At 40.5% G+C, this 60,948-nt stretch overlaps 2 protein-coding genes across 2 annotated transcripts; one reads left to right on the top strand and one right to left on the bottom strand.

Annotated features, from left to right (window-relative positions):
- Positions 1–13,152: 13,152 nt before the first annotated feature.
- On the bottom strand, positions 13,153–44,861 carry eif2s1b (eukaryotic translation initiation factor 2, subunit 1 alpha b). The gene is made up of 8 exons (XM_078563240.1): positions 44,698–44,861; positions 39,427–39,668; positions 36,408–36,487; positions 35,789–35,940; positions 32,643–32,749; positions 25,333–25,430; positions 14,705–14,848; positions 13,153–13,838 (listed from the first exon to the last, which is right to left on the bottom strand). Exons 2-8 carry the CDS (start codon positions 39,665–39,667, stop codon positions 13,713–13,715), a joined length of 948 nt encoding a protein of 315 aa, XP_078419366.1. The 5' UTR covers position 39,668; positions 44,698–44,861; the 3' UTR covers positions 13,153–13,712.
- Positions 44,862–44,986: 125 nt separating this feature from the next.
- atp6v1d (ATPase H+ transporting V1 subunit D) lies at positions 44,987–57,848 on the top strand. Its single transcript, XM_078563239.1, has 9 exons — positions 44,987–45,651; positions 49,779–49,896; positions 50,553–50,632; positions 51,098–51,165; positions 51,611–51,655; positions 54,045–54,148; positions 54,422–54,488; positions 56,578–56,656; positions 57,406–57,848. The coding sequence occupies exons 1-9, from the start codon at positions 45,611–45,613 to the stop codon at positions 57,542–57,544; spliced, it is 741 nt and encodes a 246-aa protein (XP_078419365.1). The 5' UTR covers positions 44,987–45,610; the 3' UTR covers positions 57,545–57,848.
- The last annotated feature ends 3,100 nt before the right edge of the window (positions 57,849–60,948 follow it).

The following is a 60,948-nucleotide window of genomic DNA, read 5'->3' as shown; positions in this document are numbered from 1 at the left end:
AGAAGCAGAGTTCAGGAGGACATGGATAAATGGCTTAAATGGTCAGGTACATGGCTGATGCAAGCTAATGCAGTCTGCGTGATCAATCCCACCCACCACCTTAAACATTCACTCCCACCACCACCAACACACAGTGGCAGCGGTGTGTACCATCTACAAAACGCTTTGCAGCAACTCACCAAGGCTCCTGAGACAGCACCTTCCAAACCCATGACCTTTGCTACTTAGAAGGACAAGGGCAGCAGATACATGGAAACTGCACCACTGGCAAGCCATCATGACTTGGAACTATATTGACGTTCGTTCACTGTCGCTGTGTCAAAATCCTGGAACTCCCTCCCTAACAGCTCTGTGGGTGTACCTACACCACATGGACTGCAGCAGTTCAAAAAGGCAGCTCACCACCATCTTCTCAAGGGCGATTAGGGATGGGCAATAAATGCTGGTCTAGCCAGCGATGCCCACGTTCCAAGAATGAATAAAAAAATGTGTGAAGTGATGCATTTTGGGAGAAGCAATATGGAGAGGCAGTATAATCTAAATGCTACTATGTTGAGGAAGGTGCAAGAACAGAAGGACCTGGGGCTCCTTTTTCACAGATCCTTGAATGTGGAAGGGCAAGTTGATAATGGAGTCCAGAAAGTGTGTGGAATACTAGGCTCTGTAAACAGGCACATTGGATACAAAAATATGGAAGTCATGCAAAACCTCTACAAGTTATTGACTAGGCCAGGCCTCAGCTGAAGTATTGTGTACAATTCTGGGCACCATGCTTAAGGAACAATGTCAAGGTCTTGGCGAAGGTTCAGAGGAGGTTTACCAGGGTGGTACCAAGGAGGAGGAAGTTCAGTAATGTGGAGAGATTGGAGAAGCTGAGATTGTTCTCCTTAAATGAGAGCGGCATTCAAAATTATGAGGTGTTTTTATAGAACATGTAGGGAGAATTTATTTCCTATAGCAAATGGGTAGGTGACAAGATTTAATTGGCAAAAGAATTAGAGGGGCAAAGAGGAGAAATTATTTCGCACAGAACACTATCTACGAGAGTGTTGGAATCAGACTCTCTAGGAACCTTCAAAAGGCAATTGGACATATACTTGAGGATTCATTAGTAAAGGTAAGTGTATGGGACTAAATTGGACAGCTCTTTCAAAGGGCTAACACAAGCATGATGGGCCAAAACGTCCTGCTCTGTACTATAAGGTTCTATGATTGATTGTGGCAGGGCTGGAGTAATTGGAGAAAAAGAAATGGAATTCCTAAATTTTTTTTAATTCATTCATGGGATATGGGCGTCGCTGGCTGGGCCAGCATTTATTGCCCATTCCTCGTTGCCCTTGAGAAGGTGGTGATGAGCTGCCTTCTTGAATCGCTGCAGTCCATGTGGTGTAGGTACACCCACAGTGCTCTTAGGAAGGGAGTACCAGGATTTTGACCCAGCAACAGTGAAGGAACGGCGATATATTTCCAAGTCAGGATGGTGAGTGACTTGGACGGGAACTTCCAGGTGGTGCTGTTCCCATCTACTGCTGCCCTTGTCCTTCTAGGTGGTAGTGGTCGTGGGTTTGGAAGGTGCTGTCGAAGAAGCCTTGGTGAATTCCTGCAGTGCATCTTGTAGTTGGTACACACTGCTGCCACTGTGTGTCTGTGGAGGGAGTGAATGTTTGTGGATGTGATGCCAATCAAGTGGGCTGCTTTGTCCTGGACGATGTCAAGCTTCTTGAGTGTTGTGGGAGCTGCACTCATCCAGACAAGTGGGGAGTATTCCATCACAGTCCTGACTTGTACCATGTGGATGGTGGAAAGGCTTTGGGGAGTCAGGAGGTGAGTTACACGTCACAGGATTCCTAGCCTCTGACTTGCTCTTGTAGCCACAGTATTTATATGGCTAGTCCAGTTCAGTTTCTGGTCAATACTAACCCCCAGGATGTTGATAGTGGGGGATTGAGTGATGGTAATGCCATTGAACATCAAGGGGCGATGGTTGGATTCTCTCTTGTTGGAGATGGTCATTGCCTGGCAGGAAGTGCCCTTAAGCAGTGAGCTACGCCATACAAAAAGAATCGTTCAAATCTTGTATTGCCATGAATTTAGAGCAGTGCTTCCCAAACCTTTTCCTAGTGTGACCCCATTGTAATGCCTCAGACTGGATGTGATCCCAGAGTGAAAATTTGGGGTATATGAGAGTTGTTAAGCAGAGGTTGGCCTTCAGTTGTTGAGTGGGGGAGGGTGGCCTTCACTTGTCGAGCATGGTGGGTGGCACCGAAATAAAACAGCAGGATAGTAACCTTCAATATTTCATCATTTAACTTTAAACATATAAAAATCATGGAGGTAGAAATTTGGAATAAAAAAAGTGTAAAACAAAAACAGAATTACCTGGAAAAACTCAGCAGGTCTGGCAGCATCGGTGGAGAAGAAATCAGTTAACGTTTCGGGTCTTCATGACCCTTCGGCAGAACTGAGTATAGTTAGGAGAAAAGTGAAATATAAGCTGGTCTAAGGTGGGGGGGCGGGGGGAGAGAGAAGTTGAGGGTGTGGTGATTGTGGAGATAAGCAAGCAGTGATAGGAGCAGATAATCAAAAGATGTCACAGACAAAAGGATCAAAGAGATGTTGAAGGTGGTGATATTGTCTGAGAAAAGTGCTAATTAAGAATGGAAGACAGGATACTCAAGGTACAGCTCTAGTGGGGGTGGGGTGGAAAGACTAAAAAAGTTTTAGTTTTAGATTTAAAAATAATGGAAATAGGTGGGAAAAGAAGAATCTATATAAATTATTGAAAAAAAAGGGGAGGGGGAGAAACGGGGTGGGGATGGGGGGAGGGGGAGTTTAAGATCTAAAGTTGTTGAATTCAATATTCAGCCCGGAAGGCTGTAAAGTGCCTAGTCGGAAGATGAGGTGCTGTTCCTCCAGTTTGCATTGGGCTTCACTGGAACAATGCAGCAAGCCAAGGACAGACATGTGGGCAAGAGAACAGGGTGGAGTGTTAAAATGGCAAGCGACAGGGAGGTTTGGGTCTTTCTTGCGGACAGACCGCAGGTGTTCTGCAAAGCGATCGCCCAGTTTGCGTTTGGTCTCTCCAATGTAGAGGAGACCGCACCACACCCTCAACCTAGAGCTGTACCTTGAGTATCCTGTCTTCCATTCTTAATTAGCACTTTTCTCAGACAATATCACCACCTTCAACACCTTTTTGATCCTTTTGTCTGTGACATCTTTTGATTATCTGCTCCTATCACTGCTTGCTTATCTCCACAATCACCACACCCTCAACTTCTCTCTCCCCCCGCCCCCCCCACCTTAGACCAGCTTATATTTCACTTTTCTCCTAACTATACTCAGTTCTGCCGAAGGGTCATGAAGACCCGAAACGTTAACTGATTTCTTCTCCACCGATGCTGCCAGACCTGCTGAGTTTTTCCAGGTAATTCTGTTTTTGTTTTGGATTTCCAGCATCCGCAGTAGCTTTTAGCTTTTTGTTTTTAATAAAAAAAGTGTCCTTGGCGTGAGCTGCAAGTTGCTGGTAATTGACTTTCATATGTTCAGCTCCAGGTTACAGAAGCACCATGCTAATGAGGAGTTCTGGAACTTTCTGCACACTGAGGCTATACTTGCTGACCCCATCCCCTCGCCCCCGCCCCTTCAATTGTAGCATGACCTCCTTCCCCCACTTACTGATCTTCCAGCCAAGAGTCCCCTTGATTAATGTGATCCTGTCATGCATGGGGGCACTTGAAGGTTCACCTCCTCTCCCCTTCCAGTGAACTGTGAGCTGGGAAAAATAGGAATCGGGTGCGCATAGCATGTGACCTCGGAACCTGGACTTTCCCAACAGAGCATCTGCTCCATGGCTGCCATTACACCCTTGGAGCTCACAATCCCAACATTCCATCCCGTGAAATCACTGGGTGTCATGACCCACAGTTTGGGAATCCCTCATATAGAGATTATAAACAAAGAAATTGAAAGGTATAGAATTATGGGGTCTACGGGTACCATCAAAATAAGAAAATTTGTAAAGAGAAAGGATGTGGTGAGCAAGGAGAGAGTATCTCAAAAATATTAAACAAAAACAGAAAATGCTGGAAAAACTCAGCAGGTCTGACAGCATCTGTGGAGAGAGAAACAGAGTTAACGTTTTGAGTCCGTATGACTCTGAAGAAGGGTCATACGGACTCGAAACGTTAACTCTGTTTCTCTCTCCGCAGATGTTATCAGACCTGCTGAGTTTTTCCAGCATTTTCTGTTCTTCTTTCAGGTTTTCAGCATCCGCCGTATTTTGTTTTTATTAAAAATATTAAAACTGTGAAGTATTCTGAATAAAGATCAGCGAATGTAAGGTGAGTCCCTTAAGAGAGTAGTGAGTTAGTTGAGAATAAGTGTAAATTGTGGTACTTCTCTTCAACCAGGGTAAACACACAGTGATCAATGGAGGAAGAGGTAAATTCTGATTGGACATTATAATAAATAAAAGTGTTAGCTCTGTTAAAGGAGGGCAATGTGCCAGGACCTGATGTTGTACATCCAAGGATCCTGATGTAATGGATGAGGAAATAGTGGAGGCCCAAGTAATTATATTTTAGGGTTCAAATGAAAGTGAGCGTGCATGGGAGGACTGAAGAGGAGCCAATCTCATGCCCATTAAAAAAGTAGGGTATATCCAGATAATTACAGGCCAGTTCATAACATCATAGAATAACATAGCTCAGAAGGAGGCCATTTGTCCCATCGCACCTGTGCCACCTCTTTGAAAAAATCTATTCAATTAATCCCTCTTTCCCCATTGCCCAGCAATTTTTTCCCCCAAATATTTATCCAATTCCTTTTTCAAAGTTTTATTGAATCTGCTTCCACCGCCCTTTTTATTTACTGCCTGTTTTTTACCTTCCTTATCTCGTCTCTGATTCCTTTCCCAGTTGTTTTAAACCTGGCTACTGGAAACATTTTCTCCTCACTTACTCTATAAAAACTCTTCGAGATTTTGAAGACCTCTATCAAATCTTCCTGTAAAACTTTCTTGATCTAAGGAAAACCCAGTTCCTCTAGTCTCTCCACATAACTGATGTCTTTCATTACTGGTACCATGAAAGGCACTCAAATGCCTCTGGACCCTTTCCAAGAGTATGAAATTCTTCCTAAAGTGCGGTGCCCAGAATTAAACACAACGCTCCAATCGATATTAAAAGTTAAAACCACTTAATTAACACAGAGAAGTGTCCCTTCTACAATGAACGGAATCATTGTAAAAGGTAAAAAAGTAATTTCTCAGATTTTTGTCTAATGAACGGTTTCATCTGATTTGCACTTGGAGTTTTCTGACATATAAATTTCAGCTTTCTTTCAAGAGAAAAATGTGCTAAATCCAATCATTAAAAAAGTACTTACTAATTATAGTTTCATAATAGCGTACTTGGAATGCCAAGACTATGAGTGAAATTATAATCACACCACAGAAAAATTGGCGCATAAACATTGCACAATTCGCGGCATTATCAATGATAAAATTGTGTTTTACTTACTGTCACGGTGATTCTAGCACTCATTAGTAGTGGTGTAGAGTTTTCAAGTTCATTCTAGGCTAAGTGATAAATTGTTGAAAGCTTACATTAAGATCAAGACTCTCCTCCCCCACAACACCCCCTCCCTCATCCTGCTGTTGCTTCTTGGGACTCGCAAGCTATGCACTACCTGAACCTGGTGATCCATTTCCAGATATTCACAACAATCAGACTGGGCACTAAGGTGCGGCACAGGTGAAAACTCTCTCCACCACATTTACGCAGTTGAGCTCCAGAACCGGACGTAATCCTGCTTGAACTGAAGGTGTGCAGCAGAAGCTAGAGTTCCTTGGATAAGCAGAGGAATTAAAATGACTTAAAGAAACATAAAACAAATCCTGAGGTATTTACACAAAGAAAACTAGGTTTAGAGGGGCAGTGCAGATTAGAATAACTATAAAGGAGATATGAAGACAGGCTGTCAGATAACAAATAACTTTATCTGCAAGTAAAAAGTAAAAGAAATAAGTTGAAGAGAGTACAGCAAATTGTTGAAGGAAATATTATAAGACCATAAGACATAGGGGCAGAAATTAGGCCATTCGGCCCATCGAGTCTGCTCCGCCGTTCAATCATGGCTGATAAGTTTCTCAACCCCATTCTCCCGCCTTCTCCCCGTAACCTTTGAAATATTATGGGAATGATCGAATAGGAGAAGTATTATCGAATACTTTGTCTTGGTTTTCACAGATCAAATGGATGAAAAAAGGTAGAGTAATTGGGGATAACTACAGATTAAGAATGAGCACTGAAAGAAAATTGATGGAACTAAAAAACTGGAAAAGAAGCTGGGCTCTTTTGGCATATAGCCTGGTATGCTCAGAGAGGAAATATTTCAAATATCCTTGAAAATGGAGGTTATACCACTAGAAGGGTTGCCAATGTAACATGCTCTGTCCTGTAAGAGAAAGGGATAAATCAGGTAACTATAGGCCAGTCAGCACAATGTCAGTGGCAGACAGGGTTCTGGGATTCTGGATAAAATGAATACTCATAGTTAAACACATCAGGGTTAACTAAGGGCAGTTGGATGAATTTGTAAAGGACAAGTGGTGACAAATTTAAGAACTATTTGAGGATACAGTGGAATGTGTTAATGAAGGAGATGCCATTGGTGTTGTGTTCAAAAGGCATTTGAAGGAGGCTTGGTGATAAAATTAAGGCACACAATATGAAAGCAAGCATGGCAGAGTGAATAAGAAGCTGGTGGACAGAAAAGAGTCATGCCTTCTGAGTGTTTTACAATTTTAGGGGATTTAAACAGTAGTCATCCCAGGTGTTGGTGTTGGGACTACTTTTCATCTGGACTAGGGTGTAATGGTCACAATATCAACATAAAAATATGGGGTACTTTGAGTTCATGACAATTTGGCGCATTGGTCAAATGGACATCAGATTGAAACTTAACAGAAATCCAAGTGATACATTTTGGGAGGAGGGATAAGAAAATGTACATCAAGTGGTAAAATTTTAAGTACAAGTACAGTGTCTCAAAACTGGCAACCTTGGGACCCAGTCCACGCCAGATTTCGGATGTTGCAGGTTTTCGGTTCAGGCATGTGGGGTGTTCCGAGGGTACGTTTTTCAAACAAGGGTTACTAAGGACAGTTTTGAAAGAAATAGAGATAATGCTGCAAGATAAGCCCAGGAAATCCTTTGGAGCTGCTTTAGATCCATCAGTGTTAGAACGGTGGCAGAAGCACGTGATTGGGGTTCCTGCTACACTTCTTGGTGGATTGGGAGCAGTTGCAAGGAATTTCCCAGTCATGCAGTTAGACCAGAGACACCGGTGAGGAGGGAAAAGTCAGGTGATGGCAGCTTTAAAAAATGTCCAGCTTTCAGACATCACCGGTTTTCAGATAGCCAGATTTGAAACACAGTATCTGTAGGATTAGAGGACAGACACTTCAGCTGGTTAAATAAAGACTAGGGGATTTTATGAAAGGGGTACAGAGTATAAAGCCAAAAGAGTAAATATTGAACTGACAGAAGAAACCGGTTAGGCTATTGTTGGAATATTACATTCAACTTTGGGTGCCTTACTTCAGGGAAGATGTCAAGACCCTGGAGAGGTTGCAGATGAGAATCACAAAGACATGATGAGTAAGCGACTTCAATTATGAGGAGCTGGAGAAATTGAAGTGTGGTGCACTATCCACCAGAAACAGAATAGAAATAGTTCTTCCTTTTTAGCTCAGCTAAATCTCTCGGTATTATGAAGATCTGATAGAAGTGTTCAAATTGAGGGGTTTTGATGAGCTAGAAGAGACAAAACTATTTTTCTACTGGTCAATGAACTTATAATGAAAGGGCATAAAAATCATCACCAACAGAAGAGTTGGTAGAATTATTTAATTACAGTTGCTTAGTACAGGACTTGAATATTGATGAAAAGAGAGACATGCTGAAGAAGCTTTTCATCTTACACTCATTGGGACATATGCAAGAGTGCCATGCTCTGATCGTTTGAAATTTGGCATTCTTGTGTTTGTCCTGATGAGTGCAAAGGTGAAACCTTTGGCAACATGTCTCTCTTTTCAGCAATGTTCAAATTATAATGAGTTGCTAAGACATGGAATGCCCTACCAGAAAGTGAAGGAAGCAGGATCCATAATGACAGAGCAATGGGTGAACATTTGAAAGAGAAAGTTTCAAAAAGGTATGGGGCAAGGGCAGAGGAATGGGGCTTTCAGCGAGAGATGGGCTAAATGGCTGCCTCTCTTGCTATAAAATAGTAGGATTCTATTTGATGGTTCTCATTCTCAGGTGTGATCACACCAGATTCCACTAATGTGTGGCATAGTTCATTGTAATATGTACATTACTTAAATGCTACCATGTTCAATTATTCCCTCACTGGCTTTGAAACATAGAAATAATTCAGATATATTGTAAATGATCCTGCAACACTATAGTCTGGTGACAGGCATCTGAAAACGTGTCAAGACTGTTCATCAATACTGATCATTCCACTTTGACAGAAACCAAAAAGGCCAAGTGATTGGAAACTTGACAATTTTTGAATTTTAACATAACTGGTTGCAAACAACACTCACTTGAAAGGAATCGGAATCATTGACATATGAAACCATGCACCCCCAAATGTGAACATGTGCTCTGTAATTCAGGAGTGGCAAACTCCAGCCCATGTCTATGCCAGAGGTTACAAGGGAAGTAGCTCAAGGTAAGTTGGCCAGTGATTGGAGGTGGGAATTTCTCAAGGAATACATATTAGAAGAGGTGAGCACATGTAGAGGAGCACTGAGAGCAGCACAAGGTAAGATTACTTATTAAATTTCTGCAGTTTTAACTTGCAATGTGGTTTTCCAAGTCAATATGCTGGAATTTCAAAACTTCAGCTTATTTTTCACTGAGGCTTTAAAACTCTTCTTGAAGCTTCACGCCAACTCTTATCAATTTGTTTTGCCATTTTTCTCATTTCCTCACTTGAAGATGCTGATTCTTGCTGAGGTCTGGTGTCATGGGTACTGGCAGTCCTTCAGTATCTTTTCCAAGCAGCCACTCTTCATATGCAAGCTTGCCTCTTAGTCAGCCCCTATCCTATTCAGGACTGATGCCCACTTTAGAGCAGGCGTAAGCACCACTTCTTTCTTTGCTCCCCCCCTAATGATGCTGAGGAAAGCAGCAAAGCAGCTGCTGTCCTGATGCAGATCAGCTAACAACACAGGCCAGGATTTAAACCTAGGACCTTCAGGCCTGCATTGGCATAGTAACACACTGAAGAGTGACTTTACCCACTAGAATGGTTATATATCCTATAATCTATTAAGTATCTCACCTGGTTTTTTGGGGGGGGGGGGGGGGGGGGGGGGGGGGTGGGCGGGCACAGTGGCGGTCTAGACCAGGGGACTGAGTCTCAGAATAAGGGGCAGGCTATTCAGGACTGAGATGAGAAGGGATTTCTTCACTCAGAGAGTGATGAATCTTTGGAATTCACTGCCCAGTGGAGGCTTAATCGTTGCGTGTATACAAGACTAAGACCGATAGATTTCTACATATTAAAAACATCAAGGGATACGGGATAGGGCAGGAAAATGAAGTAGAGGATCAGCCATGATCTCATTGAATGGCGGAGTGGGCTCGAAGGGCTGAATGGCCTGTTCATGCTCCTCTTTCTTATGTTCTCACATCTACAATTACGCCCTGCAAACTTTTTACATTATAAATTTTAATAGCCACATTTAAAATAGTACCAGACATGAGGAACTTTGGTTAAGTTGGGAGATGAGAGAAGCTAGGGTTGTTCTCCTTAAAGCAGTGAAAGTTAAGGGTAGATTTAATAGAGGTGTTCAAAATCTTGAAGGATAAATAAGGGGAAATAGTTTCTGGTTACTGATCCTTCTGCCGCCACACTGAATTAAGGTAATAGCAAAAGAACCAGAGGGTAGCAGATTTGGTGACCAAGCAAAAACTCGATGTACAATTCTGCTGGTGGATAAGGGATTGAAAAATAGAAGCATAAATGCTGAATACCTTCATCTAGTCCCAAGTTATATATGACTGAAGGTCTCCACAAGCAATCTCACTGACCTTCTAACAAGTTGTCAGACAATGCATTGGTTCTCTTACTGCCCGTAATCAGTATGTTTTGTATGGCGAGAAGTGTGCCTTTTCTTACCCTTTGGCATGTGTATCCCAATTAAATAAATCAGCAGCAAGCTTTCATGAGTTTAAAAATGTTATTTATTCTCACACACTTACCTCAAATTGACACGTCACACAGTCTCACGCATGCACGCGCACAAAGTTTGGATATAGTTAAAGATAGTGCACTTTTACACATTACAGTTAATCCAGTTTCTGATTTATGATTTCTGTTCTCCCGTTGCCTGGCATGTGGTTTCTTGAACTTATTTGATGATTTAAGTGAAGGGTTCACATCAGGTTGCGAGGTTTCTTGTAATCAAATATCCAGGAGGTTGGTTCTCATGGGAACTTTGAAGCTAGAACAGGTTAAGTACTTCGGCTGCTCGATGATTTGCAGCTAATTTCAGAGTCCGCTGGATTAACAGTTCTGAGGCTCGCCCAGTCTAGTTTGGGTGGGGAAGGCCATCGCGATACAATAATGGGAAGCTGACAGTGGCCATTGAGTTTCCATCTTCCCTTTTGTCCATTAAATATAGAGACAGGCAGTCTGAAAATTCTATTGTCATTAGGTATTGGCCCATTCTTAAACAATGAGATGTGAATGCCACAAATGGTTGTGAGGTACTCTCACCTATGTCCATATTTAATTAGGTATGTGCCATAGACTTGATACTGTGTATAGTCCAAATGCCAAAAGTCACATGATTTGTGGCAGCCATCTTAACAACTTGTTTGTGCCCAGTTTTTAACAGTATCAACTAAAAGTTTATAATACAGCATGATGAGCGTGGACTAGGCATGACAAAGTCCTTCCACTTCAATGGATGAATCCTGACAAACTGTGCATTTTAAACACCGGCTCGTATTCTCAAGGGAAAACAAAATTTCCACAACAGCAGTGGCTCAGTTGATGGCTTTCTCATCTCCAAGTCAGATGTTTCCAGCTTCAAGTCCCACTCCAGGACTTGAGCACAAATGTCAAGGCTAATATTCCAGGTCAGTACTGAGGGAATGCTGTGCTGCCAGAGATGCCTTCTTTCAGATAAGATCTAGATTCAAATACTTGATTAACTCAGAACATCAAGCGTTGTTATGGCTGTCCGGTAGAAAACTGACTATCTGGACCTCTCTACATCAATTTTCTGACTTCATTTCACCTTCTCTGGCTACAATCCATTGTTTCCTTAACACCGAGTAATCAGGAAAAAATAAAGACAAGATTCCCATAAACTGCTTAGCATGCAGGAGGAACAGGGAATGCAAGAATACAATAGGAAGGGTTGACATAATATCATTAACAGTAAGGTACCACCTTCAAGGAAAAATACAATCCAGGAAAACTGGAGGAGCTTTACGCTTCCTGAAGTGAATCTAAGTTCCCAAATATCCACATGGTGGCACAGAATCCTTGGTTTGTTCAGCTCCAACTATGTATGTGAACAAACATTTTCCATGCTGAAATACAACAAATCTCACTATAGATCCCAATTAACTGACCAGCATTGCGGCTCCTTATTGCAATTTCTGCAACAAGAATAACACTAAACATAGATGCCATTGTAAAGAGGGTTCACATTTATCCAAGAGGGCGTGAGAAATGGACATACATTTTAATTATTGTAATGCATTGTTATGATGGCATAATCATAATAAAAGTTGTCCACTTGTACCAAATGTCTTTATTTTAATTGCTTGATTGAGTATTTATGTCCCCATACAATTTTTATACCCAGGTGTGGCCTGCTAGCCAACCCCTGCTGTATATCAACTGGATTACAATTTTTGAGCATTTTATAGTTCACAGCAAAGCCATCAATTGAATAATGGCTTACTTAACAGCTGCATTAAATTTAACTTCATCTCCCACCATAGACTGGGAATGCAATTTAATAAGCAATTTGCAGCAAGCATTAACACTAACTACATAAGAAAGTAGCTTGTAACTTCTTCCACACTGGCTCGGATCAGAAAATCATTATTAGTGAAGGGAACAGTGAATGCAATGACCATAGTTAAATACTGTTGGCTCAGGATGGCTCGGAATTTTAGGTGTTCATTTAACACTTTGCATTTAACAACTGCTCCTTGTTACTGTGCACACTTGGGTATTAATGACTTTGTTTTGGTAATAGGCAGTTAGCTGGCATAGGGTTTACAGCCCATATTTTGGATATCGAGACATCCACCAATGAGGCACGATAGTAACATCTCGTAGGACAATCATACAGCGTGGGCAAAAATTCAACAGCAGGCTGCAGATTTCTAATCCAGCTATCATTGTCAAAACTCAGGAACTTATAAATTTGCTATGAAATATAACATTTAGTCAGGTATTGCTGAAAAATAAAACATGCTGTCTAAGCTTTTCGCCTTGTACTCATCAGGACAGATGCGAGAATGCCAAATTTCAAAGGCAGCAACAATTTATTCTACATGAGAAAAGGGTGCTGATTCGTTTGGTCGAAGCACTTCCATGGAGAATGCACCAGGGAACAGCTATGCTTTTGTTTAATTGAAAAAGGTGCAATGCTTGGACATTGCCAGGCTCAACAAACATCAAACTTCACCATTTCTAGTTTACTAGGGCCCATACACCACAACTCAGCAGCTCATAAAATATTACAGGTGTAATGGGATAACTTGGGAATATTAAGTAATAAATTAGTTAGGTACTGTAAAAGCTCCCTTTCAGAATGTAAAAAAGTTAAATATATTTGGGTGGTTCTGAGTTGTATATCAAATTTTACACAATTACTGCCAAGTTGTGATACAGGATCAAAACGCAGAAAGAGTTTTGCAAGTGGAAAAAAGAACTTAAGTCACTCTGTATTTGGGCTTCAAATTTGAACGTGTAGAAAACTGTAGCTTGGCTGCTCTGAAACTTGTTAGTGATGACCATGATTTGTCATGCAGTGTGTAAATGCAATGTGTCAGAATGCAGGTGAGAAAAAAAGTTTAACGGCATGAGATTCACAAAGGTCACTGCATTTTACCAATGTTTATTATTTTTTGTTAAATGTTCAGAATACAATCTTGCTCAAAAAAGCCTTTTCCTCTCTCCCACAAACCCACATCCTTGTAAAACTCCAGTGTGATAATATAGTTAGCGATTTTCAAGTGTTGCAATTTAGAAAATTCCTGCTGTAAATGTACCAGGCACTCAACTTGTTCTCCAATGCATCATCTTAACACCAGGGTTGTGGGTTACAGCTTCCCAAAAAATTGAGTCAGCTTGGAACATTTTTTTATTGAAACTGTGAAAAACAAAAGGTACCAGAATAGTTTGTGATTACAAGCTATGTAAATGGCCTGGAACAAGTCTCGATCACAATGTAAACTATGTAAATAGCTTGAAACAATGTCTATTGAAATGGTGAAAAATAGAAGGTACCAGAACAATTCCAGATCACAAACTATGTAAATGAAAAGTGAAATACTCTTGCATGAAGTCTTTTGTATACGGCCAATATTGATAGCTTTGGAGTCTGTATTATGAATGGAGTTGTGTATTTCCCTCATCAGTGTCCTGTGTTCAGCAGCTAATTACTCCTCAGTTTTTGCTTCCATTTCATCGGCATCATCATCTCCGTCAACCTCAGCATTTTCCCGCTCCAGGCGCTCAAGTTGTCTTGCCAGTTCTGTCTCATCAGTATCTGTGACCACCTTAGGCTGTGTAGGCCATATAAAAACGAATTTGTGAAAAGTGTGAAGGCACTTACTTGGTATAGCTTAAAGGTTGTGTACAAGCCCCCTTCAAAGAACAAAACTAAGAATTGTTTCAAAACAATTTGAAAGCCCATCACATTCCATCTCAGATTTTTTTTAAAGAAAACCAATCGCTTTAAAAAGCAATTCTAACAGAAAATTTAAACTTTTGCTGTTTTTAAGCAAACAGAGGAAGTTGCTGCCTATGCTGGTTGCTTACACACACATCTGTCACTCTAGTGAAGATTATGAAGAGTGATGATAAATTAGATACAAAGGAGTCCCATTTCATTATCAAACTGGCTTTTCAATAATCAGCTGAGGTATAAAATATTGGAAAGAGGTGCATTTCAAACAGTCAAAAAGTATGAATGACAAGAGCAGGTATTTTAACCAATCTGTCCTCCCTTTCAGTCATCTCGTGTTATACCTGATCTCATTCCGACCTTCTGAGTGATTTGAGGTGGATCCAGGCAATTTGCTCTCATTGCCTTTAGGAAACTTTCTGGCTTCCACTTTACACTACCTCTGAATGATGAATGGTAAGGAACCAAAAGTGCAAACAACCTAACGGAGCTGCTTATTAGTGCTTCAAAGCGTCAACCTGCCCTTTATCTAAACTATTTGGACCTGGCTTGCAAAGTTCACCATACATGTTTCTTCAAGAAGTATATTCAACTCTCAGCTACTGCAGTTCTTGGGACAGAGTATTCAGTGGCAGGACCCATACTCGAACCTACAGTAACATCTAAATCACGCTTGTTTGTATGAGTTGGTACAGCGAGAAAGGAAGAAATGCATTCAGAAAGTTAAGAAAACATGGCACTGACCTCCATCTGGATGTTGAACACTCCCCTTTTCTCCTCAATCCGCTCTTTAATTGCAGACATGGCTTGGTTTAAAACAGAAAGGCCTTCTGTACGCTCAAGTGTTGTGGTAGTCATGACGTACCTAGGAGGGGCTATTAGATTTATCTAGAAAAGGATGCAAAAATTAAACACCAGTGAGATTATTTGAGATTGCTCATCTTTAACCAAGTGCAGGAACCGAGAATGAAGGTTTGGTCAGCCACCATACTTAGGATGAAAAAGGGCTTCCAGAGTTATAAATTTCATCTGAATACTTTCTATAAAACTAGGCTTAATCGATACGGATCAAGCCAATCTGAAATACAAATAAAGCAATGTACTTTCTGCCTACTTTTTCTGAAATTTTATCCAAATACTGCTTAACATGTTTTTCATTACCTGACAACCTTTTGCTTAAGGCCGCTGGACCAGTTCTTCAGACAATACCAAATGACAAGCAGACATTTAAGGGTTTTCTTGTAATATTACACAAACTTGTGCGTCAATATTCTTCAGCTGAACTGACTAAATTTCACCACTGGACCGATATACCATTGTTCTAGATCTTGTTACCATCACAATTAAATTATTTTGATGTTTTTGCCACTGACATTTTCCATTGTAAAAAAATTAAAGGGTTGTTTACAATTTTGCTGAACTCCATTCCCACCATCCTGAAATATAACTCCAGAATGTGTCACATTTAAATATGTATTTTTAAACTGGTCATGTTTAAAGTTTCTAACAAATTAACAGTGGCATCGCATAGGAGCTTACACATTGCTGCAAAGTTGTTTCCATTTTCCAACATTGAAAAAAAAAACAACAGTATAGAACAGTCATATAAGATTGGGATAAGCAGACCAGCACATCAGAATGTTTGTGAATTTCTTGTATAACTCCAGGATAGATTTTTGCAAGAATATATCCTAGAATAAAGAAGCAGGTCATTTTAGGCTTCGTAATGAGCAATGGAAGGAAGAAATGCATAACAGCTACTAAGATTCAAGATTTAGTTAAGGTTGACTTCAATGCAATGAGGTTGAAACCATCCACAGTAATGGGCAAAATGACAGATGATCATTGGGAGGCATTCAGAAAAGAATTTAATGTAATACAGAAACAGTTTCTATCCCTAAAGAGCATAAGTTCTACTTGCCGAAAAGACAGCTATGGATAACCTAAGAGGTAAGAGACAACAAAACTTTAAAAGTATACAAAAACGTAAACAATAGCACCTATTCTGGAAAATGGGAGAGATAGAAAGAACAACAAAGGGCAACAAAACATATACTAAGAGCTACTAAAAGGGAGTATATAAAGAAACTGGCAAGGGATAAATATCAACACAAAAGATTTTTACAATTATATTTGTAAAGAGGGGATGGGGAGGAACAAATTGGCCCCTTAAAAATTGATAAAAGGATAGGTTGATGTAAATAAGGAAATGGTGGACACATTGAATTGTGTAGGTATTTACAGTAGAGGAAGGGGTCAACATGTCAGAAATCCCAAGGAAGCTAATACTGAATCAGGGGCAGGGATTCAGCAAAAAGTAACGTAAGCAAAATAACAATACCAAAGGAAATAACTGCACTAAAGAATGACAAATTCATAGAATCAGATGGTTTCCATCAAGGTTTTAAAGGAAGTAGGTGAGAACATTGGAGATGCCACAATTATAATCTTCCAGGCTTCTCTAGATCAGGAACTGTTCCTTTAGATTGGAAAACTGTGCATGTCACTCTGCTTTTTAAAGTGGAGGAGATAATGCCAGGGAATTATAGACCAGCCCAACATCTGTTGTCAAGAAACCACAGGAATGCATAAAGATAGGGTGACTGAACATCTTGAAAATTTTCGACTGATCAGATAGCCAGCATGGATCTGTAAAAGATAGAACATGCCTGAAAAACTTGATTGAATCTTTTGACTAAGGTAATGGAACGGGGAACTGTCCATGGGCTTCTAAAAGGCATTCGACAAAGTCCCTCATGACAGACTGTCAGCGCAAATTGAAACCCACAGAACTGAAGGCAAATTGTTGACCTGGTTTGGAAATTGGCTGAGTGGTAGGAGTCAGAGACTAAAGATAATTGGACAGGTCTCTAATTGGCAGTGTGTGACAAGTGGTGTCCAGTAAAGACCTTTGTTAGGCCCTCAACTATTCTCATAATTCATTAGCTGTGTAGATGATGCAATTGAAAGCCACATATTCAAATTTGGTGGCGACACAAAGATAAGTGGCAATGTAAGCAATATAGACGGAAGCATAAAATTGCAAAGAGGTAGTGATAGATTAATTGAATATTCAAAACTGTGGTGAATGGATTTCAATGTAGACATTTTTTGAATTTTTTGGATCTAGAAAGGATAGAACAGAGAACCTTCTAAACGGTGAAAAGCTAGAAATAGTGGAAATCCAGAGACCGGGGCTGGGTGGGGGTGGGGGGGAGCGGGTACAGGTACATAGATTGCCATGACATTACATTACATTAAAATGCCATGAATGATGCAGAAAATAATCAAAACCATTAATGGAATGCTGGCACTTGTATCTAGAGGACTAGAATACATGGGAGTAGAAGGCGCACTTTCGCTATATAAAGCCCTGGTTAGACCATACCTGGAGTACAGTAAGCAGTTCTGGGCACCAGCTTAGAAAGGATATAGAAGCCTTGGAGGGAGTGTAACATAGATTGACTGGACTCCAAGGGTTAAATTACGAGGAGAGAATACGCAAACTAGAATGCATTTTCTGGAATTTAGAAGGCCAAGTAATGATTTGAATGAAGTTTTCAAGATGTTAGGGGGGAATCGGGTAGGTTGGGAGAAACTATTTCTGCTGGTTGGGGAATCTAGTGCTGGGAGTACAGTCTAAAAGTTAGAGCCAGGCCTTTCAGACATGTAATTAGCAAACACCTTGACATACAGAGTGGTAGAAGTTTTGAACTCTCTTCTGCAAATAGCAATTCATGCTAGATCAACTGTTAACTTTAAGTATGAGATTGGTGAATTTTTGTTAACCAAAAGTATTAAGGGACATGGGGCAAAGGCGGGTATATGAAGTGAGGTCACAGACCAGCTATGTTCGGCTTGAATAGAAGAACAGGCATGAGGGTCTACATGGCCTACTCCTGTTTCTATCTAGCTTTCCTGTAAATGTGTCTACGTCACTCACCTAAACTATTCTATATGGTAGAGCTCCACATTCTTCTCCAGATAGAGAAATTTCTCCTGAATTCCTTATTGGATTTATTAGTGACTCTTTTGTATTTATGGCCCCTAGTTTTGGTCTCTACTGGAAGTGGAAACATCCTGTCTACGCCTACTCTATCAAATACCTTCAGAGCCCCAGCCCTTTAATTCTCTCTGGATTGTGTACAAAGTCCTCAATACTGTGAAGCACTAATGGTTAATGATCATGCTATAAAATTATAACAGCATCCATCCTTTCTTAAATAATATCTTGTGTAATAGAAACTTTACACAGTACTTTGAATCAGGGATGATAGCACTTGGCAAGGGAAAAGCAACACCTACAGAATCACTTACATAAAAATATGAAATTGAAAAAAAAAACTTGCAGGACCTGACTAAATAAAAACAAATCTAAGCTTAATCTAATTCTATTCAATTTTCCTAAACGCAACTAAAAACTTGCTTGTGTATATTTGACCTAATTTGTGGTATGCAAGATGGGTTTTCCTGTCAAGGCAGGTATAGGACCTAGGGGGTAACGTTTGAGGAGCCTTGGCTCCTGCAATTGTCCAACAGTTCTGAGGTCCTTGCAAGCTGCGTGGACAAGAGCAGGGTCTGCGGGGAGGCTGAGCGAACTGACCACGGCACCGTGGTACAGGAAGCTATTCAAGTGGGGGGAGAAAATAGGAACATAGTAGTGGTAGCGGACAGTATAATTAGGGGGATAGATACTGCTCTCTGCAGCTGTGAGCGTGAGTCCCGAAGGCTGTGTTGCCTGCCCGGTGCCAGGGTTAAGGACATTTCCTCAGGGCTGGAGAGGGACTTGGAGCAGGAAGGGAGGGATCCAGCTGTCGTCATCCAAGTTGGTACCAACGACATCGATAGGACTAGAAATTAGATCCTGCTGAGAGAATTTGAACAGTTAGGAGCTAAATTAAAAAGCAGAATCTCCAAGTTAATAATCTCGGGATTACTACCTGAACCACAGGCAAACCGGCATAGGGTAAATAAAGCCAAGGAGTGGCTCAAAGATTGGTGTGGGAGGAATGGGTTTCAGTTCATGGGGCACTGGCACCAGGACTGGAGTAGAAGGGAGCTGTTCCAGTGGGACGGGCTTCACTTGAGCCATGCTGGGACCAGTGTCCTGGTGAACCGAATAACAAGGGCTGTAGAGAGGGCTTTAAACCAAACAGAGAGGGGGAGGGTTCTGGTGAGGGGATACGTAGGCTTACAAAGCAAAAGGATATGGCAGCTTTGCAGGGCAGCTATTAGGTATTGATACCCAGAGTGTGAAAGGAAGGGACAGAGTGTACAAACATTAAAAAACAGCAGCAAATAAGGTAAAAGGGGGAAAAAATGGTAAAAAGGGAAAAGTAATGGCTCTTTACTTAAACGCATGTAGTATTCAAACAAAATAAATGAATTAAGGGCACAAATAGAGGTTAATAGGTATGATCTTATAGCCATTGCGGAGACATGGTTACAAGGAGATCAAAGCTGGGGACTAAGTATTCAGGGGTCTGTGACTTATTGAAAGGACAGGCAGCAAGGAAAGGGTGGTGGGGTAGCTTTGTTAGCATGAGTTGGAATAAGTATGATAGCAAAAAATGATCTTGGATCGGAAGATGTAGAATCCATATGGGTGGAAGTAAGAAATAACAAGGGGAAGACGACATTAGTGGGAGTAGTCTATAGGCCCCCTAACAGTAGCTATACTGTAGGGCAGAGAATAAATCAGGAGATAATGAGGGGATATAAAAAGGCAGTACATTAATCATAGGTGACTTTAATCTTCATGTAGATTGGGAAAATCAAATTGGCAGAGGTAGCCACAAGCAAGAATTCATACAGCGTATTCGGGACAGTTTCCCAGAACAATATGTTGTGAATCCAACCTGGGATCAGGCTATTTTGGATTTGGTAATGTTCAATGAGGCAGGTTCAACAAATGGTCTCAGAGTAAAAGATCCCCTAGGAAACAGTGACCATAACATGGTAACATGGTAGAATTTAGCATTCAGGTTGAGTGTGAGAAACTTGGTTGGAAACAACTGTGGTAAACTTAAATAAGGGTAATTACTGATATCGCGGATGTAACAGCCCATTGAGGGACAATGACAACCTCAGGAGTGGTAAACAGAAAGGGAGAATAATGATCCTAAGAGAAGTATCTTTGGATCAAAAGGGGGGAGATGTTGGCCAGGAGCTGCAGCCGGACTGCTGACACAGGCAAAAGCAACTTTTGACCTGAAGTAACCTGAGTCCAGTCACTGGCCTGAGCTGGCTAGAACCCATTTGAATTAGCAAAGACAAAGGAAATGTCCTTATTTAGAAAAGGAGTAACGAGGTTAATGCTACCTAAGTCTTGGAACAGAGCCAATGAGAATATGCCACAGACTAGGCAAGCAGGCCTAAACCACCTGGAGAGAGACAGCACAGCTTGGAGAGATAAGATTCAGTATAAGACTGGAGGATTTCAGGCGTGGAAGCAGTGAGACTCCAGAGACCAACCAACGCAGAAGCGGAAGAACCTATGTCAGCAACGTAGAGATGCAAGAGAGAGAGAGAACGGAACGCCTGGCCAGCGTCAGCTCTCCTTTTCGGGTATTAGCTTTTATATTCTGTGACCACTCGGAGTGTCAGAGAAACCTAGTGGGTGTGCGTTTAGATCCTAGTTTTGGGTATAAAACTGTATAAGCTGCTGTAAACTGCATGTCTATATTTAACCAGACGTATAAGCTATATGTAGATGATCTAATGACATGAATAAAGCGAATTTAGAGTTAAGAGAGAATTGACTCTTCTCCTCTGTGTACTAAGCCAACAACCGTTACCGGTGACCTCCAGCAACATTACAAAGGGATGAGGATAGAGTTGGCTGAAGTGGACTGGGAAAGGAGTTTAGCAGAAAAGACGGTTGATGAACAATGGCAGACGTTTAAGAAAATAGTTCATGCCTCACATCAAAGGTATATTCCAGTGAGGAAGAAAGGTTCTAGGAAGGGGATAAACTAACCATGGTTAACCAGGGACGTTAAGGGTAGTATAAAATTGAAAGAAAAAACATTACAATGTGGCAAAGATTAGTGGTAAGCCAGAGGATTGGGAAAGTTATAAAAACCAACAAAAGATGACCAAAAATATAATAAAGAGGGAGTAAATAAACTTTGAGGGTAAACTAGCAAATAATATAAAACGGACAGTAAGAGCTTCTTTAAATATATAAAAAGGAAGAAAGAGGCCAAAGTGAACATAGACCCCTTAGAAAATGAGGCTGGGGAAATAATAATAGGGGACCAGGAAATGGCAGAGGAGTTGAATAAATACTTTGCATCAGTCTTCACGGTAGCATTCCAAAAATACTAAATAATCAAAGGGCAAAAAAAGGGGTGAGGGAGAGAAAATAAATACAATAACTATCACTAAAGAAAAAGTACTAGGGAAACTAATGGGACTAAAGGCCGATAAGTCCCCTGGACCTGATGGGTTGCATCCTAGGATGTTATAGGAAGTAGCAACAGAGATAGTGGATGCACTGGTAGTAATCTTCCAAGAGTCCTTAGATTCTGGAGAAGTCCCAGAGGATTGGAAAGCTGCCAATGTGACACCCTTATTCAAAAAGGGAGAGAGACAAAAAACAGGTAATTATGGGCCACTTGGTGTAACACCCGTCATTGGGAAAATGTTAGCGTCTATTATAAAGGATGCAATAGCACAGCATTTAGAAATGCACAGGGTGGAATCTTACCCATGGCGGGTGGGCTGGACGGGTGCGGGCGAGGAGCCGACCGCCACCCGCGATTGGCTGCATGCCGCCATTTTACACGGGTGGGCCAATTAAGGTCCATCCAGCGTAACGCGCGGCCTGTAGCGCTCAGCACTACCTGTGCAGACCAGGGGAGGAGGGAGTCGGGACAGTGTCACATGAGCTGGAACATGTTTGTGAAGTTGACAAAATTTATTTATTTATTTTATAAAACCTTCAGGAAACGCGAAGGCCGCTTGGGCTCTTTGCCTGCCGCCAACCTTAAGGTTGGATGGGCAGCGTTGTTAATAGGGTAAATTGCTTTCTTAATGGCCTTAACAGGCCGTCGCCAATTCGGTGGTGGGCGCACAGCCACCTTTGGCGCGTGCCCGCCAAACGCAATATCAAAATAACACGCGATGACATCAGGACGCACATGCGACGTCATCTCGCGCCATTTTACGTGTCGGGCCCGCCACCGCATGCCGACGGCAATATTCTGCCCATAATCTAATCAAGCAGAGTCAGCATGGCTTCATGAAGGGGAAATCATGCCTGGCAAATTTATTAAAATTCTTTGAGGACGTAGCAAGCAGGATAGATAAAGTGGAGCCAGTAGATGTAATATATTTGGATTTCCAAAAAGCATTCGATAAGGTACCGCACAAAAGGCTACTTAATAAGAGCCCATGGTGTTGGGGTAATATATTAGCATGGATAGAGGATTGGCTAACTAATAGAAGACAGAGAGTTGGGATAATGGGGGGGGGGGGTCATTTTCAGGACGGCAACCTGTAACTAGTGGAGTGCCACATGGATCTGTGCTGGGGCCACAATTATTTACAATATATATCAATGACTTGGATGAGGGAAGTGAATGTACTATCGCCAAGTTTGCGGATGACACAAAAATAGGTGGAAGGTAAGTGGTGAGGATGACTCAAAGAGTCTACAGGGGGATATAGACAGGTTAAGTGAGTGGGCAAAAATTTGGCAGATGGAATATAATGTTGGAAAATGCGAGGTTATGCATTTTGGCAGGAAGAATAGAGGAGCTAATTATTATTTAAATGGAGAAAGACTGAAGAAAGCTGCAGCACAGAGGGATTCGGGAGTCCTTGTGCATGAATCACAAAAAGCTAACATACAAGTTCAGCAGGCAATAGGGAAAGCAAATGGAATGCTGGCATTTATTTCAAAGGGAATGGAGAATAAAAATGGGGATGTCTTGCTAAAGCTATACAAGGCACCAGTTAGACCACTAAAATAAAGGCAAAATACTGCAGATGCTGGAAATCTGAAACAAAAACAAAAAATGCTGGAAAAACTTAGAAGGTCTGACAGCATCTGTGAAGAGAAAGACAGTTAGGCCACACCTAGAATACTGTGAACAGTTTTGGTCCCCTCATTTAAGGCATTGGAGGCAGTCCAGAGAAGGTTCACTAAATTGATCCCTGGTATGGAGGGATTTTCTTATGAGGAGAGGTTGAGTAGGTTGGGTCTGTATTCATTGGAGTTTAAAAGAATGAGAGGCGGCCTTACTGAAACATACAAGATACTTAAGAGGCTTGACAGGCCAGATGCTGAAAGGTTGTTTCTTCTTGTGGGAGAGTCTAGGACCAGAGGGCATAATCTCAGAGTAAGGGGTTGCCCATTTAAGACGGAGACAAGGAGGAATTTCTTCTCTCAGAGGGTGGTGAATCTGTGGAATTCTTTACCGCAGAGGGCTGTAGAGGCTGGGTCTTTAAGTATATTCAAGGCTAAGATAAACAGATTTTTAATCAGAAAGGGAAAAAAGGGTTTTGGGGAAAAGGCAGGAAAGTGGAGTTGAGGATTATCAGATCGGCCATGATCTCATTGAATGGCAGAGCAGAATCGATGGGCCAAATGGCCTACTTCTGCTCCTACATCTTATGATCTTATTCCAAATTCCCATCAAGACTCTCCCAGTATTTTAAATGAGTAACTCTGCTTAATATGTACTACTAAGCTGTCAGATCCAAAGATCCTAAGTTTGCAAACCACAAGCAGAGTTTTTTTTAAAAATTCTTTCGCAGGCTAGGCCAGCATTTGTTGCCCATCCCTAACTGCCCTCCAGAAGGTGGTGGTGAGCCGCCTTCTTGAACTGCTACAGTCCAGGTACACCCACAGTGCTGTTAGGGAGGGAGTTCCAGAGTTTTGATATAGTGACAGTGAAAGCATGGCAATATGGTTCGAAGTCAGGATGGTGTGTGGCTTGCAAGGGAACATGCAGGTGGTGGTGGTGTTCCCATGCATCTACTGCCCTTGTCCTTCTAGGCAGTAGAGGTTGCAGGTTTGGAAGGTGCTATTAAAGGAGTCTTGGTGAGTATCAGCAAGACAAGACTTAGGGTATGACAATTGTGTTATCTTCCACGATCAACATACATGTGCTGCCCAGGTTCACAACACAAGAAGCCTGACCAGAGTTTGAGATCAGTGCACTGGAATCATGTGGGACTGTACTCCAGTGAGAGTCAGGACCTTGAAGAGGAGAAATAAGAGACTGAAGAACATTTAAAATTCTCTGTTTTGCAATGTTCATTTCCAGACAATTCCAACAGAATTTCAGTTTGCTGACAGAAATGTATAGAATGCACCAAAAAAGATGTCTCCATTCATGTACTATTTTATTATCATCACGCAGGCCTGCATCAACTTTGAGTGCTATTTCTTCACTTTGGTGTGGAATGTTAATTATGAAGCACAAAACCTTTCACAAAAACAAGACAGATAAAATAAAATACTGGCTGTTATGCAATCTTTCAAATAACCTCAGCCTTCAACCTACCCCTCCGGGCACAAACTAATAGCTCCAAAAGACATGGAAGACCTTACATGTTATGACATGTGAGCAAGTTTTACCAAAAATAAAAATACTTTCACCAACAGTCAAGACTTCATTTGCCATGAAATGTATGAAATCAAATCTAGCCAAAAAATCCAAATGAAGGTCCACTCCCTATAGAGATGGGTTAAGTAAAATAAACCAATTGTGATGCAGCCATAATTCAAGACATGCAAGCCATAGATTTTGCGCAAACGACTAGCCTTGACATTTACAGTGGAGGTTAAGAACAGAATGTAAGAAATAGTGATTTGCACAAAACTCTCCCAATTCTCAGGCTTACTATTATTCTTGGCAACATTCTAAGCCTTTTCTTTTAACCTAATACTATTAATTACCTAGTAGGCCAATGATGAATCTTGTTTGAGTTTTTTGTCTTTTAATAGAATACACTTGTCTTGAACACTTTGAATTGTTTATTTAAATATTTTCACAATGTATATTTACTGCCATACTTTTAGTCTATTTAAGACTGCACAATGTAGTTAAAAATATCCAAGAAAAAATACATTCTCAGTTTAACAATCAATATTTTCTTTACTGAAATTATTTTTTTAAACTTATCATTGCATAATGATGACAGTACAGCATTAACAGAATTCAACGAAATCAGCCAAACCTATCTCAGTAAAAAAAATCCGATTAGAGACAGATCTCATGATTCAGACTATGTAAACGTTTTGAGCAGATCCCTGAACATATTATACTTTTAGGTTCTTTATCCGAATACAGCATAATGATCATGTTGAGCCATAGCTATTAAAATGCTTTGTGGTTTGAACAGTCTCAAACACTCACCTTAATGGGCATAATTTCCGTAGAACATTCTAGGCCAGCTCTAAGTGCCTCTTTGACAGCATCTATACCTTCGTATCCATAACACGCAACTTCAATATCTGGTTTAAGATGTAAAAATATAATTGAAAAGCTTAAGAGAGGGTTGAAGTAGGAAAACTCAAAATTAAAGAAACTCACCCTACTTTGAAGCAGCAGCACAGGGTCTTCCAATTACATTAATAACTCCAAGGAAGACATTAGAAATACTGCAGGCTGGACAGTTAGGTAGCAAATCAACTTTTAACAGAGAAACGGGAGGTGATGCACGTTAGTCGGAAAAGTAGAAACATCACCTACATCTACAAAAATAAGAAACTGAACTAAGTAGAAGAGCAAAGAATCCAGGGTCATCCCCCTTGGTAGGGGTTTGGCCTTGTGTCCTTAAACTGCTCCGTGCACGGTTATCTGTTGTTGCCGAGCATAAAAGAGACAGGTTTGACAGCAAAAGAACTCAGCTATATTGAAATCGCTGACAATTAAACAGATTTTGTAATATAAATTCAGTATGTGAAGAACTTCCCTAAAACCTCCACCTTTCAATGATGTAGAAATAAATTAGGAAGGTAAGGAGGAACTACCAAATTAAATAATTAATTAATATAAGAGGAAATAAACTATTCTACAGGCACAATAGCAAAAGAAAATCAGGACATGGATTGGTCTATAAGGATATACGCAATAAACTCACAGGTAAAGGCAGTGAAATGGCACAAATATTAAATAATTATTTCACCACAATATTTATCTGGAGATCTAACATGTTGGACATGACAACAGAAGAAATCAAAAAAGATATAATTAAGAATTAATTAAGAAGAAATATTAAAAAGGAGGGATAATTAATATAATCAGATTTAGAAGATAAAGCCCCTGGTTCAAATAAATTGTATTGCGCATATTAAAATAATAAGAGGCACTATTACATATTCTTACAGATGTGTGTTGATGTCAAATATTAAATTTCAATTTCATCTGCTGGATTCACATATGGAACCTTTTTAAAAAGGCAGTTTCAACTGTTAAACAAAGACACTGACTTAAGATGACTGCCAGAGGTCACCCGACATGTCTGCAACTGGCAAATTGGTCAAGTTCCAATGTGGATTATAATTAGAACGTGCCCAGGGAGCCCTCCTATGGGATTTCACACCTGCTGATGTCAAAGATTTCTTCATAGATGGACAGAAACTGAAAATGCTGCCACCATTTGCATCACTATATGGCCACATTTCATTTCTGAGAGGCTTGAGGCGGAGAGTCTACAGGAACAATGGCTACTTTGGAGGTGTTGATTTGTTCTTCCTAGCTCAATACATAGAAGAATGAGTCAATCAGAAGTGCTGGCTTAGTCATTAAAAATTAATCACCTAGGTCATAACACAATAGTCAAGGTCTATCCAGACATGAGCTAACCAATTACCTTCTGTGAAATAATCAATATGGAGGGGGGGGTCATGTGATTGGGATCACCATTTTGAAATGAAACCCGCTTGCTTTGGAGTAGTCTGGAAGAAGTAACGTCTGAAAGCAGGCGACACCAGGAGCTGAAGACAGTCTGTCTCTTCTCTCTCTTACCTAATTTGAATCCTACCTGCTTATATCATAGTGTGGACAGCAGAGAAATACTAAAGAAGACTTCAAGTTCCACAGTTTCCAAGAGCAAACCAAGAACTACAGCTTAAGAACTACCTCAGCCATGAACAAAAGTGAAGGGTTTATAATCAGTAAGCTTTTATATCTTTGCCTTTTCTCACTGAATCTTAATTTGGCCATAAATTAACCTCTTCTACTTTGTAACCTGTATTTTTGCATGCATGCGTGTGTGTATGTTTATCTTTTTAAATATTTTTAGTATCTTTTCTGGGTGGGATTGTAGCACAATAAAACTTATTTAAACTCAAGGAAGCCTGGCTGGCTGAGTTCTTTGTAATCAGCACATAAACAGTTAAATAATTCTGAATTGGCACATTTATCCATACAAATTTTAAAAAACCCTGCTATGATCAACTGAGGAGTGGAAAATAAGGGGGAGCCCTTGCACCCTTCCTCATATGGCCATAACATATATAAACATTCACTAGAAAAAGGAATAGTGTTAGAAAACTGGCAGATAGCTAATGTGTTCCTATATCTAAAAGGAGAGATAGGAAAGTCTAGGGAATGAACAACAATTAGTTTGATATCAGTAGTAGGAAAGATAATGGAATCCTTACTCAAAGATGTAATAGAAAAACATCTAGAATCTGAAATTATAATAAAGGGTGGTCAGTATGTATTTAAAACAGGGAAGGTCATACTTGACCAACCTTCTGAATTCTTTGAAGTAACAGAAAGACAGCTACGGGTAATGCAATAATGCACTGAATGCAATATATTTAGATTTCTAAAAGACCTTCATGAAGGCACTGCAACGTAGGTTCATGACAAAAGTCAGAACATATTAAAATCAGGGTAAAAGTACCTGGTTGCAAAACAGAATGTAGGATTTAAGGGTGGTTATTCAGATTGGCAAAGGGTGGAAAGTGGTGTCCCACAGGAATTGATACTGGGATCACCTTATTACATAATACATCTTTTACACATCTGATTTGGATTCAGTAGTGCAATCTCAAAATTTGTCGATGGCACCAAATTAGGGTGTGTAGTTAGTACAGAGACTGTGACAAAATAAAAGAAGACGCTAATAAACTTGCAGAGTGGGTGTATAATTGGCAAATAAAATTCAATAAAGATAGGTATGAGACAGTGCATTTTGTAAGGATGCTCCTTGGAAATTAAGTGTCTAAATAGAGTAGAGGAATCTAGAGTGCAAAATACAAAAAGCACTAAAGTCATACAGGCTCGAAACATTAATTCTTGTTTCTCTCTCTACAGATGCTGCCGGACTTGCTGAGTTTTTCCAGCATTTTTTGTTTTTGTTTCAGATTTTGCTTTTATGAAAAGCAGAGAAGTTATGTTAAACTTGTATAGACCCATGGATAGGCCATATGGAGTACCGGAATGAGGAGTTTGTCTTATGAGGAAAGGTTGAGCAGGTTGGACCCATACTCATTTAGAAGAATGAGAGGTGACCTTATTGAAACACACAGGATTCTGAGACGGCTTGACAGGCTAGATGCTGAGGGGATGTTTCCCATTGGAGGGGTTTTTTGTTGGGGGGGGGTGGGGGGGTTGGCAGTGGAGAATCTAGAACTAGGGGACAGAGAAATAAGGGCTCTCCCATTCAAGACGGAGTTGAGGAAGAATTTATTCTCAGAGGGTTGTTAGTCTTTGGAATTCTCTTTCCCAGCAAGTTAGACAGATTTTTGATTGACAAGGGAGTTGAGGGTTATGGGTACAGGCAGGAAAGTGAAGTTGAGGCTACAACCATGAGCTTACTGATTGTGGAGCAGGCTCAAGGGCCGAATGGCCTATTCCTGCTCCTATTGCTTATGTTCTTATGCATTATGAGCAGTTCTCTATATTATAACAAGGATACAGGAGCACAGTATATACAAAAGACTTATTTGAATGATACTAGAGTGGAGTGGTTATACCTATCACAGATGACTGAATAGGCTGGGGCCTCTTCCTCTAGAAAAGGGAAAACCGCAGGGTGAACTGATAGAGGTCTTTCAGTGTATAAAAGGGTTTGATAGTATAGACATGGAGAAGATAATTTCTATTCTATGTGAGGGCAGAACTAGGGGTCATAATTATAAGATAGTCACCAATAAATCCAATAGGGAATTCAAGAGAAACTTCTTTCTCCAGAGTGGTTAGAATGTGGCGCTCGCTATCACAATGAGTAGTTGAGGCAATTAGCATAAAGGCATTGAAACTAGATAAGCACAACAGGGTTAGAGGAATAGAAGGATACAGTGACGAGTTTGGTTGAAGAAGAATTAGAGGAGGCTCGTGAGGAATATAAAAACCAGCAGGTCCCCAATTGCTGAATGGCCTGCTTTTGTGCTGTAATTACTATGTAATAAAAAAGATTATTGAAGTGCCAATAAGATTTACAAGGATAGTACAAGAACTGAGAGAGTACATGTATAAAGAAAGAGTGAATAGGTTGGGGATTTTCTTAAGAAAAACAAAGTTGTTTATAGGTGACCTGATAGGAGTTCCTTAAAATTGTGTATGGTTGAACAGGCCAGATATGAAGAGAATGTTTCCACTTATGACAGAATCCAAAATTAGGGAGCCATGAATTCAAGCTTGTTACTAGTAAATCCAGTAGGGACACAAAGAGACATTTCTTTACTTGAGGCTGGTTGGAACGTGGAATAAAAACAGAAAATGCTGGAAATATTCAGCAGGCCAGAAAGGATCTGTGGAGTGCAACAGAGTTGCTGTTTCAGGTCAATATCCTTTCACCAGGATGGGTTAGAACGATTAGAATGTGGAATTTCCTGCCACAGGAAGTGGTTGAGACAAATAGCTCAGACGTTTTCAAAAGGAAACTAGATGAATATCAAAAAAAAAGGAATAGGAAGGTAGGCTGAAATCGGGCAGATACTATGCGGTAAGTCTCATGTGAAGCTTGAACATCAGCGCAGATTAGTTGGTCTGAAAGGATATACAGCATTGAAACAAGCCAATGTAATTCTATGAATGAAGCTTGGCAAGAATCAATCTTACACTTGTATAACATATCCTCTGCGTCAATTAAAGAGATATTCTCTCACTAAGAAAGTTCAGAAAAATAAATTTTCTTTTAAATTTACACAGAAGAAAATATATCTTTTTTTTGCACCAACTTCCATCAGATGTTAAATTTTGTTACAAGGAACGTTCAAACCTCATTCAGACTCAGCTAATTTCCTAAACAAAAACAAAAATACCTGGAAAAACTCAGCAGGTCTGGCAGCATCTGCGGAGAGGAACACAGTTAACGTTTCGAGTCCGAATGACCCTTCAACGGAACTAAGTAAAAAAAAGAGAGGTGAAATATAAGCTGGTTTGAGGGGGGGTGGGGCAAGTGGAGCTGGATAGAGGGCCAGTGATAGGTGGAGATAACCAAAAGATGTCACAGACAAAAGGACAAAGAGGTGTTGAAGGTGGTGATATTATCTAAAGGAATGTGCTAATTAAGGGTAGAAAGCAGGACAAGCAAGGTACAGATAGCCCTAGTGGGGGTGGGGTGGGGTGAAGGAATCGAAAAAGGCTAAAAGGTAGAGATAAAACAATGGATGGAAATACATTTAAAAATAATGCAAATAGGTGGGAAAAGAAAAATCTATATAAATTATTGGGGAAAAAAAGGCGGGGGGGGGGGGGATCGGAAAGGGGGTGGGGATGGAGGAGAGAGTTCATGATATAAAATTGTTGAACTCAATATTCAGTCTGGAAGGCTGTAAAGTGCCTAGTCGGAAGATGAGGTGCTGTTCCTCCAGTTTGCGTTGAGCTTCACTGGAACAATGCAGCAGGCCAAGAATGGACATGTGGGCATGAGAGCAGGGTGTTGAAATGGCAAGCGACAAGGAGGTCTGGGTAATGCTCGCGGACAGACCGAAGGTGTTCTGCAAAGCGGTCACCCAGTCTGCGTTTTTGGTCTCTCCAATGTAGAGGAAACCGCATTGGGAGCAACGAATGCAGTAGACTAAATTGAGGGAAGTGCAAGTGAAATGCTGCTTCACTTGAAAGGAGTGTTTGGGCTCTTGGACGGTGAATATTGAGTTCAACAATTTTAGATCATGAACTCTCTCCTCCATCCCCACCCCCTTTCCAATCCCCCCCTTTTTTCCCAATAATTTATATAGATTTTTCTTTTCCTACCTATTGCCAGTATTTTTAAATGTATTTCCATCCATTGTTTTATCTCTACCTTTTAGCCTTTTTCGATTCCTTCACCCCACCCCACCCCCACTAGGGCTATCTGTACCTTGCTTGTCCTGCTTTCTACCCTTAATTAGCACATTCCTTAGATAATATCACCACCTTCAACACCTCTTTGTCCTTTTGTCTGAGACATCTTTTGGTTATCTCCACCTATCACTGGCCCTCTATCCAGCTCCATTTGCGCCCCCCCCCCCACCCACACACCCTCCCCTCCCCAAACCATCTTATATTTCACCTCTCTTCTATTTTTACTTAGTTCTGTTGAAGGGTCATTCGGACTCGAAACGCTAACTGTGTTCCTCTCCGCAGATGCTGCCAGACCTGCTGAGTTTTTCCAGGTATTTTTGTTTTGTTTTGGATTTCCAGCATCCGCAGTTTTTTGCTTTTATCTCAGCTAATTTCCTTTCTTCCCTGGAAGGCCGCTGTCTAACGATCAAGTAATTCTGCATCAATTCCATTCTACCTGCCTGAGTCAACACTCTGTCCCAGAATCCCACTTTTCTTACAATGCAAACTATTCTAAATCAACGGATGACCGACTGATTTCTGATGATAGGGAAATGCAACACATTTGGAGCCAGGTCACAGCTGAACCATATCCGTTTGGTTTTCTCTAAAGTCGCAGAACTACTGTACATGTTTATACACACACACACATCAAACCTGAGTACCTGTGCTGTGGCACTCCCAAGGGGCAGGGAGGTGAGAGAAAAAGAAGAGAACTGTGTACAGTGAGAATCAGCTGGCTAACGTGACAGACAGCAATAAACCAACACCAGCATAAAAATCCAGGAAAAAATTCTGCAATAAATTTGGCAACCATTGCAGGGATGATTAGGTCTAGAAAATAAAGGATATTGCAGCCTGTGAAACAGAACTAAGAGAACTGGGGTGGGGGAAAAAGGGGAACAGTAATCTGAAAATCAGTTTAAATTCCACGTACAATCTAAATATACGTTAACTTCTCCATTTTGCTAACAAACCTCAATATTTGACCAGAAGCATGATCATTACCTTTATTATCACAATCATGCGTCCACTTGCCTGGATGAGTGCAGCTTCAACAACACTCAAGAAGCTTGACACCATGCTTTACTATCACAATCATGCGGAATTAACTTGTTACATTTTGAGCCCTCTCTTCACATTCCACCCCCCTCAGCCCATCACTCAAAACAGCCAGAGAACTTTCATTATCCAACCTCACAAAAGAACCACCACCCACTTGGTTGAGATATTGGAGAATCATTGGCTTGTCTGGAAGGTTAACCCCGAAAAGGGGTAAGGGCACAAGGGAATGTTGATATATATTACCTTAATTCTGAACTGCATTCTACAATGGTTGGCAAATATCTTAATAGGGAACATTATTTATTTATGCATAAGATTGGCAGAGTTTGCATCAATTCCAAAATTTCCCCAATATATTGCAGAATTACAAGACACACCTGCCCTAATTTTAACAGCCTGTGGAGTGAGACGGCGCCTGATATTTTCCAGCAATACCCCCCGTTCTTCTTCTGTCAAGTCAAGACTGTCGAGAATAGTAGGGTCTCTGAGGGAAAAAGAACAAATCATATGAAAAATGAACAAACCAATGTAAGACTGTTCTCTTCACAGCAAAGTACAGACAGTCAGATTAAACCTTAGTTTTAAAAGTAGGTGAACATGAGAACGAGAGAGAAAGGGTGATTAACTTTTTTTTATATTTATGGGGTAGATTCTCTCTCATTGGAGATGGTCATTGCCTGGCACTTGTGTGGTGCAAATGTCACTTGCCACTTGTCAGCCCAAGCCTGGATATTGTCCTGGTCTTGCTGCAATTGGACATGAACTGCTTCAGCATCTGAGGAATCACGAATGGTGCTGAATATTGTACAACCATCAGCGAACATCCCCTCTTCTGACCTTATGATGGAAGGAAGGTCATTGATGAAGCAGCTGAAGATGGTTGGGCCTAGGACACTACTCTGAGGAACTCCTGCAGTGATGTCCTGGAACTGAGAAGATTGGCCTCCAACAACCACAACCATCTTCCTCAGTGCTAGGTATGACTCCAACCAGCTGAGAGTTTCCCCCCCCCGATTCTTGTTTTGCTAGGGCTTCTTGATGCCACACTTGGTCAAATGCTGCCTCGATGTCAAGGGCAGTCACTCACCTCACCTCTGGAGTTCAGTTCTTTTGTCCATGTTTGAACCAAAACTGTAATAAAGTCAGGAACCAACTGGCCTTGGCGGAACCCAAACTGGGCGTCAGTGACCAGATTATTGCTAAGCAATGCTGCTCGACAGCACTGTTGATGATCCCTTCCATCACTTTACCAATGGTCGAGAGTAGACTGATGGGGCAGTAATTGGCTGGGTTGGATTTGTCCTGCTTTTTTGTGTACAGGACATGCTCGAGCAATTTTCTATTGTCAGGTAGATGCCAGTACTGTAGTTGTACTGGAACAACTTGCCTAGGGCGCAGCAAGTTCTGGAGCACAAGTCTTCAGCACTATTGTCGGAATATTGTCAGGGCCCACAGACTGTGCAGTATCCAATGCCTTCAGCCGTTTATTGATATCACGTGGAGTGAATCGAATTGGCTGAAGACTGGTAACTGTGATGCTGGGGACCTCCTGAGGAAGCTGAGATGCTGACCACCCAGGGGGTTTCCAAGGTGGGGCAATGAAATTATCTACAAGCTGATAATACAGACTAGGGAGTCCTTGAATAAATCCTTGGTCTATTCAGAACTAACTGATCTCAACTGCTGTCAATGTTGTTGATTTGGGGGAAAGCGGGATGGGGATTGCGGCTCCTACTCATGATACGCTGCGCCAGACAGGATTAGTTCTAGGTGCGAGGCATCTCTGGTGTAATAAAATGCTAACAGTTACCATGAAGGCTTGTACGTAAAGGGTAACTTCTCGGAGGCATTGTGTTGAATGGTGCCAACATTTCTGGGTTATCTCCAGAACATGATCAATTTTTGTAGAAGAATGACACATTTAAAAATAATGCATAACTTATCTTAAACAAGAATGGAAAGACTTGCATTTATGCAATCCTTCCATCACATTTCATGACGTTTCCAAGTGCCTCACATTGACTTTTAAATGCAGAGTGGTCTTACGTAGGCAAACTCAACAGTCATTTTGCATACAAGATTCCAAATAACAAGCCGAGGTCCTACTCATTACCACTGTACTCAATCAACTTAAACACACTGGCACAGATAAGATCAGTCAAATAGGCTCCTTCTGTGCTATAAATTTCCTATGTATCCAAGTAACAAATTGTGATGACTGTCACTTTAAGATCAGTTCAACTGAGTAGGGTTCACGTGATTTGTTCAACCAATGTGTAGGTAGCGCAGAGGAATAAATTCTAGGGAATTTCCTAGGAAATGATTGTATGAGGGGCTGGCTAAATACAAGCAACCACAGAAGCTCTTGTGTAAATAAAGTCCATTTTGTTTGACTAAGAAGCCTCCCTGAGCATGTTTCTACACAAATAAATATCAAGTAAAAAGCCCAATGAAGGAACAGAAATAGGCCATTTAAGCCTGTTTCACAATTCAATGATATCATGGATTCAATTATATCATGGTTGACCTGTATGTCATATCCATTTACTCATGTTTTATTAGCATTGCACATTAATGTTGGTTTGCCATACTCTTAAGTTTTAAGCCAAGGATGGAGTTGAATGTCATTTTAAAAAATCTGAATATTAAAGACCAAACAACTCGATTCAAAATTCTACATAATCAGACCAGGTGGAATGGACAACATAGAAATGTTGAAATAAAGGTATAATTTCAGATCTAGCGTTGATGAAAAATTTCAAAACTCAGCATTAAAAACTCAAATTTGTAAATTGATAAAATACACACTGCAAAAGGCACTTATCAAAAACCCATCGGTAGATACAGTTAAAAAATGACTGACTGAGTTGGCTCTGACAGACGTTGCCAAGGTTCTCACAGGAATGACCAGCTGGAGGTACCAAAGACTACCTCTGTCAAATGCTCAGTTTCTTCTTTAAAATGTACTTTCAACTCATTTTTTGACCAACATCTACAAATGCAAGGTGTTGTTGGCATGTATTAAATGAGTTAATGTCTGCAAGTGATGGGGAGGGGGGAAACTTATATTCAAAATCTCTAATTTAATATCAGCACTCTCAGTAAAGCTTGGCACTGCTGCCATCAAGTGGTAACCAAGTTGCTTCAGATGGGTTCACAGCTGGATTAGGTTTCTGAAACACAACTGCAGTGCTTATAGGAAATGTGCTTCTGCCATTTTTTTTTGTGCTCATGGAAGAGCCACGTGGTACCCCAATTACTTTAGAACAGGATTTACAACGCCAATCCATAATAAACAGATGCCAGGAAACCCCTTGGTAGGGGTTCAGACTGGTGCCCTTAAACGCTCTGCGTACAGGTATCTGCTGTTGCTGAGTATACAAGGGATAGGTGTGACAGCAAAAGAACTCGGCTAAATTGAAATCAATGACAATTAAACAGGTTCTGTAATATAAATTCAGTATATGAGGAATTTCTCCAAAACATCCACCCACAATGAAGTAGAAAATAAATTAATTCTTACGAAACTGCATGTTTAAATGCATCGTAAGCTCCATATCCAGGCCTTTTGTACTTCTCATCGAAGACCCAGGCTGTTCTCTGAAACAGGCTATCCAGCTGTTCATCTTTAGTGTATTCAAGCACCTCTGCCACATGTCGCAAAATGCTGTACACCTGTTGAAAAGGAGCAAACATGACAAACTTGCGAAGTAATTTTAAATGCAACATTATGAAATAGAAATTAAGTCATTTGTTATGGCTGCTGGGCATTTTATGTTTAAATGCAAACACTTGTAACGCACTTCAATTTTTTATTATTTTGTGTGGTAGTGTGTAGGAACAAGTCATGCTAGAGAGACTGGTAGTAAACCTACATAGCAAGCTCCCTCTCTCAGCTGTCACATGAGCAAAGACAACATGGAGTCATGGCACAGGTCCACAAAAGATTATATATAAAGTCATGTGTTGGTATCAGCATTCATGTGATGCCACAGGCTTGCTGGCAAAGGCAAAATCTATACGTCTGATTATACAGTAGGTAACGATACTGAATTGTCAGTTGTTGGTGCTGTACAGCCCATCACTACAACACCAAACGCCTTCATACAATGTATTACATTCGCATGAAAAAATACACTTACAGTCTTAGACTTGGTGAACTTGTCTTCACATTTTATAGTTTCTTCTTGTGAAACTCTGCGCTTAGACAAATCAATGTAACCTGGATCAAACAAGACAGGAACAAAGCAATCAACCACAATGAACACTTATTTAGCCAGGAACAGGCAATCTTAAACATTCCATTATGTTGAAAGCTATCCAGTGAGTTTTATGAAAATAAGACCAGGCTCCCATCATGTTTCAGAAGTCAGTGCCATATAGCTCAGGATAATCCCACATTTCATGAAAGCGTCAACTGAACTGATCACTAAAACTGCAGCATTAATTAGGGCTCTCTACAACATCAACAACTTGAATTCAGAGGACACCTTTAATGTGGCAAAATATCCAAAGGCACTTCACAGGAATACTATCAGACAAAATTTGACACCAAGCCACAGAAGATGATATTAGGGAGAGAGATCTAGACAGCCAGAGAGGTTTAGGGAGGGAATTATAGTGCGAAGGCATGGCCACAAGAACACAAAAAATAGGTGGAGTAGGCTGCATGCTCCATCAAGCCTGCTTCGCCATTCAATATGATCATGACTGACCTCGGGCTTCAACTCTATTTTCCCAACTGCTTCCCAAATCCCTTGATTCCCTGAGACACCAAAAGTCTGTCTATCCCAGCCTTAAATGTATTCAATGATGGAGCATCCACAACCCTCTGGGGTAGAGAATTCCAAAGATTCAGAACCCTCTGAATGAAGTAATTTCTCTTCATTTCATTCCTAAGTGATCAACCTCATATCCTGAGACCGTGCCTGTGTTTCAGATTCCCTGGCCAGCAGAAACAATCTCTCAGCGTCTACCCCTATCGAGTCCCTTCAGAATTTTGTAGTTTTCAATGAGATTTAGTAACCTTCGCTGTACCGCCTCCAAGGCAAGTATATCCGTTCTTAAATATGGATTCCAAAACTGCACACACTATTCCAGATAGACACTCGCCAAAACTCTGTACACAACTGTAGAAAGACTTCTCTATTCTTGTACTCCTATACCCTTGCAATAAAGGCCACATGGTATTTGCTTTCCTAACTGCTTGCTGCAACTGCATGCTAACTTTGTGTTCCTTGTATGAGCATATCCAAGTCTCTTTAAACATCAATTACAAGTTTCACGCCTTTTAAACAATATTCTGCTTTTCTACTCTTACAACCAAAGTGAGTAACTTCACACTTCCCCACATTATACTCCATCTGCCATCTTGTTGCCCTCTCACTTTTTAACCTGCCTATATCTCTTTGCAACCTGTGTCCTCCTCACCTAGCTTGATATCAGCAAACTTTGATACATTACTCTCTGTCCCTTTATCTAAGTCATTAATATAGATTGTAAATGGCAGTGATCCTTGTGACATGTCATTATCCATTGCCTGCCAACTTGAAAATGCCCCATTTATGCCCATTCTCTGCTTTCTATCCATTAACCAATCCTCTATCCATGCTAATATAGTACCCCCAACTCCATGAGCCCTTATCTTGCCTATTAACCTTTCGACTGGCACTTTATCGAATACCTTTTGGAAATCCAGGTATACAACATCTACTGGTTCCTCTTTATCTACTATATTAGTTACATCCTCAAAAAACTCTAATAAATTTGTCAAATAGGGTTTCCCTTTAGTAAAAACATGTTGACTTTTCTAATCATACTATGCTATTCTAAGTGCACTGTTAAGACTTCCTTAATTTTATCAATAACTGGTGTAAAGCTAACTGGCTTGTAGTTCACTGTTTTCTCTCCCTCCTTTCTTGAAAAGCAGTGTAACATCTGCCAACTTCCAACCTAATGGCACTGTTCCTGAATCTAAGGAATTTTGCAAAATTGTAGCCAGTACATCACAATTAAGAGCAATTAAAATATGGAATGGGCAAGAGGTCAGAATTGAACAAGCGCAGAGTTCTTGGAGAGTTGCAGACCCAGAGGAGTTACACAGCTAGGGAGAGGCCATGGATGTGGGATATATGAAAATAAGGATGAGAATTGAAAAAAGATATTCTGGTGTTACCAGACTGGGAGCCAACATAGATCAGCAAGCACAGAGGTGACAGGTGAATGGAACTTGGTGAGAGTTAGGTCAGGGGGGCCAATCTGGAAAGCACTGGGACAGTTAAGTGTAGAGGCGTTAGACGCATGGTTGAAGGTTTCGGCACCAGAAGAGTCGAAGCAGGGCCGGAGACAGGTGATGTTATGGAGCTGGGTAAGTCGGCACATGCATGGTTGGAAGTTCATATCAAAGTTGAATAGGATGGCAAGGTTGCTAAAGCTCAGGTTCGACTTCATGCAGTGGCTTGGGAACGGAGTTTTTGATGACAACGGCTAAAAGGTTAAAATGTTAAATTCCCCACCTGGGCAAATAAAACAAATAGCTATAACCTGTAGTTCTCACAGGCCATCTGTATATAACTCACAAAAAATAAATCTAAATTCAATTCTGTTTTGGAATTTGATTAACAAAGAAAAAAGGTCCAGTCATATCTTATAAGTTTACTAGCCTGTTGAAAACTTAGGAAGCTGACATTAAGCAAAGAACTCGCATTTATCTAGAACTTTTCTCATTGGGCTGCCCCAAGACACTTAACAGCCAATGAATTTCTTTTGAAGTTTTGGTGAACACAGTAGCCACTGAAGGTCCCATAATCAAGACAATGAACTGTTTTTGTTATTGCTAAGGGATAAACGTGTCAGGAAGATCTCACCTGCTCTTCTTCAATAATGTTATGATATCTGCTACATCTACTCTAGAGAGCAGATGGGGTCCAAAAGGCAGTGCAGCACTGAAGTGTCAGCCTAGATTTTGTGCTCAAGCCCACCAGCGGGTCGATTGACTCAGAAGCAAGAGCACTACCACTGAGTCAAGAGATGAGCAAATAACTAAAAGCTTGAGCCGCTAAAGAGGGCTCGATTATCCTCATCCAGACAGCAAGCAGAAATTTTAAAATTTGGATCTGAAGAACACAGCTGCCAGTTAACGCAATCTGCAAAGTACATCACCTTTCTCTTTGTCGACTCGGATTACAACTACACATTCATTTCTGCCAATACGAATCAGTTTGTTGATCGATCGGATACGTCTCCTTGAAAGCTCACTGAGGAGAATCATGCCTTCAATGTTGTTATATTCTAGGAGACTGACATAGGCACCCATCTCTGCAATGGAGCGGACATTTACCATCACCACATCTTCCACCTCCGGAAACTTGTGTTGGTAAAACCGACAATTAAGGGCTGGCATTCTGAAACATGCGAAAGAAATCAAATGATATTGTGGTATATCAAAAGACACCAGAAAGATCACACAATTTATTATTGCTGGACTAGACTGCTGAATAATGTGCAGAACTAACAGGATCCTAAAAAATGATTGGGGGAAGAGACAACGAGAGATGGACAGTATGTTAAAGGGGATTCTACAAAATCATTGCATACTGACTGGAACACAAAGTGACACTGACAGTGAAAATGCCTCTTGACAGCCACCATGCAGTTTGAGATGATAGCATTTCAGCCTGGGAACTTCAAAGGAATCCAACACAAGGATAAAAAGATATTCTAGATTAATACATTCTAGATTTACAGAAGATCAGGGCAACAAAGTGTTTTGCTTCCAGAGAATCTGCTTCTTTCGCAGTGTGTTTAACTGTTGAGGCAACTTATGAAAGCCCAAAACAAGGACATTTCAATGATTGCAGCAACTAAATTCTGCTTGTTTGCAGCTTTAATGAATGCTGAACCACTCCTTGATATTTAGAACCATTTTATATTCATCTTTTGGAAAGGTGTACAGTGCATACTTAATATCATGGTTTCCCACTCCCCTTAAGATCAATGAGTTCATCCAGCATGAAGTGGCGCCAAACAAACCAGGCAGATACTTGACCCATTCACTGATCCAAGCATAGCAGCAGATGGCATTCTACAATTTGTCAAGATATTAAGGGAGCAGATAGTTTCCCCCAACATACCGCATCTCTGCTGGCTGGGGAATCTAGGACTAAGGGGCATAATCGAAAAATTAGAGCCAGGCTTTTCAGGAGTGAAATTAGGAAAGACTTACACATACAAAAAGCAGCGGGAGTTTGGAACATCTTTCTGCAAATGGCAACTAGTGTTCGATTAATTGTTAACTCTAAACCTGAGATTGATAAAATCTTTGGTTAACAAAAATCTAAGGGAAATGAGGCAAAGGCAGGTATATGGAATTATCTCACAGATCAGCCATTATCTCAATGAATGGTGAAACATGCTCGAGGGGCAAATTCCTGTTCATGTTAGTGAGTTTGGGCCTGTGAGGGGAAAACCAGCTCAGGTTCTCAGTCCTGGTCTTTATTCAGGGTCCCTGCCAAATGCATATTGTGTGAATGGCTGGTAGGCTTCTGACATTCACCATCAAGCTTCATGCTTGATCAATGCTTGGGGAGAGTGCTTGTATCTTACAATGAAAAACAAGAAATACAATGACAAAGATGCTCAACATTTAGCAGAAACCGTGGTAGAATATGTCCTTCTGGTCAGGTAAGTTATCAATCTACTTCAGCAGTTCTTGGTTATTTTCTCAATCTCCAAAAACTTGTAAAAAAAACAAGATTTGAAAGCAGTTGCTTGAAATGAAAAATTGTTCTTCACTAACATGGGCCAGGAAACTAACAGTGATGACATTTGGCATCAGCAATTGCTGCCTGTTATAATTGCCAATTAATGCAGAAAAACAAGGAGCGTGATAATAATCATTTGAAAGTTTGATGCATGTATATAAAATCATTTAAAAAAGAATTTGGGGTTTATTAATAGAGTATAAGAGCTTGTGCGAGGGAATTGTTACATCAGTTAGAGTACAGTGTAGAGTTTTGGGGACCCTTCTATAAAAAGGGCAATAAAATAACTGAAAATGTGAAGCATAGACTGACCAGACTGATGTTAAATGATAGCAAACTATAAATTAATGAGAAGTGAAACCATGTTTGCCTGTCAAGATGGATGTAAAATATTCTATGGCACTATTTGAGGAAGAGCAGGAAACTCTCCCCAAAATTCAGATTTTCTAATTACCCTCAATAGTGTTTACATTGTGATACAGTGGGACAGTCTAGAATAGATAAACCAGAGGGTCTTTCCCTGTTCGTCATTATCCATAATCCCGGTTTGTAAAATGTGCACACTAGGGATTTTGTATTGAGGAAGCAGTAAATAATGTGTCAATTATTCACTTGGGTAAACAGGATTGGAACCTCTCACAGATGATTTCCAGGTTACCAGAATTCTTGCTTAATTTGTGCATTTTTGCAGTTCACTTGCTATCATTTTAGTGGCTGCAAGCAGCATTTCAACAAATTGGTTAAATATGCAAGGTTTTTGTTGGTTCTGCTGGAAGGATAAGGAATGCTGCTTTGGGCTGTTGGAATAATTTACAGATTATCTGCATTTTAGTTGTGAACATGCATAACAAAATACACATAGCACTGTCAATTAACTAGCATTTTGCTAGTCAACCAGCAACCGATTGTGTGTCTGAAATATAATTTTTGCAAATGATTGTTAACTAGAAGAAACGTAGCTCTACAGCTTTTTTGCCTGTTTACCTCCCACTAATAAGAGTTTCATGGCCACCTTCTGATATATCACCAAATTAACCATTCTTTGAAACTGACAACAGGGGATGTTACAGCCGGGCAGATCCTGTTATTGCCAAGTGTCCATGAATGCATTTATTTTCCAGACACGTCAATGGAAGGCAATTGACATCTGATGTGTTTTGTTTTGTGTTTCTTTCATAGTGCTGAGGTCAGCTGACTTTGCACAAATGGGACTGAAGCTGAAATATTCTGGTTTGTGCTAGCTGATGCTTTCTTTTTACAAGTGAAATTACCTTGATATTGGAAAGGTTAGTAGGTGCAGTGGGAACATAGAACCACAGGAGTTTACAATACAAGGGGAGGCATTTTGGTGAAATGGCTGATCCAACTTGTTGCTAGAACAATTGAAAACTAATCCCATTACTCTTATTTATCACAAGTCTTGTACCTTCAAACATTTCTCTCTTCCATTAAAAGATGCAATGGCCTCTGCTTCGGCTGCCCCCTATCACAAAGCATTGCATGTTCCTGAAACTTTATTCTAACTCTCCTAACTGTTTTAAATTAACCCCCATCTCCTAACACTGCCCCACAACTAGAAAATATAGTCTTTTCCTACTTACTTGTCTCAAAACCCTTCATAATTTTAAACCTTCTCCTCTTCGTCTTCTCTGTGCCAGGGGAAATGGTCCCAGTATCTCAAAACAAAAACAGAATTACCTGGAAAAACTCAGCAGGTCTGGCAGCATTGGCAGAGAAGAAAAGAGTTGACGTTTCGAGTCCTCATGACCCTCCGCCGATGCTGCCAGGCCTGCTGAGTTTTTCCAGGTAATTCTGTTTTTGTTTTGGATTTCCAGCATCCGCAGTAGTTTTTTGTTTTTATCCCAGTATCTCAAACCTAACTTCTCATGCAAAAGGTAACAGCTGACAATGCACTCTTCTCTCAGTACTGCAGTGAATTGTCAATCTAGATCTTATGCTCTGGACAATAGTGGGGCATGAGCCCAAAGCTTTCTGGCCCAGAGGCAAATGTGCTAAAAATAATGCTTGTAGCACAACAGGTCCAGCACTGATGCTGCCATGGAGACAATGAGGCAGAGTACTCTTGACAGCAAAATGTCACTTGTATCAAAGATGCTACCACCGGTTGCACTTCCATGAGGTCCACAGTTTTTAGGCATATAAGGCTGAGCTCTTGGCTTGACCAAACAAGCCAGCAAAGCAGTTTGCCGTTACTACGTGAACCTTACAAACACTGTAGGAAATCTAGCAAAAATAGAAAATTGGCAACATCGCCACAACTACACGCGCGCAGTTCCATTGCCATTAAATTCCCTGGTATATAAAGTACCAAGAAAACATGGTGACGTTGGTTAGTAGAAGCTCTCCATCACGAGAAGTTTGTGTATGTGTAGTTATTCCAATGCTGAATCCATGTGAGAAATTACAATGTAGCCATGGGACCAGGACTACAGAATGCACATTGATGCAATGCAATGAATGTGGCTTCAGGTTTCTCAATAAATTCCAATTAAAAATCCTGATGAGCAGTCAGCCAACAACAGTTTAGATTGATAGTGTGTCTGCCCCTTTTTTGTGGCATACATGCACCTCATGGTATACTTCTGGCTTCAAATGGAATATATTTCACCATCAAATCCTCACTAGCATCACTAATTTTCAGGTTAAATGACTTATGGGGGAAAAAAAAGCACAGATGAGGAGACCGCACAAATAAACAATCCACACTGTCCACAGATAATCAGAAAACTGAAAACCAGCCAGCAGTGAGACAACTCTATTTGCTAACACAACCACCCCCCCTTTGCTTAAATCCTTCATTCTATTCAAGACAAAACATGAAAATCTCCACAAAATGTCCTCATTCTCAAAGATCGGGTCTGACAAAATAAAAATTGGAAATTTAGGCCAAACTTAGTCTAGTTTTAAACCGACAGAGCTGGCCGAAAAAAAAAGGATGGATGCTCCCTGACCACTGAATGAAATTAAAGACATGGGGAGGTGGGATTGAGATATTAAAAAAAAAACGGGGGGGGGGGAAAAAAAACCACTGCAGATGCTGGAAATCTGAAATAAAAACAGGAAAAAGTGCTGGAAAAACTGGGAGCATCCGTGGAGAGAGAAAACAGAGTTAACGCTTCGAGTCCAACATTATTATTATTACTATTACTAGTATCATGGGGAGTGGAGCCTTTCATCCCCTGGGACTTCACTTTTTAGAATGATGCAATCAAAACTGCCCTGCTTCATCTTGGGAACTTCAACAATCCTGGCTGCATGTGGGCAGACGCAGCAGGAAAATGTAAACTTAGGAACGGCCACACTCAGGGTAGTTGGGAGTGGAAAATGGAGAGTGAGGAGAAGGCTGGAAAATGTGAGGCAATGATGAACTCCTGGAGCCGGGCAACAGGGTGAATCTGTCACATTTCACCCACAGACTGGGAACGGGGGTTAAAGGCCGGGTTATAAACACTGACTGTCCCCCTGGGGCAGGATCCCCTGGGTGAAGGCCGAGCTGAGGACTCAAAAAGTGTGACCGTGAGCAACGTGTTGGGTTTAGGCCGGAGCCTGGACTCACTCATTCCCAGCCAGTTAGTTAGTCGGGAAGGGAGGGAGGGACGGCGGTAGCCGCCGACCCCGGTGTGAAAGGGCAGTTCCAGGCCTCACCTACCTGAACGGAATGTGTGGGCAACACTGCTGCTGCTGTTGCTGCTCGGGTGCCGCTGTGAAGGGAGGGGGGGGATCCGCTGCCTTGGGCCCAATCTCTGCTTGGCGCCGTTTCCGTTGCCCCGCACTCCCCTCCGACGCAGGCGCACTGCCGTTTCCGTTGCCCCGCACTCCCCTCCTGCGCAGGCGCAGTGCCGTTTTCGTTGCCCCGCACGCCGTTGCTGCGCAGGCGCAGTGCCGTTTCTGTTGCCCCGCAGGCTCTTCCTACGACCGGAAACTCGGGGGCGGAGGTTACATCGGGTTCCGTTGAAGACTCCTGTCAAAATGGCGGCGCCGCACTGATTTGTGACATTTATGAGGCGCGAACCCCCTCCTCCCCCAGCAGCCCCAACAACACACCTTTTCAGCCTTCTGACGTGATAGTTCTGTTAGATCTTCACTATCAAGTGCTCTGGGACGATTGGAAATGGAAGGGGGAGGCAGAGATGCGCCAGGGCAGTGAAGCTGTGCCGGCGCCATCTTGGTGAAGGAGTTTTGAGGGTTCGTAGCGCCCAGAGAGAGAGAGAGAGAGATAAAAAGCGAGGCACTGTGTTACTGAAGCAAACAACAACCTGTCGATTAGAAACGTGTTTTTTTAAAAAAAAGTCCGCACCCGAAATGTTCGATAAAAGTTAACATTAAGGGGAGGGGTCAAGGGTCACGTCCCCATGTCACGTGACTTTGCCAGCAGCTGATCCGAGGGAGACAAACTGGAGGATCCAGAGTGAAAAAATTAATCAACAGGAGCAAGACTGGGGTTCATGGCCTGCTGAAGGTCACTGGATACTCCTCGTAGATTTAGAGGATTTTCTTCCTCTTTTCCACCAGCTGTTGGATTATTTCCCCACCCCCCCTTCCTCCTCTCCGAATAAGCAAACATGTCAGGCAAGGAAAGGATTGAGATCTTTCCATCGCGGATGTGAGTATCAGATTTTGGTTACGGTGCCCGGCCATCGCAGGGTTGGATTCTAGTTTAGTACTTTGCCCTGGAAAACTGGTTTCCCGGGATTTCTGGAAGATCAATGAGTGCAGCGTTTTTAATTTTGGGTTAGGAAAACCCGCTTTAAGGGAACCGGCCTGTTTCCCAAGTTGAATCATTCACCCATTTCCAAATAAAGGAACTCACAGGCTAGAAACTAAAGAGAAATTGCGAGTATCTGCTTGTGGGAAGTTATACCAGAGACAGCCGATTGATGTAACTGCGCCAAACAATATTCCAAAATGTTGCAATCTACTGTTGCAGACTGAGACTATCAAAAATGGGTATTTTATGAAGGAATTTTTTTTTATTAACTCAAATGAACAGTGTGGGAGTTATGCATTAAGAAACATGTAAGAACCAGTTACATTTTAACAAAAGTCATTCTCTGCATAATTTGTTCAGAATGCACACAACCACCCCTTATGTGTACCATATATATGTTCCAAAGAAGAGTCACATTGGAATAAAAACAGAAAATGCTGCAAAAGCTCTGGAAAAAATGCTGGAAAAGCTCTGAAGGAGAGGTATATGGACTCGAAATGTTAACTCTGTTTCTCTCTCCACAAATGCTGTCTGACCTACTGACTATTTCCGGCATTTTCTGTTTTTATTTAAGATTTCCAGCATCTGCAGTGTTTTGCTTTTTCTAAGTGTCATATTGGATTCGAAACATTAACTGTTTCTTTCTCCACAGATGCTACCAGACATGAGTTTTTCTAGCATTTTATTCTTATTTCAGAGCTCCAGCATCTGCAATATTTTGCTTTTATTTATGTGTGCTATGCCTGTTACCACCAAATAAAACCCAGTCTCTCTTTTTAGGTTATTTTCACAACTTGCAACAAATCAAATAGTTGTCATGCGGTATAGTACTGTATAAAAATTACATGGAATTTACAGCATAGAAACAGGCCATTTAATCCAACTGGTTTATGTGGCTGTCCTTTTGCTCCACATTAGTCTCCTCATGCTCTATGTACTTCACCTTGCCTGTCTATATAGTCTTCTATCCCTTTGTCCCTCATCGTACTTGCTATGAAAATGCTTGTGCATAACTAGAGTATGCCCCTTAATGGATCTCGAGCATTACAATTAGCACTTTTTAAAAAAAGATGCATGGACCACAAGATAGTGTTAGATTATCATGGAGTTCTGTTGGAAACAATGACATGGAAAAACAAACAACATTTATTGTTGTTCCTACATTGTTGAGTCAAGACCTTGTAATCCCCTATCTGACATCTCCACAAGGACCACAGTGGTTCAGGATGATGGCCAATCACCTTCTCAAAAGCAATGAGGAATTGGCAATAAAGAATTGTACACATCCTATGAACTGTTTTTTTTAATACATTCTATGTCACACGCCAGGACTTGAGATACTGTGCAGTGTGACATGGTAATAACTCAAACTTTGTGGAAATATGTGAACTCATCTGCTGGTACAGAAAACATTATAGATAATTAGAGTTGTCTGTTTAATGTTTGAACTTGGTATTTACCCACAGCACTTTACTTTCTATCTTTTACATTTTGTCTGACTTGGAAAGGTTCACATTGTTATACACAGCACCTCTGAGCATCTTCATCCCCTATACCAAAATTGTTTAGCTGATAGATATGGAGGGGAATTTCTGAAAAGCATTCTTATAAAATTTATAGCAAGAAGCTCTTTGTATTTAGAGGTGGTCATCTTGATTCAATGGGAGCACTCCCAAAGATGGTTGCAGGGTTCGAACCTCACTGCAGGATATGAGCATGGAACTGATGCTAACATTTCAGCAGCAGAACAAAGAGTGCTGCAGTACCGCAAGTACTGTTTCTCAAATTAAACATTAGATTGGGGCTTGTCTACATGTTCACGTTGAAGTTCAAAAAAGTGGTGGTGGGTGGGTAAGAAGAGATTGTCTTGTCCAGGCTAATACTCATCCTTCAACTACCACCAAAAATAGATGAAATTCTTATTTATTGTCCTTGCCATATGTAAATTGGCTACTATAACTGACTGTACTTCAACATTAATTCATTACAAACTGCTTTGGGATTGCCATGAGAATGTGAAAGGTACCATATTTAAAAACTAGTTTCCCCTTCTACCTGGTGTCTTCAATGACCTTTTTACATAATAGAAAAGCATTTTCAAATAAATATTTTTGTATAAACAGTGTGCAGATAATAGCACTGGGAACTGGTTTGGGGGAGTTATAGTACCAAATAATTAGGGAGCTGAACCAATTTTTAGAGCTGAATTTTCACCAATGTTGACGCACTCAGTTTAATGCATTTGGTTATTCAACTCTGATATGTTGCCGTTTGATGGAAGTTTCCGTTTTCTCATACGTTAGCATTCAAATAGCAAAAAAAAACTCATCCTTTGTGATTGAATTTAAAAATAATATTGTAACACACTTTTGAAAATGAATAGATTTTTTTTACAAGATAAATGCCTACTTTGGAGAGAATAAAACCTTTTTGTCCACACATTATGCTTTCACATTTAATTATTTGTGCTACTTTTGGATTTACAAGATATCCGGGTGTAATGTAGATGTCAAGTATGCTCGTCTTGTGTGCTGTCCCCAAATTTGACTTCATCATGTTCAAAGCAGCTATTGGCCAGTTTTAGAAGAGACTTAGAAAATAGATGGATGGATAATTCCATGAACAGCAAACCAAGGCAGTTCATTTTTCCTCATACTTTCTGCTTAAAAATGTGTGCATTTTTAAGTTTAAAAATAGAAGTGTGAATCAGCTTTGCTTAACATATTAGTATGAAAACTGGAGCCAGAAATGTTGCAACCTTCTGCCACTGGAAGCTTTCCCATTTGGTAGAAAGAAATGCTTACTTGTGAGGGGGGGGCAAAGAAAAATGCACAACTGTGATACTACCTTTGTGCTGAAAAATAAATCCATTTCGCTCACTCACTTTTCCAGAACCGCTTCGTCCAATTCAGGGTCACGGGGAGTTGGAGCCTATCCCGACCGGCAGTGGGCAGGGTACACCCAGGACAGGACGCCAGTCCATCACAGGGCACAGACACACACACACACTGGGGGACAATTACCATAGCCAACCCACCTAACAAGAATAAAAACAAAATTACCTGGAAAAACTCAGCAGGTCTGACAGCATCTGCGGAGAGAGATACAGTTGACGTTTCGAATCCGTATGAACCTTCATCAGAACTAAGACATATAGAAATGAGATGAAATATAAGCTGATAGAAGGGGGTGGGACAGGAGAGCTCGATAGGGGGCTAGTGATAGGTGGAGGCCAAGAAGAGATTGCCAAAGATGTCACAGACAAAAGGACAAATGAGGTGTTGACGGTGGTGATATTATCTAAAAGATGTGCTAATAGGGACATTAAGGGAAGCAAGCTAGTGGCAGATGGCCCTCGTGGGGGTGGGGTGGGGGGAAGGGATCGAAATGGGCTAAAAGGTGGAGATGAAATAATAGATCGAAATAAATTTAAAAATAGGAGGGAAGAGAAAATAGTTGTGAAAAAGTAAATAAATTATAAATTATTGGAAAAAGGGGGATCAGAAAGGGGGTGGGGAGGGAGGAGAGAGTTCAAGATCTGAAATTGTTGAACTCAATATTAAGTCTGGAAGGCTGTAGAGTGCCTAGTCGGAAGATGAGGTGCTGTTCCTCCAGTTTGTGTTGAACTTTCCTGGAACATTGCAGCAAGCCAAGGACGGACATGAGAGCAGGGTGGTGTGTTGAAATGGCAAGTGACAGGGACGTCTGGGTCATGCTTGCGGACAGACCAAAGGTGTTCTGCAAAGCGGTCACCCAGTCTGCCACCTAACAAGCCTGCCTTTGTTGATGGGAGGAAACCGGAGCATCCAGTGGAAACCCACGCATTCACGGGGAGAACGTGCAAACTCCACGCTACAGACACCCAAGGCCAGGATCGAACCTGGGTCCCTGGAGCTGTGAGACAGCAGTGCTAACCACTGCGCCACCGTGCTGCCACCTAACCGATTTCATGTTAAGTGTAATTAAAGTCGTCAATAGACAGCTAAAAGTAAACTTAATTTTTTTTTTTGCTTTTGCTATAGGGCCCAAACTATAATGAAGGCCCGCTTGAAAGGTGCTCAGACTGGTCGCAACTTACTGAAGAAAAAGTCTGATGCTCTTACACTGCGTTTCAGACAAATCCTGAAAAAGATTATAGAGGTGAAGTTTATCTTTGAAGACCAGTCGTTACAAGTTTAATTAAACCTTCCTATTTATTTTTCTTTTAGTTCACATACTTTTAGCACAGTGCAAGGCCTGGTTATTCAATACCAGGTCCTTTTGGTTTCCTGTCCAAACAGCACCTTTATTTGGATGTGCTATATTTTGGCTTTGAGCTGTCAGTGCTGGCAAACTGAACCAACCTTGTTTCGGAAAGTGGAATGTCAGAGGAGACACATGATTGGAGATTCCACCCTTAACCCCCAACTCTACTGAGTTAGCTTGCAAGCCATTTGACCGGCTTGCAACCCAAATGCCTCAATTGAAGCGTGTGCACTGTGGGGACTCAGTGAGTTGCATACCTCTTTGTGGCCAGCAAGGAGCGATGTCGGGGGAGGCCTGGGGCTGGTCATCCACCAGTTCTGTCAGCCAAAGATGGTGCACAGGTTGGTTAAATCAGGGCAAGTGACAGAAAATGAGGATACCCTCACCGATTTTTGGAAATAACAAATGCTGTTATATACCTGAAATGAATTGGACAATTTTTAAAAAATTAAACAAAATAGCTAAAATAAAATGACTGCTTAGCCTTGTGTTTCAGTGAGTTAACACCTCCGTGTGCTGAATTTGCATTCATTTTGGTTTTCTCCCCCCAGACTAAGACACTGATGGGTGAGGTCATGAGGGAAGCAGCCTTTTCCTTAGCTGAAGCCAAATTCACTGCTGGAGACTTCAGGTGAGGCTATAATCACCAAAGATTTCTTTGCAGATTGACTACTTTATTTGTCCCTAACAAGGATTTTGAGCAACTGGTGTTTGGAGACTATAGGTTTGGTGACTTGTGTGACATCACTTGCTATGTGGGGGCAGTTACAGGCATGAAAAATTGTTGTATCCTAAATTGAAGCCTTAGATGTTGGATTCATAATTGTGGAATCCATTTGATATTTATTGACCTTGCATGCACCTGAATACTTTTCTGTCCACAAAGGTTACTCTCTAGTTGTGCATAATTAATCTAAAATTTTAGGCATTAGTCCATTAACATTATCCTTTTGATCAAATAACAAATTAGGAATTTATTGCTAAAAATGTCAATTATCAGATGATTTGCATCAAGTAACTTCAAACTAAACAGAGTAGAGTATACGATGCAAGTAGACTAATATTATAGCTGATGTATTGGTTCCATTGTGTGCAGCACTACTGTGATCCAGAACGTGAACAAGGCACAAGTTAAGGTCCGAGCTAAAAAAGACAACGTAGCAGGTATGTTTTTATGGAGCTTCTGATATCTTATTTTTACGTTTGATAGTGACCTGCATTAGGATCCTGTGTGCCTATGTAACAAGTAGAATAAAACAATCTGTTAGTGGATAGTGATACAAAGTGGGTTTGTATCTATCTGCCAAGTGACTCTGTCATCAGATGGAGGGTCCTAATCTGCCAAGACAATGGAGGTAAAGTAATGCAACTTGGGTTCTTCTGTCATGCCTCCCAGCCACTGCATCAAAATGGCATTGGCCAAAGCTTAAGAATAGGTGACCCGCTTGTCCAACTTCTAGTGTGGACATGTGTATAGGGACGTCCATGCTTTGAGCGGGGAGAAGAGAAAAATCGGAAACTTGTTTTTAAAAAGAAAAGCTTTTTGTACGCTTTGGAATGTAAAATATGTTTGCTGCAATTACTGAATAAATCTCATCTCTTTCATCAGGTGTTATACTACCAGTGTTTGAACATTACCAGGAAGGAGGAGACAGTGAGTAAAAATTGTCACTCTTACTGTTTCATTGCCAAGAGGGTGGATAAAAGTTAAACCATATTCATGTAACTGCATTATCAATGTGGGTAGCCTTCCGTAGAAACTGAAATGTATGTGTTGCACCATGGGAAGAATATTACTAGTCCAGGTTTTGCTTTAGCACAGTATCAAATGATGTGCTTTTAGTTAGACTTGCCCTTGCATATTTAAATTTTTAATTTTTTCATGTGGCAAGTTGCTGAAAGTGTAGCTGACAATGTTGCAAAGAGGGAAACAGGTAATCTGGAATCTGAATAAAGAGGGCAAGCGTCTATGTATCTTCTTAACTGATTGAAATAAATAGCGCAAAGACTGCGAAAGAAGTGTAAGTTAGAGTCGGTGAATTCAATGCCAAATTAGGTACAGGAAGAGAGGGGGGAAAAATTTTGTATTAAGAGGCAATAAAAGAGACAAAAAGGAAAAGTAAAAAATGTTCAAATTTTAAGTTTTACATTTTAAAAAAATCTTTAACAATTAATACTCGAAGGAATGAGATGCCAGCCACACTTGTGATCGTTAATTTTCACTCCCAGAGGTGTTGATTTGGTAGTAATTGACACTTAGCTTGTTATTAAAAGGGTGATTAGACTTGACATTCTGTTAGTTTACTTTGCAGCTGCCACACAAAATACCGCAACTTCGCACCAGCCAGTGCATTTCTACAGTGAGGCAGACATTGAAGTGCTGTTTTTGTGAAGTTGATATCGGTGTGATGCAACTGGGGCAGCAACTTTTGATATCCACGTCAACCCCTTACCTTGCTGTACCATTTGCACATAAATAAGAGAGTGCAATTAGCCTTACTTTGACATCAAACTCTTATCCATTACATGATCAAACTTGAGCGTTAATTGGACAGGGAGCAAACCACAGAAGAGACTCTTCCCTTTGTTTTTTTATTTGGTCATCATTGGCCAATGTACTTTGGAAATGCTGAATAAAGACCTCATCAGGTGTGGCAAGGAACTTGTGCATCATTTCCCCGTGGCCAGATAGTATCTACATGGTCAGAATCTGCCCTTCACTGCCTGAGATATTCTGATCCGATACACAATGATTTGTACTGTGTGCATCAGATTTTTAAATGGGTCCATTATATTTCTTTCATTGGCTGAACTAAATTTCTGTTAAATGGAGCTATGCTGATCCCTCAGACAGGGAAAAATCTCAGCCATCGTGAAGTGGAAAAGCGCACAAACAACCACATCGCTCGTCACAAAAAAAGAAGCAACAATCTGGAGCCAGCAGCTACAATTCATCAAACAATCAAAGAACTTGATGTTTGCAATTCTCCATTGCAGTTTCTGAGCCAAGGCTTTAGCATTCAAACGTATATAAACCATTTTTCAGTGCGTTGAAATGCTATTTTTATGCCTGGGAAGCTCCTCTGTTGCTGCAGTAAGTAAATAAAATCTTGTGCAGCCTTCATACACAGGTAATAGTAGAAAAGTGCAGCTCCATGAAGCTCACGAAGGACAGCTTTGGACTTGTTTCTCCATCTCAGTAAGCGCAAGACTTGGACATTTTTAGGAGTTATCTCTGCTGACATCGATCTGCTTCTGCTATTCCTGAACTTCTCTCTTTTCTCCCTCCCCTTCCTTTTCTCATTATCTCCTTCTTCTCTGCTGTCCCTCCAACTTGCATGGTAGGGCCCTGGACATTGCTCCCTGATTACCAATGAAGATTATACACATTTTGCCTTCAATTTCTCTTAAGTCCTAGGTGCCTTGAAAATGTTACTATTATAGTTCGAGTCACTGCTACTCCACCCTCCTCACCTGTCCCCCCATCTCTTTACTCACTACCTTACCTGATCGCTAACAATTTCTTTCTCTGCTGTATACGTTGCACCAGTTTCTGAACAATTTGCTCCATCTTTGATCTGTACACATTAATTTACATATTTTTGCATTCCTTGGACTTTAACAAAGCTGAGACATGAAAATGAATACCAGCAGGAAAATAATATGTAAGAACCAATATCATTGGAAAACTTACAGAAAAAAGACAAGTGAAGGACAGTCATGGAAGGAATGGTAGTTAGAAAGCAAGATAGAGAGCCACAGAAAATGGGGAGGGGGTAGAATTAGTGAGAATGTTAATAAAAGAAAATTGGAATCTTACCTTTCTGAGCAATGTCAAGGAAGCTGGAACTATATTTTGTTTGATATGTGACACAAGCTCCAGTCATTACAAAACACTATCCTTTGACTCAATGTGAGTATTATAGGCGGTCCACTAGTTAACCATGACTTTAAAGGGTTGGTTTAAGTGCTTCACCTAACTGAGTTGACATGACCCTCTCGTAAGGTATTTTTCTTTATGCACACACTTATTTATTTATTAGGTTATGAGCTGACTGGCTTGGCCAGAGGTGGAGAACAACTGGCTAAACTCAAGAGAAATTATGCAAAAGCAGTGGAGCTTCTGGTTGAACTGGCATCACTGCAGGTAAGAGGTAGAGAAAGGTAAGAATGTGCTCTGATTTTGCAGTAGAAAACATGTTTTAAGCTATTGAACCATAATTTAATAATTATTTAAGTTATCAGAAACTTACATCACAAATGATATTGTAGTGTTCCAGAAAGATGCCAAAATCTTCTGAAAAATTGGACCACTATGGCCCTGATATAAAGAGATGGGGTTTTGAGACACGTCAGTGGAAAAACATTGAACATTTTCTCAATAATTACTGCACTGAACCTATAACCTTGTTGATTCCAGACTTCCTTTGTGACACTGGATGAAGCCATTAAAATTACCAATAGGCGTGTAAATGCAATTGAACATGGTAAGTTATGTATTTTTGCTACTGCTTTGAATTTTAAATTGGGTGGAACATAGGAGTAGGTCATTTAACCCCTCAAGCATATTCCACCATTCATTGAGATCATGGCTGATCTGAGACCAAATTCCATCTACCCATATCCTTGAATAAAAAATCAAAATTGGTTAATAAAAAATCTATCAATGTTATTTAAAATTAACAGTTGCCATTTAAACTTCAATCAAATCACTCTTTAACCTTCTAAATTCCAGGGAATACAACACAGTTTGTGTAATATTACTTGTATTTTAAGCCTTGGAGTTTAGGTATCATTCTGGTAAATCTGTGCTGCACCCTCTCCACGACCAATATCTCCTAACGAAGGTGTAACCTCATGCCTATGTTGAAATCCACTTGCCACAGTTATGGCCATTCATTTAATCTATCATCTCTGTAATTTTATGCTTTGGTTAGAGAATAATATTCATGGATTCTCAAATTTCCAGTGAGTCCTGCTGGAAACTGCCCTTCTGCGAATGGTGTGTAAAGAAGGGGTTGGACTTGACCGTGGTGTCCCAGGGTCAAACCGCCTGCTGCCGTCCAATTTGCACAGTAAGGACAGATGATTAGGTGAGGTCCTGGAAGGCTGCCATTTTGCAGTCAGTGCAAATCCCTACAAAGCAACTTGGAAGGCAAGGAAAAGAACTGTGAATTTTTTGGTCTTGCAGTGACCTTTCCAGGTTCCTAGGGAATTTGTTGGGAACCTTTGGAAAAGAGTGCTGATGGAAACTAGAAAGCAGTACTTTAATTCTTGGGAGTTCATGGATTTCAAACATCCTATGACAAGTATTTTGGACCTGTGGTATGTGAATGCATTGGCTGCCCACAAAATTGTTAAGACTGTCTCAAGATTTCCACACCCGAATTCTATTGATTCGAAAGAACTATTGAAATAGCAACTTTTGCATATCCATCAGTGAAAAAAGGTATTGAAAGCAGTTCCCTTGCAAATTTTTACCCCTTGAAGGTTTGACTAATATCAATAGCCTGCTGCTTTTCCATGTTCCTGTATCTCCCTTAGCTGCAAATATTTATCCAATTTTCCCATAAAAGATGTAATCATCTCCATGTCAACTGTTTCTGGCAAATCATTCCATGCTCCAGCAATTCTCTTAACGAAGAATTTTTTTCTGATCTTGCTCTTCATGCTGATGATTTTAAACTCATGACCCCGCAATCACTGATTTCCCAACTAGAACAGCTAGTCTGTCAAAACCACATGCTAAACTTGGTCCTGTGGTATCAGTGCAGAGACTGATTGCTGTACAACTGTAGGGAAAGAGTGGTTTTAAATGTGGCTGCTTCCTAACGGAATCAAATTACCAATTAAGTGCTTTAAGGTTCAGGGCGGGATCCTCTCCTTCCTATATTCACTAATGATGTGGAGCAGGGCATAGATAATATCATTGAGTGTAAGTTGCACAGTAAAATCAGCACCTTAAAATGGGGTAAATAGATTGGGGAAGTGAGCACAAGATTGTTAGATGTTTGACAGTGTACATTGTGCGCAGTTACATGTGTACATCAATAACTTAAATTTATATAGCACCTTTAACATAGTTAAATATGTGTAGAATTATAGTTATGGAGTATAACAGGAACGGGTGAAAGTTAAAGATGCCCAGAAGGGAGAGAGACCGGAGTCTTATTTACTGCTTTTTAAAGGATTGAGTGCTATGTCAAGAGTGATCATAAATGCAGGCTTGCATTTAACATTAAAGAAAATACTTGATCAATGGAATGAGCTATTATTCTATAATACACATACAATGCATAGGGATAACCACTTAACAGTTTCTGTCGATAATCGGGTGCAAAAAATTGCAACTTTCATTGACCTGTTGGAAGTGGAAAATATATTGCTATCTTTTCTGTATAATTTTTACTTGCACAGATGGGAGAAATACAGAAAACTGCATCCCAAAGAATTTCAGGGTAAACTTGTGCCAGTTCAGAACTAGAATAGATTGTTTAGTGATGGAATCACATAATTCTCATTTGTTATTAAGTTACCTGCTTGATCACTACTAATTACTGTCCCATTTTAATTAAGTGATAATTCCTCGGATAGAGCGCACATTGTCCTATATCATAACTGAGTTGGATGAGCGAGAAAGGGAGGAATTTTACAGGTAGGTGATGTGGGAGTTTTTTTTTTAATATTCGAGAGCAATCTATCTTGTCAGCTATGTTCCAAAATTAGAATTTTCACTGTCAGTTAGAGCATCTTGAATAGAGATCTTAACATGTGTGTGGTACATATACACAACTTTGCTTTATTCATCTATGAAAGCAGTGCAATCTAATGCTGTTCACATGGACTGCTTTCAAAATGCAACCAAATAAATCTTAAGGAAAGTTAAATACTTTTTAGCTTTGCCCTTGTAAAACTCTGCATTTCAGTGTATGTTCAATGAGAAATTGCTATTTGTTCTTCTACCCATTGAAATACTTGGTACTCAGGAAGATTTCCCTCCATAGTATTCCAAGAGGGAATTGCCACAGGAGGTGCACAATGAGTCCAGAACCTCACCTTTATAACCAAAGACTGGCTAAACAAACCTTCAGTTGGCATGAAGTTATTTTAAATGTTGCAATTTGCTTGCGCATTTTGTTTTATGTTATTTGTACCTCACACTTAAATTTGTTTAATTTTAAATTCGTTAATTACATTACTTCAATTAGTGGCACTTGGTAAAATAAAAATAAAATGATATGGAAAGAAATTCATTCCATCTCCAGATTTCAGTGGGTGATTGTGGGGGGAGGAATTTTTGTTTGCTGGGCTACCCACTAATTACTGTTGATCCTCAAATTTTTACAGCAACGTTGAAAAACATTGAAAATATTGAAGTAATGGCCAATCTCTTCACATCTGCAGGTTGAAAAAGATTCAGGAAAAGAAAAAGCAGTTGAAAGAGAAGAAAGACAAAGAACAGGAGGGTCAGGCGCTAAAGCATGCCAGTGCACCAGCCAACCTGCTTGAAGAAGAAAAGGATGAAGACCTGCTGTTTGACTAATGTTACTGTGTGGCTTTGGTTGCCTGTTATTCATTGAAGTAGCAAGCATTTTGGGCTTGACTATTAACACTTGTGACGTATTTGTATATTTGTCATATTTAATGCAAGCGGTTTGACATGCCAACCCAGGTGACTGTCAGATGAATGCTGTGTTCTGCAGGTTCACGGTTTTTTATTTTACACGTAAACAATTGATTTCTCGCATGTTGTCATCAGTGCCTGTGGGGTCATAAATGTTTTCCAACTACCTAATTATTCACTGTGTTAAGAATTGCTCGGAGCCAATAAAGTACATTCCCTTGCACATTTTGAGTCTGCACTAGATGGGTCTTCAGAGTCAATGATAGTTTGGAAGATTTCATTTAAAATGTAACTGAATACCCATTTATTGAGAATAATCATTAGATAGGGCAATATGCAACTTATACCGTTCAGTATAATTCATTCCTCTTCACTATTGTATACAGCAATTGATTATTTTTAAATAGCCATTAATAAGTGTTAAATCCGCTTTTAGTGAGCCCTCTATACACTCCAGTTCATGTGTTCTCTTTCCCAAAACCAAATTAACTTACCTGTTGGCAGGGAAGGGAGAACATGGATAAAGTCTGTATATTGTTAAACTAAGACTTGTACAATATGACATGGTTTATTGGGAGGGTCCCCTGTGAAATCAGTCAACTCCAAGAATGGTAGCCCTCCTTAACCCTTAACAGTTGATTATTTGATCAGTGGGAGGGGGAAGGTTAAAGCTGAGCAGTCTTTCCTCATCCATCACTTAAATGCATTTATTGCCAAGAAGGATTCTCTGGATCAGAAACAGGGACTCTGCCTGATCTTTTTCTCCAATCCAAGCTCATGATCAAATTGTTGTAATGTCCCACTCCTGTCCTGAGGCTAAGTACAGTCTTCTTCCTGATTGTCTAGGATTTGACCTAAATAGCAAAATACTGTGGATGCTGGACATCTGAAAGGAGAACAAAAAGTGCTGAAACACTCAGCAGGTCTGGCAGCATCTGTGGAGAGAGAAACAGTTAATGTTTTGAGTCCCAAATGACTTCTTTAGAAGAGTCATATTGGACTCAATGGTAACTGTTTTTTCCCCCAGAGATGCTGCCAGACTTGCTGTGGAGTTGACCCAATCCTGACTATAAAAGCAGTACCTTTTAGTGAAAAATTTTATGGTCAGGCTGAGGCCAAAGATATGTTGAGGTGTCCACTTGACTTTATCATAAACCTGGAGAGAACGTAATGGCTTACTGTCTTAAAGTTAGATGAGCAATGCTAAGTAACCTCTGTCAGAAGCTGTTATGATTGCTGCCCCACCATTTAATTGGTGTACTTATGTATCCTTGAATAGTTGTGATCTGAAGCTTAACTATTGCATGGAGTAATTATTGAAATAAATGTTTTGTGCTGTACTCACACTGAGTGGATATTCAAATTTTCACAGGACTGTAGCCCCTGATGTATTTTAAATTAAACAAATTTAGGCGTGAGATACAAATCATAAAGTGGAATACAACATTTGAAACAACTTCATGGCAATTTAAGTCTTTGGTTCTAAAAGTGATGTTCTGGCTGAGATAAAATATAAACTGAAATATTTACTTTGATTAGGGATTTGAAAGTAATCCACTATCTGTTCAAACAATAGATCATGAAAAGTGCTTTTTTTGAAAGTCTTTTAATGACCCAAACCAACCATTCCTGAAAAACTACAGGTCACTTAGTTTGAGTATGGTGGGAGTCAGGTCAACTTTTTCCTCATAAGAACCCTGTTCATGGTAAATAGTAGGGAACAATCCTTTTAACTTATATATGGCAGGGTTCTCAAAAGAAAGCCTCAAACTAGTGATGGCTTACAGATCCTGGTCTTCAGTAAGTGCTTTTCTATAGGATAGTAATTTTTAAACAACTCTGGCTATAGTGTTGCAATATTCAGTTCAGAGGGAGAGAGAGAGAGAGAGCCCAGAGGAATTCAGTGTTACACTTCACAGTATCAATGCTGTGTTGATAAATGTAATTGGAAAAATACAAGAATAATTTGGGACACGCATCCTTTTTCACTCGGTGCTTGAGCTAGGCACACAAGAGCCACAACAGCTGCAGTTCAACGTTCTCACAATGTAAAAGAACCACAACATAAGCAGTAGGATACACATGCTCTTCTACCTTTTTCAGCTGTCAGCTGGAATTATGTTCCTTGGACATGGAAGTTTAAATGAAGAGTTAACCATCAACTGCTAATGTGTGCAATAAGTAATGGAAAACCTATAAACCGGACTTTAGTACCTGAGGTGATATGTTTCTCTTGGCACTCAGCAACCATTATGGCAAATTCACAAACACATCTTCATTTGCTTCACTGTTGTCTCTGCTGCAATTCATTCTGTTTGTTGCCAGCTACAATGTCGAGCCAAAAAAAAAACGTGTGTTGATGGTAAACCATGCTAATTATGGTGGTCACAATCATCATGATCAAGTGAACTGGGGTTTTACAACTTTGACTGAGAATGACAGGATAATATCAAAGATTATCAATTAATAGTGGTAATGAATAAGTTCAATATGCTTTGAAACGCAAAAGAATCTTCAAACGGCATTAAAAAGATCTCATTCTCCATCAAGGATATTGACCACTTGTTGCAGTTGGGTTCCACAACCCTTGAGTACCCAAGTAATCATTCTTCACATATAATCCTAGATAGTCCTGGTAGGTTTTTCAAATGTAGAACTAATCCAAAACCCCTGTTGCCTCTATCTTAACTTTCACCAAGTCCCTTTTCACCTTTTATCCTTGTTCCCGCTGACCTACATGGTTTCATAATCTGGCAATACCGCACTTTCAGAATTCTTATCTTTGTTTTCAAGTTCCTCCCTGACCTTACCCCTCCCCATCCCTGTAACTGTACAGCCATCTGACATCTTTGTGCTCATCGAATTCTGGCCATGTGTGCAGCTCCAATTTTAATCACCCCACCATTGGTGGCTGTGCCTTCAGCTGTTGAAGCCCTAAGCTCTAGAACTCATCCGCTATCATCAAAACCTCTCCACCCCTCCTTTCGTACTCTCATTCAAATCAACTTTTCAACCAAACCTTTGGCCATTTGTCCTAATGTTGCCTTATATGGCTTGGTGTAAAATTCTGTTTAATGATTCTCCTGTGACGCACCTTGGTATATTTTACAACATTTAAAGATGCTACATAAATGCAAGTTGTTGTTGGAAGAGGAGGGAAGGGAAGGAATATCACTGGCAAGTCCACTTTACAAACACAAAAATCCAGGGTCACTGAATGACAACCAAGAAGCTGGAATCCAATCTGAATTTCTTTTCTCTAACTCAGACCAATTTGTAGGAAGGCTTAACTGTGTGATTAACCAGCTGAATATCGACAAATA

The sequence above is a fragment of the Cetorhinus maximus genome, chromosome 18 (assembly GCF_964194155.1).
Source record: "Cetorhinus maximus chromosome 18, sCetMax3.hap1.1, whole genome shotgun sequence".
In the NCBI taxonomy this organism is placed as follows: domain Eukaryota; kingdom Metazoa; phylum Chordata; class Chondrichthyes; order Lamniformes; family Cetorhinidae; genus Cetorhinus; species Cetorhinus maximus.
This window is presented reverse-complemented; position numbering and strand designations above follow the sequence as displayed.

What these genes read in the sequence shown, in the direction of transcription:
- eif2s1b (XM_078563240.1), bottom strand. Translation starts at nt 39,667, where the DNA reads ATGCCAGCCCTTAATTGTCGGTTTTACCAACACAAGTTTCCGGAGGTG. An exon ending in AGTTCACCAAGTCTAAGACT is followed by an intron (nt 35,941 to 36,407) that starts GTAAGTGTATTT and finishes CCTTTTCAACAG; the next exon opens with GTGTACAGCATTTTGCGACA. An exon ending in CGGAAATTATGCCCATTAAG is followed by an intron (nt 14,849 to 25,332) that starts GTGAGTGTTTGA and finishes ATCCTTTTCTAG; the next exon opens with ATAAATCTAATAGCCCCTCC.
- atp6v1d (XM_078563239.1), top strand. Translation starts at nt 45,611, where the DNA reads ATGTCAGGCAAGGAAAGGATTGAGATCTTTCCATCGCGGAT. An exon ending in GAGATCTTTCCATCGCGGAT is followed by an intron (nt 45,652 to 49,778) that starts GTGAGTATCAGA and finishes CTTTTGCTATAG; the next exon opens with GGCCCAAACTATAATGAAGG. An exon ending in TCCTGAAAAAGATTATAGAG is followed by an intron (nt 49,897 to 50,552) that starts GTGAAGTTTATC and finishes TTCTCCCCCCAG; the next exon opens with ACTAAGACACTGATGGGTGA.